Source organism: Lutra lutra, chromosome 8 (genome assembly GCF_902655055.1).
Source record: "Lutra lutra chromosome 8, mLutLut1.2, whole genome shotgun sequence".
Lineage (NCBI taxonomy): Eukaryota > Metazoa > Chordata > Mammalia > Carnivora > Mustelidae > Lutra > Lutra lutra.
Genome location: NC_062285.1, coordinates 89865209 through 89924028, shown reverse-complemented (window position 1 = coordinate 89924028; position 58820 = coordinate 89865209). Strand labels below are relative to the sequence as shown.

At 39.9% G+C, this 58820-nt stretch overlaps 1 protein-coding gene and 1 pseudogene across 10 annotated transcripts; one reads left to right on the top strand and one right to left on the bottom strand.

Moving 5' to 3' along the window:
- Window positions 1–7313: 7313 nt before the first annotated feature.
- Window positions 7314–49078, bottom strand: STYK1 (serine/threonine/tyrosine kinase 1). 10 transcript variants are annotated; one of them, XM_047741852.1, is made up of 12 exons: window positions 48874–49078; window positions 45788–45845; window positions 29436–29623; window positions 21549–21696; window positions 20961–21095; window positions 18187–18453; window positions 16980–17161; window positions 15081–15164; window positions 12608–12816; window positions 10820–10860; window positions 10119–10215; window positions 7314–7718 (listed from the first exon to the last, which is right to left on the bottom strand). In XM_047741852.1, exons 4-12 carry the CDS (start codon window positions 21592–21594, stop codon window positions 7514–7516), a joined length of 1266 nt encoding a protein of 421 aa, XP_047597808.1. In that variant the 5' UTR covers window positions 21595–21696; window positions 29436–29623; window positions 45788–45845; window positions 48874–49078; the 3' UTR covers window positions 7314–7513. The 10 variants fall into 10 exon arrangements, with proteins under 10 accessions (XP_047597808.1, XP_047597800.1, XP_047597801.1 ...); XM_047741844.1 differs by lacking the exon at window positions 29436–29623 and adding an exon at window positions 23237–23334; XM_047741845.1 differs by lacking the exons at window positions 29436–29623; window positions 45788–45845; window positions 48874–49078 and adding exons at window positions 23237–23334; window positions 28801–28847; window positions 29060–29330.
- LOC125108112 (uncharacterized) lies at window positions 39708–39766 on the top strand (annotated as a pseudogene).
- Window positions 49079–58820: the final 9742 nt, after the last annotated feature.

The window sequence follows — 58820 nt, the reverse complement described above, 5'->3', positions numbered from 1 at the left end:
GGTTTTGAAGGAAGTAGAAAGACTAGGTGAACTTTTATACAAAATCTACTTTTGAAATATTATTGATCACCTTTTTTTAATTTTTACTAGCAGAGTAATTCTGTTGGGTGACCTTTAACCTTCAGCAAGATTTAGAAGAGTGGCAGTCAGAAGACCTTGATTCATTCCCACCACATACTACACCATCTACTAAGCTTGGTTACTTAGTCACTGTCTACATCTGTTTTTGTTCACCAGCCAAATGAATATCCTACAATGTCCTACAATCGACTTTGTGAACCTCCAGAATTGTTGAGAAGACCAAATGAGACAATAAATGTATTATAAGCTTTAAAATTTATAAAACACCTAATGATTTTAACAGGCATTTCTTATGTGCCAGAAATGGACAGAAATGGATGGACGCTGGTAATGATAGAGCCCTTTACACTTTTAGTCCAAAGAAGAAAGCAAACAGTAGAAAAATGTTAACATAATGAAGCAAATGTTAGAAGAAAGAATATTTTTAGTTCCTTGAGGAAGATGCAGTCACAGCAACAGTGGAGCTTTGGAAATCCCCCTCCTGCTCTTGACTCACCACTGGTCCCCTCTCACAGAGGAACAAGACAGTCAGGAAGCCACACTGCAGCCATGACTTTTTTTTTTTTTTTAAGATTTTATTTATTTGACAGAGAGAGATCACAAGTAGGCAGAGAGGCAGGCAGAGAGAGAGGGAAGCAGGCTCCCTGCTGAGCAGAGAGCCCGATGTGGGGCTCGAGATGTGAGCCCTGAGATCATGACCCGAGCCGAAGGCAGAGGCCCACTGAGCCACCCAGGCGCCCCAGCCATGACTTTTAAAGACACCAGGAAGACACCCATAGAACCGGAGGTAGCGATTCACTTAAGAATTACTCTAACCAGGGGCACCTGGATGGCTCAGTGCGTTAAGCCTCTGCCATCGGCTCAGTTCATGATCCCAGCGTCCTGGAATAGAGCCCCACATCAGGCTCTCTGCTCAGCGGGGAGCCTGCTTCCCCCTCTCTCTCTCTGCCTGCCTCTCTGCCTACTTGTTATCTCTCTCTGTCAAATAAATAAATAAAACTTTAAAAAAAAAAAAGAATTACTCTAACCAGCCACAAGATAAATCTTTGGAGAAGGTATGTGCTGACTTGAGGAAAAGAATCTCAAAGTGAAAGGACCAGTTCAGATGCCTATCAAGGCTTTGAGAATCACTACAAGAAAAACTTCTAAGACTTGGGATCATTTTCAGCCAAGAATCCACAGGGTACTCCTTGATTTGCACAATCCTCCTGAAATTGTTAAGCAGATTACATCCATCGTTATTAAGCTGGGAGGTGAGGTTGAAGACACCATTGCAGAAGCTTAAATCAGCCATTTTAATAAATTATCAATTTTTAAATAAAGGAAAGAAAGAATTTTTTTTTTAAATGCTGGTAGGACAGCAGAAGCAGCAAGTCATTTTATTGGGGAATGGAGGAAACTGCAGAAAGGGAAGTATCAGGGAAGGTTTGTGACAAGAGGTATAATTTGAATCAGACCTCATGGAATAAGTTCAGTATATGTTCAAAGGGAGGAAAGGAATTCCAGGCAGAAAACAGCCTTAGCAAAGGCACAGTGGTATGAAAGTGTGTGATTTGGGAAAGCGAAGAAATCACTATAGTTAGAAGATAAGGTTCATACAAGTAGAATAACTAGAAAGGCAGACTGGGCCAGATTATGCGGAGTTTATATTAACACTTCTATAACTGTCAATATAGAAATCTATATTGACCATTGCATAAATGTTAATACATAAAGATTATTCTGCCATTATGGAAAACATTCAAAAGACATAAAACACTATCCCTTACCCACTAAGGTGACTGTTCCAGTTCGACCAGGATTGGGGAGTTTCCTGGGATGTGGAACTTTCAGTTTAAAGCCTGCAAAGTCCCAGGCAAACAGGGATGAGTTGGTCAGGGTACTTACTACAAGAATAACCCACAGAAATTTGGCCACAATATCCCATAGTAGCTCTGAAAATATAAGCAGTAATCCATTTGGTTTGTTTTTAGAAGGGAGACTCATTCAATATCTTTAGATTCCCTAGTGCATGTCCTTCAGATTTCTGGCACATATGCCAGTGTTCATGTTCATGCTTTTGTAAGAGAGCGAGCTACAGGTACCAGAGCTTACTACGATGTAAGCAGTGAGTGTGGAATGCACAGTGTTAAGATATTTATCTATAGGCCAATTACTGTCCTTATCCCCTTCTGAGGTAAAGACTAATCCTCTCTAACCCTATCTGTTTTTAGGATGAAATATGAAAATATATGTTTTAATCCTTTATCTATATAAAATATAAGCCTCACTCTCTCTTCTATCTGATAAGGATTGCAGAGTGATAAAGCCTTTGTGTTTTGTGGTCTTTTCTTGGATGTTATACAACAGAGATGTGGAAATGTTCTAAACAGCTCTTGAGCACTTGAAATGTGAGTGGTGAGACCAGGAACTGAATTTTTTTTTTAATTTTACTTCATTTGTATGAACTTACATTAATATTTAACTAGCCACATGTGTGTTTTGACTACTGTGTTGGACAGTGAAGTTACCTAAGAACGACTTCATACACTTTTACTTGGGCTGGAAATAGTGAAAATATTTTTCAAACACTGAGAAATCTCAATCTCAGTTGCCATAAGGTTCAAATTAGAGCATACTTACCAGGATCACCAGAGTTTATTTATGAAAACAAATGTTTGGGCAGCTTAAATGAAGCCAAATGAAGAACTATTCCTGCCTTTGCCAAAGCAACCTATCTGTGATTAGCTTTAAAATATCCTCCTGAAGTAGTTAAGAAATACACATTTTATTTCCAACTCCGGCCAAAAGTAAGGCTTAATGATTTAATCAAATACACAATATTCATTGATAGAATAATGATTTTCCCCTGATATTTTAAGTTTACTGCTTTCGGCTTCACAGTGACGAATCAAGTCAGAGGGCTATGGTCAGAGATGATTATTTCTTAGAAGTGTTAATCTTTTAAAATGTTCTGATTTTTCCTGCATCTCAAATTCTCTCTTCTTTTGATCTCTTGAGTGTGCTCTGTCCTCACACTTTTCTTTTGCCTTCTGCCTATTTAAAATTATCAAATCATTCTTACTTAAAATTTTCAGAATTATGTCCCGAATTTCCCGAGATAACCACTAAAGAGGAGAGGTTTTGTTGTTGTTGTTTTCATTTGTTTTCTTTACTTTATCAGTAGCTTTTGAATAGTTTGAATTTGTATTTGCAGAACAAAAGCTGCCAGGGCTATCTCATTCTATTAAATGGGTCAGAGTAATAAATCAAGAATATTACATAATCTAAAACAACATTCTAAGGTAATCAAAAAAATTTTAATGTCAGAATGAAATGGTCTATTTCAGCCTTTATGCCATCCACCCACCTTTCTCTTCTCTCTTCTAAAACAGACTTCTTGGGGCACCTGAGTAGCTCAGTCACTTAAACCTCTGACCCAATTTCAGGTCAGGTCATGGTTTCAGGGTCATGGGATTGAGCCCCACATGGACCCCTGCATGGGGCTCCACAATCAGCACAGAGACTGCTTGTCTCTCTCCCTCTATGCCTCGCCTTCTGCAAACATGCATGCAGTCTCTCACTTTCAAATAAATAAAACTCTCAAATAAATAAATGTATCAGTAAATAAATAAAATCTTTAAAAAAAATAAAATAGACTTCTCTATGGATTTTTAACATTAATAAATGAAAAGACATCAATAAATTATTAATAATAATTAATTATAATAATTATTAAATAATTTAATAAAAATAATTGTATAATTAATTATAATTGTTATTTAAAATAATAAATAATTAATAAATTATAAGACATTAATAATAAATGAAAAGACATTAGTAAATGTCTTTTCAACCACTTAGTGGTATTACTTTTTTAATAAGAGAAACACCATTACACAGAAACACCAAAAGTTTCATACCATTATTTCTCAGATATGTTCCTATGTGGTAGGCATTATTGCTAGATTATTATGACATGTGATATATTTAATTCCAGTATTCAGACTAATAATTTTTCCAGTATATGACGATATCATATGCTTCCAACACATAGCATGACCACTAACTCTTATTTCCAAAACAAGTAAAAACAGTCTCTAAATTAAGGATAATGGGCTATCCTCCCAGTTTCCATTGTATTTGCCATACTTTTTTAAAGGAGCTATGATAAAGCAAAAATTTAATAAAAATTATTACAGCAAGGTTAAGAAAATTCTATCTGCTACCTTACTTTTTCTTTAAAAATGGTAAAAGAAAAATATTCAATTTTAATAACACCTTAATCCACCCTGAAAAACACTAGTGTTCTGCACGAGCGTCATTTGAAACTACTGGTTCAGACTATTCTAAGTTAAACTACATTTTCAACTTTCAATTAGACTCTATCTAGGTGGGCGTTTGGTCAGTTCCTAGCTGTTAGAGGCATTTTTAAACAATAAAGCACAAATTGGAAAAACAAGATGGAGGGTGGAATCAAAACAATAAAACAAATCCTAGCCCAGATTCAAGTTAATTGAATGGAAAATATTCTTTTTTTTTAATATTTTATTTATTTATTTGACAGAGAGAGAGAAGAGAGATCACAAGTAGGCAGAGAGGCAGGCAGAGAGAGGAGGAAGCAAGCTCCCCGCAGAGCAGAGAGCCCCATGCGGGCTCGATCCCAGGACCCCGAGATCATGACCTGAGCCGAAGGCAGAGGCTTAACCCACTGAGCCACCCAGGCGCCCCTGAATGGTAAATACTCTAATTCTCTTTTTCACTCATTAGCTCAGAAATGCCTGGTTTGGCTGACCAGATAAAATGCCAAAAATATAAACCCCCTTTTGGAAAAAGCCTGGCCAAGTGAGGGGGAAAACCCAGTTTTCTTAGAATAAACAATTATTTTATCCATTTTTCTAAACCTATATTCAGAAATACAAATAAAATTAAGGGTAAAAATTTTAAATAGGAATTGTCTGCTGCTTCCCCTCCTACCAAAACAACTATTAACATACAGTATGAAAGAGCAGTGCTTTGATGAATTATGCACCACTTTCCTCCTAACCTCACTATGCCCCCATCCACTGCCTACTTGCAGTTCCTCAAACAAATCGTGCCTTTTTCCTTGCCCCCCATCCCGGATGGCTCTTCTCCTCACTCTTTGTCAGGTTTACCTACCTGCCTCTAAGGTCTGCATTTAAATGCCATTTCTTCAGGGAGTCATCTTACATTTCTTTCTACTGTCCTATAGTTTTTCTTCATAGCACTTACAATTTGTAATTATACCCACACAAAGATATACCTAAAGTCTCTTACTTTCTAGACTGTAATCAAAAGCTCTTGGTTTTATCTAGCACCTAGAACAGTGCCTTGCACAGCTGGACCTAACACTCACCTTTTTTTAAATAGTTGAATTAATACATAAATATTTTGTAAATTTGACTTAAATTAACAGGCAAGTGACAACAATGAGGTTCCATAGAACTTTATCATTACGTGCCAAGCCCTCTACCTCCCTTCTCCCTATTGCAACTTAACACTCATTTGCATCCTTACTAGTCATGTGGTATTCTGCAGGGGCAAGAATCATTATTCAGTTGGATGATTAATCATGACCTCATAAGGATTCCAACTTCTACAAAATTGTCAACTGCCAATCATCTTTCCTACAGTAGCCTTCAGTGTCCCTCCTGGAGCACCCAGAGTGTTCTTTAAAACCATAGATCACATGTTCAAGTACATTGTCATCACCCTGTTATTTTCAGTATTTTTAAATTGTTTGAGGCTACTAGCATCATCTAGAAACTCATACAAAAATGATGAGCTCATGATTTTAGTCACGTGGTACTTGTACCATACTATCCTTCAGTATGTCCTTCTGTGCAGTGTGACTGACACATTGAGTTTCTCTTTCTGGCTACTGCAGATTTCATATGAAAAAGAGATGAAAGATTCTAGGACAGGAAGGGAAAAAGAAAGGAAACTACCATTTATTGAGCACATATGAGCCCAATACTCTACAAATGTATATTCTTGTTCAGTCCTTACAACAACCCTGTGAGTAGGTATTATCCCCATTTTACACATGAGGAATCAGTTTTCTGACAATGTAGATTGTCTCTTGAATTTTTCTGTTGACATTAACTTCCATTTATTTACTTTTTTTATTTATTTACTTTTATCCTCCCTATTGTAGAGATTTTGGCAGCTGTGTACAAGAAAAATCCTCCTTTACTCAATAAACATTAATTTAACTAAATAAATTTCACAGTACGTCAATAAATTTTTGAATCAGAAACTACTATCCTTCTGTCTCAGATTGCACCCTTTTATAACCCTTTCAAAGACCTTCTGGACTACTAAGCATTCTTTCTTGGCTTTCACACTTCCTACTTATTAAACACACACATAGTACATAGTACATTGAACAACACAGCGATTAAGTGTGCTGACCCCTGCACAGTCAGAAATCTGTGTATGACTTTTGACTCCCCCAAAACTTAACTAGTAATAGCCACTGTTGACCAGAAACCTTACCAAAAACAGTTAACACATATTTTGTATGTTCTATATATTACATACTGTATTCTTACAATAAAGTAAGCTAGAAAAAAAACATAAGGAAGAGAAATACATTTATAAGCCTGCACTGCATTTATCAAGAAAAAAACTCCATGTATAAGTGGACCCACATAGTTCAAACCTATGTTGTTCAAGGGTCAACTGTGTATTCCTAACAGCCTAATGGACTCTCTTGGCTCAGTCTCCCTAGTTTTATGGGGACCAGGAAGCTAGTCTGATGAACAATAACTGGTGAATGTTGTTAATCATGAAAGGACCCCTCCAGCTTCTAGTTAAAAGTAGTACCAGCAGAGTTCACTTGTCTCGTAGATCAAAAGAATCCATCTCTCCCTTATCTATACCCACAAAGAAACTTGGAAGTTTTCCTTCATGGTCCTCCTCCAGTCCAGCATGAATGGACCAAGGCTGAGGAACTTCATCTTCTTCCTCCACCCTCTGTTTGAAGGATGACCCTGGTCCATGTTTGTACTCTTGAACAAAGAGAACCTTTGATTTTCTTTCTCATCATCTTCTTTATTGGCTCTCTATTCCCTCAGTTGACTCCAACGTCTCTGGACCCTAAAATGATCTAGATAAAAGCATGCTTCAAGTGGACACCAGCCCGTGGTGGGATGACCAGCTTATTTGTGCAATGCCAGACAAAAATTGTAGATCTCTAAGACTTGCTTTGTAATGTGACCACTCACAGCAGAAATGAAACTCTCCTTCTCAGTCTCCAGGGTAAATGGAGTGTAGAGCCTCAACTAGCATCATTTCAGGTATCTAGGGAAATGTTAGGGGAATATCCTATTTCTCCCTTTATGTCCCACTAGAAAGCTATTCTCCATTCTTGGATGAGTCCATCCCAATAGCATGTAATCACCCATAAATGTTTCTTTCCCCAGGATCTTTAGAGGATGCTGTAGCTGTAGGAGAGGCTGTCCACGCTGATTCCCGCCACAGCTGCATACAGTTCAGGCACCACTAACTCAGGTACTTGCAACACAGCTTTGTCATCTGCAGTTCGAGTGGCGATTTCTACACGTGAGTGCAGCTCTCTCAGTGAAGGGCGGCTTTCCTCACTCCAGCGCCAGCAAGACTTCATAAGACCATACCTGAAAGGGAAATAAGAGAAACTGGCTTCCTTGACAAGGCAGATGTTTGAGGAACGTGTCTCCTTACAAATCTTAGCAACAGTAGCAACAAACTCTGCAGTTTTCATCTCCTCCTCATTGTCCTCTCCTGTTCTCCCTGGAGAATAATATTCCTTCTCCTCCTCTTAGTATTAAGTCGCTTAATACCATCTTCTTATCAGGGTCCTTTTTATAAGAAGAACGACTGAAGTTTTCTCAAACTAGAATCAGTATGACAGAACAGTGTTGTTGTTGTTGTTGTTGTTTTTCATTCAATTGCCCCAAACTCTGAGAACTGAAGTGTTCTCATCCTTTAGATGTTACTAACTTGTAGCATTCCAGACCATAGCTATAAGGTATCTCCCAGTAAAAGTTACCTCACAGCCAACAAACTAAGAAGCTATGGAATAATGTGATTCACCCGAATTTTGAATAATCTAATTAATTAGATGTTTCCTTTTACTAATCCACGTCATTGACCTCCTTTATTACTTAGTCTCTCCAAGAAATTGCCTTAATCTAGATAAAGCACTTACCCACCTTTAAGCTGTCTTTTCTTCAATCCAAAGAATTTACAAAGAATTTTACAATGAATTATTTTACAATTTTACAAAGAATTAATAATGTAGTCTGTTATCAAGCACTTCTTGTCATGTCTTATCCTTCTCAGGGACCCACAGTGGTGTCCCACTGTCTGCTATGTAAAACTGACATCCTACCTGCTAGCTTCTCTTCCTCAGAGACCTAACATTGCCTAACTGAACGCCTCTCCTCCAGCCAAGTCAGTGTCTTGCTATACCTTAGATGTTAACACCCCATCTTTCTTCACCCCATCTAACTCTGTCTTTGCTCATGCTATGCCCAGTTCCTTGAGCATCCTGTTGATGGTCATCATTTCCTACAGGTTTGTTTTAGATCTCAATTATTCTAGGCAACCTTCCATGATAAGCCTCAGCCCACACTGAGTCTCCCATACTCTTTATTGCTGTACAATGAGACTGTGTAAAAGATGCTAATTTAATAACACTTAGAAACATTTAGCAAGAACTTACTTATTTTATTTATAAGGCATGGTAGTGGAACTTGACATGCATTATTTTATTTTAGCCTCACAACAACTCTGAGGTAGGATTATCATTATACCTATTTTAAGATAAGTAAACAACGTTCCGTAAAGTAGCAGGAGTAGGAGTGAACATGGTCTTTTTGACCCTATGACGTGAGTCTGAGCTTTTAATCCTTCTTTTATGTTGCCTCCCACTTTATCTTGATTTTCAGGTTTTTTTAGACATCCACATATTAAATTCTTCAACATCAGATATTTTATTGGTTGTCCCTTCCCCCAATTACTTTATTGGTTGTCCCTCCTCCCAATATAAAGGACAGATTTTTACACATAGAAAAAAACCTATAAGAAATATTTTTCAATAATCATTCCAGTATACCCAGATAGTATGATTATACTGTATCCATGCTTGTGTGTGTGTGTGTGTGTGTGTGTGTGCGCGCGTGTGTATACAGTTTTGATGTTTAACATTTATAATCTGCTCGATACAGTAACTATTTATTGATCCGGAACTCTGGTGATGGAAATTTACCCTTTCAATGCTGAAGAATTTTTAAAATAGCAATAATTTTATCAGAAACTTATATTAATATATCCTCCCCTGACTTCTTACAAATATTTTAACCTTTTCTTATATTCTATAACAATCCCTTTTTGTAAATTATAGGTTATAAAATTCTGTGTATACTTCTTAATTTTTCCATTTTCTGCCTCTGCACTGGCTCATCAGCTGTTCCCCTTCTGCTGACATTATTAGATACTCCTTCTCCCATCTTTCTAATGTCTTCCTACCCACCTTCTTCTTGTTGGCTTCTAATTTGCTCAGAACTGGAAAAATAGTCAATATTTTTTTAAAAGTTAAATACTAAATAAGAGCCAGTGAATAACTGTAGAGCAATGGATTTTATGGCAGCTATATCAGAACTGAGGCTGGCAGTCTCTGATTGACACTGACATTTAGACAAGCAAAACACTACTATATTTACATTGGATCTGGTCCACTTCTTACCTATTTTAGAAGCTTCTGGAAGAACTAAACTTTATCAACTTAGATTCCTAATATAGTCTTCAGCCATTGCCTCAACACTGTGTGTGTATATGTGTATACACACACATATACATATATATGTATATGATATATGAGCAGATGTATGTTTCTGCATAGGTTTGTATGTATATTATATGTAGTATATTAGGCTGTATATTAACACATAAAGGGCAGCTAGGGATTATCTGAGCCACTTTAAAAGGGCGCAGTTGATGAGGATCAAAAATGAGTTGTAATGAGAGAAGAGTAGACCCTAAAAGCCACTTACATGGTATGTGTGCAACTACTGGGTCTCTTCATGATCTTCCTTCTTTGGAGATATTGTAAGATGCTCATAGGAGGGACTTCAGGATATGGTGGTGCCCCTGTTGGTATGGAAAAAATGAGAGTAGCAAGGGAACTTTAGGTCCTCTAGAATATGAACTATAACATGACTCTTTATCCACCTGGACTAACTGCCTGCAAAAGATAGAGCCAAAGGAAAAATGTTAGATATAATATAGTTGCTCCCCAGTGATCCAGTAAGAATGTAGCATAGAGAGTTTGGGCGTTTAAAAAAAAAAAGTGTTTAGGAGGGAAAAAATACTGGTAATTTAGGGAAATGTTGAGTCTTTATAAAAGTAACAGAGAAAAGTGAGAGATGAGACCTGCCCTCCACTCCCCAAATGTGGGAGAGTACTGCATTTTCTCTATCAAATGGGTTAATAAATTTAAGGACAACATATTTATGTTCATGCAAAGTCATTGTTGGAATTATTCTTTGGATTTTCAAACCTCTTTTGGAATTGGTAAAATGTTGAGGGAAAGAAAGAAAAAGAAAGCAAATAAAGTTAAAAGGAGTAAAGGGATTTCATGTCAGCCCAGTTCAAACCTCATACTGAAACCTCTTCCCATAGCATATGTCATCCCCCACCCCAATAAACATACTTTATATTTGCATACAGGCAGTACTTTAGGGACCCTCCTTACCTAGAGTCACCATCTCATAAAGCAGGATCCCAAAGGACCAGCTGTGAAAGAAACAAAGCCATTTACTTAATTTCTATTTCTTCCTTTCCTAAAGAGAGTACTTAAACTATCAGGGGCCTTCGTAAGAACCATATAAAGGCAACACAGGGGAATTGAAGGTGTCTCATAACATAAAGTAATTAGAAAACATTAAAAAGTATTTCTGTTCAATCCCCATCAAGTCTAATCTCTTTGCAGAGTGGTTGTATGTCTCCTGTCTTCTATATTTCACATTAATGGATGTTTATTATCAATTGCTAAATTGTGGGGGGGGGGTGTTTATGCAAACACACAAACACATCTACCCAAACATAAAGAAACTACTTTCTGCATCTTTTTCATCCTTTCCATTCCTTCCTGATGAAATTCTAGCCTTTATTCTTAGCACAAGTCCCAGTGAGGTTTATCATTTATCTACTATTTCCTCCATACATCTAACTGCCCAAACCTAGGAAAAATATTAACAGAACAATCTTACACATAACAGAAATAGATATTTGTCAGAGCAATATGACTTAAGACATGTTAATTTCACTATTCTGTAATATCACCATTAAACAAGCAATATTTCCCAGGTAAGCTTATTATTCCCAGACCTCTACTGAAAAGCAGATGGCAGTGGAGCAGCAATGGGAATCTCTTAATTGACTCACCATATTAACTGACGTTCTAAATTTCCTCTGCTGCTCATGACATTCATGCTAGTAAGATATTATATGTTTTTTTAAAAGATTTTATTTATTTATTTGACAGAGAGAGAGATCACAAGTAGGCAGAGAGTCAGGCAGAGAAAGGGGGGGAAGCAGGCTCTCTGCTCAGCAGGGATGCTGAGGCAGATGAGGGGCTCCATCCCAGGACCCTGATACCATGACCTGAGCTGAAGGCAGCAGCTTAATCCACTGAGCCACCCAGGCACCCCTTATATGTTACATCTATATGCTTCTCCAAGCTGCTGAATTATATGGTTAGCTAAAGTCAATTGTTATTCTTTACAGTACTATACCATCAGATAAATCAATGTAATTATGTAACCAGTTAAATATAAATGCAAAGAAGTATTAGCTCCTGAAAACTAGGCTGAATGCTTTGAAAGTATACTATAAAAATACACTGCCAAAAAGAAAGGGTTGCCAAATTGCATGGGTGAGCCGACAGTAGAAAATTGGAAAAAAATAATCATCAGCAGCAGTCAAATTGCTTTACCATTTTTTCAGATTTTTCACTCAGAATCATCCCAAGCTAAGCCTCAAAATTAATGTGTTATGGATGCTATTTATACACAAAATACAATGTATAACTTCATTTAGCAGATCAATCCTCTAAAAAAGGCTTTGGCCTTCCCTCAAAAGATCAATCAATAAATATGTATTTTCTTTTCATTTTAATAATTCCTGGTTTAACAGAACTTTTGATTAAGTGGACCCACCTCCTTCAGAGAAGAGGGACTCTACTAGATTAAGTCCTTGGATATTGGTATGAAGAACATGTTCACGTTTCTTTTCTCTTTCCTAATTAAAACTGCTAATCTAATACAGAAGGAATACTTTAAAAGGCACTAGAAAGGATTGCAGTCAGATGCCAAGTATGAGCTCTGTCACAAAACACACATTTCTCCTGGAGAGTCTGTCTGACTTCTTAGTAGAGATTTCACAGGTAGACATAATTGACAACAGATGCAGTCATGGTCAGGATCTGGAGGACACCTAGGTCAAGAAGGGAAGAAGTCCAAAGGGCAGAAACAAACCGTACACATCTCCTCTGATGCCAGCTGGTTTCAGCAGAAGTCGTTCTGGGGCAAGCCACTTGAGAGGTACAGAGTGAGTAGCTGGGATGGCCCCTCGGGCATGGACTTCATAAGCCAGGCCCAGTCCACAGAGCTTGGCAGTAAGATCACTTTGGATCAGGATATTCCTAGCTGCTACATCCCCATGGAACAGATGCTTATCCTGGAGAAATTCCTGTCAGTATAAGATCAAAGATGGATCAGCTGTCTGAGGTCATGGCTCCAGTCAAAGACAAGGAGAAGCAGTCCTAGGAATCCTCAAAAAGACAAGGACATTTTCAACTTTGAACAAGTCTCGTTGATAATGACAGATCACTTCCAAATTAACATAATGGATCAGACATTTTTGCATTATGGTTAGGATTACCAAACTGAGCAAATAATCCAAATAGCATTAATAACATAATTAATAGCATTAATGAACTGAGCAAATAATCCAAATAGCATTAACCCAGTATTGGGTTAATAAAGTGATCATACGGTCCATACTGGGTTTGGACTGTATGATCACTCATTCTGTGTCAAGGTCTGACCCCTGCATGAGTTTCCTATCACATTTCTCTTGGATGGGTTCCAGCTAGATCCTGGAAAAGGAAACAGGTTTCAAGTATCTAGCAGCAGTCCCCCAAATAAGGTGATACATACAAAGTGAAATTGAGTGTCATAATATTGAATTTATACAGAGCTTTATATCATCTCCTTCTGCCCCTAAAATAAGTAGGTCAGATGAGTTAGGGAAGTATCTTTCAGATAAATCTAAATGATTACATAAGGTCACACAGTCAAGTGGTAGTGACCAGAAGTGGGTATTCTAATTCATAGGAAGTACTACAAATTCTACTAATAATTCTCTAGCCAGCCTACAAATCAGAATTGCCTGAGAGCTTTTTTAAAACATATGATTTTTGGCCCAGGTTTACCTAACCAAAATCTAGGAAGAAGGACCTGGTAATCTCTATTTTTAAGAAGTATCACAATGATTCTAGCACAGCCAAAGCATTTGAAAGCCATTGCGCCTGGATGGCACAGATTTGCTGCAATCATTTCCCCAAACAGGAAGCTATTCAAGGCATAAGAACCTGAGAAGCTATACATGACCAAAGAGCTAGAGATTGAGGTCTATGATTGCAAAACAAGAATAACATACATACATACATACATACATACATACATACATACATACATAAAAGGTTAAGATGGTCATTTCCAGTCTCTGATGTTAAAGAAAACAGTACCTAGCAGCTTTCTGTCCCTGGTGAGGTGAGGTTTTAGGACAAAGAGATTATACTGTCATGAGAAGAATTAAAGAATATAGTGACTTTGAGGTTGTCAAAGTAAGAAAAAAAATAGTATGATAATGCCTTGTAACTGGTAACCCAGACCCATGATCAGTGCATCCCTTTGGGGAACCACTGCAATTGTGGTTCAGAATATGAGATAGGCTATATCCTGACACCCTAACTTTATCAGGGGAGCATACCAACTAGGCCCTCCAAATACTGTGGATAATATTCATTTCTACGATGTGCTCTCTCCTATGCCATGGGAACTTCGCTGTTAACTACTCCTCCTTCTCACCTCACGGCTTCTTTTCTAAGCTTTCCCAGATTCCATTTAGATCCCTGATACATTTCACACCTCAAGGATGCGAGATATATCAACTACCTAAAATAGTAGTTTCACAGAGCCTGATTTTCTGTATAGTAAACGCTAATTTTAAGCACAGTTATCTAAATAACTTCAAAGAAATAGTCATCTAAATTTCCTAATTCTGGTAAATGTACATTATTTTTTCTCTTAAACCCTTTAAACCCTATTTTTCTCTTACCTCTTTATTTAATTAAGTTGGTTTAGAATGAAGGCTTGATCCCTTTTTATTTCTTCTTTTCCATTTGTTTGTTGTTCTTTTTAAAGTATATTTATTTCCTATCACATTCAGCATCAAAGCACGTCTCCAGCCAAACATGTTCTGAACTTGTCTTTCTTGTTTTTCAGGCATAAAACTGTGCACTTCTTTTAGCTCTGTAGCGTTTCATCCATTTGGTTTCTCTTCCCAACTCATTCACTATTTGCCATTTTACATATCTTTTTTTTTTCATTTTACATATCTTAATTTTAGTATATATGGGGAAGTAAGAGTGTCAAGCATATAGTTCTTGGCCCTGGTTGTTGACCACCTTTTAAAATCCTTCCTGTTCCTTCTACAAACCCTACGACTTTCTGCCTAGAATTACCAATCCTGTGGTATATTATCTAAATAATTTCATAAAGAAAGAACTGAAAACAATTTATCAGTGCTTGAGTTTCTGCCCCTTAACTTCCATCCAGTTTTCTTAATGATCTACACCATTTGGAAATATAAATATGAGAAATATGATGTCAAATATCAGGCTAACAAGAAAAATCCATACCAACTGTTGTCATTTTGCCCAGCCTTACCAAAGCCAGGAGGACCTGCCTCCCAATGTGATAGACTTGTTTTTCTGTGAGATCATAGAGAAGGCCATCCATGGTCATTACATCCTAAAGAGACAAAGAAAAAACATTATATCAAAATGACATGAACAGATTTTAAAAAATAAAATAAGGGCAGAGATATTCTTAAATTCAGATGTCAAGGCTAAGGAAAAGATACAAAAACATAGAGATGAAGATTCAAGGAGAGGTTAATATGAGAGATGCTCAGATATGCAAAGAAGTACAATGATATACCAACCCAGAAAAACAATAGTGTAGATCAATAACAGAACGAAGGAATAACAGAACAGCAGTTAAGAATTGGAAGGGGAGATGAACCATGAGAGACTATGAACTCTGAAAAACAATCTGAGGTGTTTGAAGGGGCGGGGGCTGGGAGGTTGGGGGAACCAGGTGGTGGGTACTGGAGAGGGCACGGATTGCATGGAGCACTGGTTGTGGTGCAAAATCAATGAATACTGTTATGCTGAAAATAAATAAATAAATTTTAAAATAAATAAATAAATATTGTGTCCAGAGGAAAAAAAAATCTGATATGCATAAGACTATCGCCTGGATAAAGCAACAATTTTCCTGAGGCCTGTGTATGTGTGTGATTAATTAAGCACATTCACTCAGCACATTACTGAAGGCCTACTATGTGCCAGGTTCCATCTTGGGAACTCAGAACACAAGAGTGAGTAAATTAACACGTCTACTGCCTTCTGGAACTCGAAGTATATAACTATATATAAACATATGGTTACATATCTATAAGCTCCATGAAGGACATGGAAAAGAGAGCAGATGATGGTGACAAAATTTAAAGATCTGAAGGATGAGCAGACAATGACTATGCAAAAAAGTAAAAAAAGGAAAGGGGAGACATTTGGTGTAATGCGAGAAGCATGTGTAGATGGTCTAAAATAGAGAAGCATAATCGTTTTGAAAAACAGAATAGCAAAGTTAGAGCAGAGAACAAGTTACAGACGAATAACCTCTTACAAAGGTTTTAATGCCTCAAGACTTGCACATTGTCCTATCTGCACCACCAGATGTAAGGCATTAACAGGGTCCCTTTATCATACACATTTAGTAGTAAAGTAATCAGTCTTTGGAGGAGGCTTGGTTAATATTAAACTTGTAAGTGAGGAACTAACTAGGGAAACATGCAGTACTTCAGATAGAGGAATATGTAGAGAAGCAGGAAAACTGCAAGGAAAAGGACTTGCACTTTACTCTGGAAATTTCTGAACATTTAAATTTGTTTAAATATGAATTTGAAGTACAGTAACTTTCAAGCTGGATTTCTCCTTATCAACCCTGGCATATTGGAGTGATGGTATAGAACAGAAGACACATTTAAGACTAACAGCAGTAAAATTACAATCCATACTAACAGTAGTTTTTACATACATGATTTCTGTTAACTTTAATAATAACTTATTATTATTCCCATTTTACAGGTGCAGAAAATTCAGGCTCAGAGGGGTGACTTGCCCAAAGTCACATAGCTCGTAGGCTATAAAGTGCAAAGTTCATACTCCAAATCTGCACTATCCCATATGATAGCCATTAGCCACATGTGGCTATTGAAGTGTTTATCATTTAAAATTAAATAAAATTTTAAAAATTCAGTCTCTCAGTCACATCAGCCACATATCAGGGGCTTCAAATGTGATTAATGGCTACCATTTTAAACAGAGAAGATAAGAGAATTTTTCTGTCATCCTAAAAAGTTCTATTGGATGGTAATACTCAATCACTATTATGTTGCTATAAGATCTTTCTGCTTTGTCATTGGCCAGGCTACTTGACATGTGAACAGCTCATCAGCCAGGTCAAGCCTTTCCTTCCCAACACCTCTACCCTGCTGCTCACCCGCCGACAGGTCCAGAGAAAGCTGAGCAGGTCCCCTTGGGCCACATCCTCCAGCACCATATAGAGCGGCAGCTTCTCCGTGCAGCAGCCTTCCAGCTGCACCAGGTTCCTGTGCTTCCCCAGGTACTGATAGAATTGGACTCGCCCTAAGAAATCCTGTACTTCCTGGAGCCCAGTCGGTTCTGTGGAGGACAGATGAGCCATGGGAAGTGGTCAGAACATGATCAATACAATGGGAGGTATGAGGGAAGACGATGGTAATTTTCAAGACTCCATAGGAGAAGAAATACTGACAAAAGGTAAAGAGAAAGGGGAACTAATTAGAAGATAATTCTCAATGTCACTGATTTTTTTGTCAAAGCAAACAATCATAGGCTTTAGAACTGGATAGACTTTCATCTGCCTAAATAGACAAGTGTTCACATTCTAATATTATCACTGCCTAGGCCTTTCGATTAGTATTCTTGCTTATCCTATTCTTGTTCTGTTTTATGTATCCATTACTACTGATCCATATAAAGAGAGAGAAAGGAAGGGGGGAAGGAAGGAAGGAAGGAAACAATATTAGGGAAATTGATAGTGCAGACAAATGAAGGAACCACCTCAAAATCCTCAAGCACTAAGATTCAGTATGAAAAAATCAGTTCCAGCAGCCTCAATAGGCAACAGAGCTAGGGAAAGACCCCCAAGAAAAATATTTTTGCCTCCAGTTTTCACTTTCTATCCTTTTCTTCCTCTGCACACAACTGTGATCATCGCTATCCGTTGATTAACATCTTTTTTAAAATTTTTTTAAATTTTTTTATTTTTTTTATTTTCAGCATAACAGTATTCCTTGTTTTTGCACTGCACCCAGTGCTCCATGCAGTCCGTGCACTCTCTAATACCCACCACCTGGTTCCCCCAACCTCCCACCCCCGCCCCTTCAAAACCCTCAGATTGTTTTTCAGAGTCCATAGTCTCTCATGGTTCACCTCCCCTTCCAATTTCCCCCAACTCCCTTCTCCTCTCTAACTCCCCTTGTCCTCCATGCTATTTGTTATGCTCCACAAATAAGTGAAACCATATGATAATTGACTCTCTCTGCTTGACTTATTTCACTCAGCATAATCATCTTAATGTCCATAAGCTCATCAGCATTCAGGGCTGGGGGCTCACTGTGGGAAAGTAAAAAAGAGATAGGGAAGTCAAACACTTCTCCTTTTACCTTCCAAAGCCTTGAGGACAACACTCTTTGGCTTAGCAGGGTCCCCCGTGTACATCTTGGTTCGGTAGATGGTTCCACAACTACCATTGTGGATCTGCTCCAGAACTTCAGAGAGTTGCTCCCGGGGCACCTGCAGCTTAGCCAGAGCATGAGTGGTAGTCCGTAGGAGGCTTTCCACTGAGGTCTCCTTAAGTGGCACGAACACACTTCCTCCATGCCCTGCCGCCTCCCAGCTTAGGCCCCTAGATGGAGGCACAGGGCCAATGCCTAGAACAAAGAGATGATACTAGTCATCTTTACCCTACCCTAGGGGCTCCAGAAGAGCAGAGCCTGGAACACACAGACAGACGACAATGAAGTTCCTTTAGCAATTTTCTCTCTACACGATGTGGTGGTACCTTGTGTGAACCAGCATCAACACGAACCTTGGAAAACATTTATAATAACCCTACTACTTCTAAGACAACTCAAGATGGACCTCTGAAAAGTGGTTATGTCATTTTCTTTCTACCTTTCTCAGGATTACAGCTCGGCATTAGTATAGAAACAATTAAGGACATTCCTGAATAGGTACGCAAACCGCTGATATCTATAAAGTGGTGGTAACTACCACTAGGGACTAATGCTTAAGTCAATCAACTCGAAGACATGGTTATTCTTCCTCCCTTACGATGTCCCCAAAGTCAAATTATTGCGTATTTCCTAGAGTCTTAGCCAAAAAAATAAAAAAATCTTCTGGTACTTTCCCCTTTTCTTAGTCAATTTTTCTCCATTGGAAAGAGAAATTCTTCTCATTAAACCACCATTCACTCATTAATCTATCCATTTATGTGACAGGTATCACATCCTGCATGCCAGAAACTATTCTAGGTGTTGGGAATAGGCAAAGTCCAGATTCTTATGATTACTTTCTTGTGGTAGGCTAGAGGAAGTAGATAATATCATACCAGGGGATGAGTGCTATAAAGGAAAACAGCAGAATCAGAGGCTATCTGTGATGCTATTTTATATTTCAAGGCCAGGACAGGCCTTTCTGATAGGATGACATTTGAGAAGTTCCTGGAAGCAATTAGAGACCAAACCATACTGGTATCAGGAAGGATATTACAGACGGAGGGAACAGGAAGAGCAGATGTATTGAGGAAGAAACATGCCTGGCATATCTGAGGAAGAGGAATGAAATTAGTACAGCTGGAGCCATGTGGGATAACTGGAGAATTACATGAGATGAGGCCAGAGTGGGCCCAGATTCTAGAAGGCCATTGAAAGAATTTTGTCTTTTTTTATTCTAAAAAATATTACATTTTATTCCAAGCAGAGAATGGCCAGGACTGATTTAGGCCTTAAAAGAATCATTCTACTGCTCTATGGAAAACAGTGGATGAAGGGATAGGGAGAGAATGAGGGAAACCAGTTAGAAGTGTATTGCAATTATCTATGAGACATGAGAGAGGCTTGCATTTCTTTTGAAGATAAGAGTTAACAGGATTTGCTAATGGATTGGATACAAAGTATGAGAAAAAAAGGAGTCAAGGACATCTGTAAGATTTTAGACTGAACACATCAAAAATCAGAGGACATTTCTGAGGGAATTTCAGGACCTTTGCTGTGGGCATATTACATACAAGATGTGCATTGGATCCAAACTGTGAAATTAAACACAGGAATCTGAAGTTCAGGGGGACTACAATTAGAAGAGAGAAAGTGTTTGAATCCATAAGACTGAAAATGAGGCCATTAAGGGAGTGACTATAGATTTAAAAAGAAAAGAGTGTTTCAAGAAGAAGAAGGTGCAAATTTGTTCCAAATGCTTTTGACAGGTTGAGAAGAGGACTCAGTTATAGCTGTCATTGGCAATCTCAGAAAGAACTGTTTTGGTGGAGTGGTGGGGATAAAAGCCTTATTTTAGTATGTTCGAAAGAGAATGTGACAAGTAGAAGTCATGGGAGTGAAGTTAGACCACTTCTCTGAGAAGTTTTTCTGTAAATGAATTAGAAGAGAATTGGGTTAATTTCTTAAATTTTTATTTAAATTCAATTTACTTCACATATAGTGCATTATTAGTTTCAAGGGTAGAATCTGGTGATTCATCAGTTGCTTATAATACCCAATGTTCATGACATCAAGTGCCCTCCTTAATGCCCATCACCCAATTCCCATTTAGAGAGGGAATGGGGATCAGCCACCAAACAGTTTCTGATCCCTGTCAGGACTTTTTTTTCTTCATTTTACTCCTAGTTTCATGTAAACTAATTCACTTTCATTATACACCCAGTGGTACTTCAGAACAGGACATTGTCTCCTACTTAATGCTCCAAAGACTGCTATAAAGGCCACCCCTTCTCATCGTACAGTCCAGAACACAGAGCAGAGCTGGGATGTATTACAGAGTAAAATATCATCCTTCAAGGCTGGTAAAAAAAAAAAAAAAAAAAAAAAAAAGCCTAGGGCTTTACCTACTAAACTTCCTCCCCAATATGTAGACACTTACATGGCCAAATATTTGATAGTTCAATAGGACAAAGAAGATAGAAACAAGTCACATGAAGTCTCTTCTGCCCACTGTTGTTTCAAATAACAAGGATTACAGAGTTTGTACTCGTGAATTCCTAGAGAAGAGCTCACCTTTCCTCAACTCCACGAGACAGGACCCATACTTCCTCTCCCGTAGCAAGGACCTCACCTTCTAGACTTGGGCTTACTGAGACTTGGGTCTTCCTTTTTGTCATCTCCATCTTCCCTGGCCCTCCTCCCAGCCCCAGTTTGAGTTTTACCTCGGAGTCCAGGAGACTGTTGTTGAGCTCTTTGACCTCTGATAAAAAGCCACAGGATGACGGCAAGAAGGATAAGGAAGATGCCAACCAGGATGGTTGGGATGATGATAATCTCGTACTGCTGCTCCCGGACAACTGGGTAGGAAATCAAGCAGGGAGAGGAGAGATTGCAGAAGAACCCCAATCTCACATCCACACAACCTCCCCTACCCACCAGTCCTCAGCTCCTCATACATGAAATGATCATCCCTTCCTTCTTCCCCTCCACTTCCATACAATGGAACCATTATTGGGAGCAGCTCTCTAATCAGAAACCCCAGTGTCCCCACATCTCAGTCTATCAAGTGCGCTCTGTTTCTTATCTCTCATTTTTCCTGCTGAGGAGATGTAGGATGAAGGATGTAGCCTCTGGATCTCTGACTGGCAGTTGTCCCTCTTCAAAGACAATGACCTCTAGTGCCCATTCCTTTATGGACACTGTCTTCATTTCTACTAGTAGTCAACTCATCCTTCTTCTGGAATCTATGCAGACCTTAGTCTCTGTCATCCTGGAATCAGAAGATAGGCATCTCTGGTGTCTGCCCTTACCACACAGCTTGTCACTGAGACTGCATTCCAGTAGTATTCGTGCCATGCCCCTCTCATCTCCCAGGCCACACAGCTGTCCAATCCTTTGCTTGGCCCTCAGAGAATGCACAGAGCACCACTGAGAATAATTCCCAAGAATGGAGTTATTCTGAAAAAAATAAAACGGAGCATGCAGATAATTTTAAGACCCCTCAAAAGGTCATTAGGGGAGCTACTGGGTGGCTCAGTCATTAAGCTTCTGCCTTCAGGTCAGGTCATGATCCCAGAATCGTGGGATCAAGCCCCGCATTGGGCTCCCTGCTCTGCCGGGAGGCTGCTTCACCCTCTCCCACTCCCCCTACTTGTGTTCCCCCTCTCTCTGTGTCTCTATCAAATAAATGAATGAAATCTTTTTTAAAAATTAAATTTAAAAAATCATTAGGTATTAAGTACATGGCTACCTGGAACTTTTTGAGTCATCCATTCATCTCTGTCCATCTACCTGATATTGAAGTGTGAAGAACTTTGTTTTTTCCTAGCATTTTTGTCTTTCTTTTTTTTTTTTTAAAGATTTTATTTATTTATTTGACAGAGAGAGATCACAAGCAGGCAGAGAGGCAGGCAGAGAGAGAGGAGGAAGCAGGCTCCCTGCTGAGCAGAGAGCCCGATGCGGGGCTCAATCCCAGGACCCTGAGATCATGACCTGAGCCGAAGGCAGCGGCTTAACCCACTGAGCCACCCAGGCACCCCCATTTTTGTCTTTCTTACTATACAGCAAATATAGTCCTGATCTGGCCTTATCCTTTCATGCCATTGTTTCTCAAATTATTTTAAAGTTTCCCCTCCTACCCAAGACCCCTGCTCCAATGCTCAAATTCACTGTTCCCAGCACCTGTGTGAGCATTTGTGGTCGGCAGGATTGATCTACGTCCCCTATACTCCTAAGCAGGTTTAATTTTTTTTTTTTGATGTATCCCTTATTTTTTAATTGGATCTTCCTCTGGTCATTATATTTAGACAGACACAGGCATTCATTCCTACTAGTATGTAGATTAAAGGGAGTTCCAGAACCAAGCCATCTTCTGTGTCTCTCTCTTAAAAATATATATATATATATATTTATATATATATTCATAAGTTTCAAAACTAAAAAAAAAAAAAAAAAAACCAAAGTGATATACCATAAAAATCTTTCTCCCACTCCGTCCTTCTCCTTTTATTCAGTTCCCAACTGTCCTCCAAGGAAACTAGCTTCTTGCTTACTGGACCACAGATTCTTTAGGTGCATCACTTTTAACTGTATGGTCAGCATATATATGAAATTACAGCTCCCAAAACCTGGTTTGCTCTTTCTGAAGAGAACTGGTGTCTATACATACATACGTATACACACACATACACACATATATGTAAGCGTGTAGATAGATATATTATAGATGTCTACAAACTTTATTTTGCTTTTGGTTAACAAAAGTCTTCCCTGGTTCTAATTAATTCTGACTAATCTGAAAAAAAAAAGTGATTTTTTTAAAACTGTCCAGGTCATCCTAAATATGTGATCTAGTTTTATAGTGATTTGCTAACAAGAAAAATTTTACAAATCAGAATTGCAGAACACTATATTTACATATGTGCTCTATACCATATATGTGGTTTTCTATTACATGTTGTGCTTTATTGTTGATACTAGGAACCACAATACGACTTATTGAGGCAGAGTCTCTTAGTGCCTGAAACACATACATAAAGTCTTCCAGTTTCAGCCTCACCCCCATTCTCACAATTCTTGGAGCTCCATGAGCTTGTACTGTGAGATGAGAAGCAGACAATTTTCTTATTACTCAGAAGAAAGACAGGTGTGTGGCTGGTTGACAGAAGCCCATATATACAGAGGAGTAGGCAAGAAGAAGACCTGGGAGAGGAGAGGCACCTTGTGGACTTTTGCAGAACAAGAGATCTACAAAGTCAGTGAATTAGAAGATAACAATGTCCATCTTCTTCTAGTTTATAACCCAAGAAGGCAAGGTGAAAGGCATTTGGGAAAGTTTCCACATCCCACAGACCATAGCACTGGTGCTAGGGGAGGAATCAGGGAGCTTTGAGATGGTAGAGAAGGAGAGGATCTTAAATGATAAGACATTAGCACGGTCAGGAGAATTCCAAAACTGCTTGGAAATTTCTCACCGCCATTCTCATTCTTGTTCTCCTTTGCTCTTACTTCCCTTTAGTGCACTATCAGATGTAACTGTGTTCATTTAGGGAGCAGCCAGTTTAACAAGTTTGGTTCACCCAGGAGTGTCCGTGACCATAATCTCTCTTAACCACAGTACAAGTAGAAAAAAAAGTTGGTCAGCAGCCAGCTCCAACTTGCAAGCTCCGCCCAGAAACCAAACTACACACCCACTACTACCTACCGCAGGAAGAAATGTAAAGGCCAGTGTGCACACGGATCCTGCTAGAACTGCTCATGGCAGGCCAAACACAACAACAGGCATGCGGCCAAACATACCCACCCACACCCAGTGACTCAAATAAATCCATGCTTATTCCCTTGCACCTGCATGTCACACTTATTACAGAGCACAGGGTGATGATCTGGATACTATGACCTCCTATTACATTTCCCGAACAAGGTTCATTTGTGTAGTTTTATTTGGGCATGGATACTTTGAAGAAGCTGGGTGTAGTTAACAACTAGAAGCCCAATGTAATTGGATGCTGGAGCAGGGAAACAAACGTGGGCGGGGGGTGGGGCGCTATGGTGAGGGCCACTCACAGACTGTTTTCCAGGCATTGTACAATAAGCTCTTTCCAACTGTTACAGTTTGGCTACAGACATATGGAATATACAAAATGAGTCTAGAATTTTTAAGGTAAACACACCAGGCATTACTGCCTCCAGGGGCATGGAAGCCTACACAGGAAGCCTTACCACCTTTAGAGCCCACCAGAGCACTTCTATTAGAAGATGCTCATATTCACTTGTAGCAACAATATTCCTCTCCATCACTTTCCTCTCTGCAGCAAAATATTCAGTTACCACACCACTTTGCCTGCCCCCTGTGTCAACCTGAGAAAAGACATGCCTTCATGCCAGAACCTTCTAGGATGACTCTTCCTCTTCGTTAGATTCTAACCTATCAGTGTTCTTGACCAACATTTATGTGCATATGGCTAATACTCTATCCCCTTTGATTACATCTAGACAGTTTTCTCCTTGTGTTAAGACAAAAATATAGGAGCACCCTTCTGGCTCAGTCCACAGAACATGAGACTCTTGATCTCACGGTTGTGAGTTGGAGCATCATGTTGGGTGTAGAAATTACTTAAAAATAAAATCTTTGAGGGGTGCCTGGGTGGCTCAGGGGTTGGGCCTCTGCCTCCGGCTCAGGTCGTGATCTCAGGGTCCTAGGATCGAGCCCCGCATCGGCCTCTCTGCTCAGCAGGGAGACTACTTCCCCCTATCTCTGCCTGCTGCTCTGCCTACTTGTGATCTCTCTCTGTGTCAAATAAATAAATAAAATCTTTAAAAAAAATAAATCTTTGAAAAGAAAAAATGTATGTTGGCTACTCCTTCTCTTACCTAGACTGTAAGAGAAGAAGTCCTTACATATATAAAACATTATCCCACAGTTCTCTCCCTGTGCCATGTATTACTAGATTCAAGCCATTAGAATCAAGGATCCAGTAAAGTTGAGAGTTGTTTATTCTGATAATTCCATTTAATGGTTTGAAAATATGTACACAGCTTGCCTATAGTTTACGTATACCTACATCTAACAGTGCCAAATCTCCTCAGGTAGGGCTCCAATTAAAACAATATTATCGCCTCATTTGTGGTTATCATTCCTTATTTTCTCTCTTCTCAACCACTTCTGGCTTTCTGTTGGCATAGTGAAAAGTTCAGCTCCCTTCCTGAATTGAGAATCTAGAGGAGGAAATAGCACAACAAAGAAGGATATACGACAGGAAGAAAATGAGAGTGAAACGGGGGGTAAAGTTCAGCCCAAATCTTTGCAAGATTACAGTCTGGAGACCAGACAAGTGAATGGTTATAACTGAAATTAAGCTAACTATGAACATAAACTCTCCAAACTCTTTTTTTTTTTTAAAGATTTTATTTATTTATTTGACAGACAGAGATCACAAGTAGGCAGAGAGGCAGGCAGAGAGAGGGGGAAGCAGGCTCCCCGCTGAGCAGAGAGCCCGATGCGGGGCTCGATCCCAGGACTCTGGGATCACGACCTGAGCCGAAGGCAGAGGCTTTAACCCACTGAGCCACTGAGCCACCCAGGCACCCCAAACTCTCCAAACTCTTATACGTAGGCACAATGCAAGCATAACACTATGCCACATCTTTGTACCTGCTTCATTACACACAAACACAGTTCTATTTGCAAGAATAACACAACTCCTACTAGCAACACTTCTGTCCAGTGAGCACAATATAATCTCCCAGATATAGTCAGCAATTTACTCAGAAGTGTCCAAAAGAAATTCTTAACCAAAATACATCTACAAATAGACTTTAAGAATTAGATCCATTCTTCTGTATTCCATCTGCGTACTTGTTGTGAGAAATTCCTCAGCTGACCTCTGTATAACACCTGGCCCTGTTCCCATAAGATATGATTAATGTTACACCAGCCTCACCCTCAAACTTTTCATCTGTGTGTCAACACAAGTGGGTCTGCCAGCCATGTTTTTTATGAAGACAAGCGACCCATCCGCCCAGATGGATGCCACAGTGGGTAAGGGAGCTATTAATAGCTGTGGGCTATGAGGCAGACAGCTCAAAGGCCTCAGGTGAGGAGGGTAAAATATATGGAAGTGGCAGCCCCCAGACTGAGGCAGCCCACCTTCTACCTCACTCACCTTCTCTTCCCCTCCCCCTTCATCCCTACCCTTGAGCTGTCTAGCAAAACAAAACAAAACCAAAACCGAAAACCATTTACTGGAATGAACTGGAATTTTCTTAAATTGGAAATGAGATAGAAAAGAACTGCTCAGCTCTATCTACAGGATTCCAAAATGACTTAATCTTTAACATTCTGAAAAGCAAGCTGTCCTTCCTATTTTCAGCTCTAATAAACATAGGCTGAGCAGCTACAATGTCCCAGGTATTATGTTAGGCATTTTCTCAGAAATGAGGAAACTGCAGCTCAGCAAGATCATGTTTTGAATACGCCAGGGTTAAAAAAAAAAAAAAAAGTTAAAACAGGGGTGCCTAGATGGCTTAGTCGGTTAAACGTCTGCCTTTGGCTCGGGTCACAATCCCAGAGTCCTGGGATCAAGGCCCATATCTGGCTCCTTGCTCATCATGGAATCTGCTTCTCCCTCGGCCTAACGCTCCCCCTGCTCGTGTGCTCTCTTTCTTCTGCCAAATAAATACATAAAACATTTTTAAAAAATTAAAACACAAAAAAGCAAGTAAATGACACAGCAAGGTTTCATGCCCCAGTCTTTTAATTACAGACCCAATATTTCTTAAACTACTTTACTACACATCTGTACTTGTCATTCAAATGGACAAGACCAACAGTGTCAAAAAAGAATTATGTCAGAATCCAAAAGAATCACAGAAAGCATAATCCTGAAACCAAACTTCACCAACAAATACAACATAATTTGGGAAGGGCAGGTGAGTAGTTCTCCAAGATCTTACAGGGGCACAGACAATGTCTGCATGTCTGTCTTCAAAACATATTCAGAAATAGGGGCACCTGGGTGGCTCAGTGGGTTAAAGCCTCTGCCTTCGGCTCAGGTCATGATCCCAGGGTCCTGGGATCGAGCCCCACATCGGGCTCCCTGCTCAGCGGGGAGCCTGCTTCCTCCTCTCTCTCTCTGCCTGCCTCTCTGCCTACTTGTGATCTCTATCTGTCAAATAAATAAACAAAATTTAAAACGTATTCAGAAATAAAAGTAGCATCAGAAACTTTTCCCAGGACTCACCAGATCATAGAATCCTGGATCATTTTCTTTGTTTGCTCACTTTCCTGGATCTTATCTCAATCCTTTTTCTATCTTCTGCTTTTTGAGAAAAAGGGTCTAGCTTCCAGAACTAGCAATCTTTCACTGAGAGCATGAGGGTCAGGAAGGGGCTAGAACTCCCAGGACACAGGGCACTGGCCTCAGGGGTAGAACACCATGCAGCACCCAAGCCTCCACCTTTCTCTTGAAGCACACTGGTCAGAGGACAAAGAGTAAAGAGAAAGGCACATTGAAAGACACTCTTTCAATCCAGAAAACCTGACCAGTGTCGATAACTTGCCTTGTGCAGCGTGATACCACCTAGTGTGGATGAGACAAAGAGAGGGGGACATTACCCAGAAGAAATCCCTTGTCCTCCTGTTCTTCTCAGATGCTGAAGGATTTTGGTTGTTCTGATCTTCAGCCTCCCCCACTTTCCTAGAAACCCGGAGTTAGAAATGCACTTACAAATGGTTGGAAGAGAGTCTTCTGTGGTGTCTGGGAATCCTGGCCTTGTTTAAACAAAGGTTCTGGGGCTCCTGGGTGGCTCCGTGGGTTAAAGCCTCTGCCTTCGGCTCAGGTCATGATCCTGGGGTTCTGGGATCAAGCCCCACATCAGGCTCTCTGCTCAGCAGGGAGCCTGCTTCCTCCTCTCTCTCTGCCAGCCTCTCTGCCTACTTGTGATCTCTGTCTGTCAAATAAATAAATAAAATCTTTAAAAACAAAAACAAAAAACAAAGGTCCTGACCTTCTTTTAACAATGAGCCTAAGTGTTACCAACTTTTCTTATTTTTACATATCTACAGGAATTCCTAAAGCATGTGCTACACGGGTAGAGACAAGAAAGCTTAACTTCCATCCTGGTACTGCCCAAAAAATTTGCTTTATAGAGGAGCAATGTGTTGCAAGACAGGCTCCCTAACATCTAGGTAAGAATTACAGTAACACTACATGCCCCATCAGATTTTAAATATGATTACAGAGATTACATTTTATTTCCTTTGAGGTGTTGTACAAATTCAAGACATTTTATTTTTATTATAAGGATCATTCTATTTTGCACATTCTTGATTCCTATTCTCCATCAACCACGTTTGAACCTCAAAAACCCAGAAATAACATATATATTTCAAATTAGATATTCTCCCACTGACTGTTTTCTGTTCCTGAGATCACTAATGAACAACCATTTCCCCAGTCCAGGATAAGGCTTCTCAATCAGGGAAAAGCCAAGGACACACAACTACCTCCCACCCCTAAACACAGAATTGCTTCTGTTCCATCTGCGTGCCCTTTCTCCTACCTTATGGACACACCAGAAGACACCTGCTGGGGGCTTCTCTCAAACACCTCTCTGCTGGGGCGCCTGGGTGGCTCAGTGGGTTAAGCCGCTGCCTTCGGCTCAGGTCATGATCTCAGGGTCCTGGGATAGAGCCCCACATCGGGCTCTCTGCTCAGCAGGGAGCCTGCTCCCTCCTCTCTCTCCGCCTGCCTCTCTCTCTACTTGTGATCTCTCTGTGTCAAATAAATAAATAAAATCTTAAAAAAAAAAAAAAAAACACCTCTCTGCTACTGTCGTCAGTCAGAGTGTATTTCCAAGGATCAGTCCCCGTCACTCTGCTAGACTTTTCTTTCAGGGTGGTGGGGAGACTTCTGGTACTTTAAAAATCTTGGCAGTTTCCCCCATAAATGAGAAGCCCTTTGTTGCTCTGCCACTTCCCCAGCCTATCCTAGTACATTGCCCTCTGGCAGAGAGGAGAGCCACACTGAACAGGACAGAAGGAAGACATTTTGTGAAAGACTGAAGGAACATATGTGCACACACACATACACGCACACTTTCTCATGGTCTAATAAATGAATCCCAGACCCAGGCAGGCAGAGAGAAAAATGGGCAGACGATTTCACAATCAGGAAATCAGCTCAACTGCCATTTACCTCAAGGCCATGTCATCCAGGGTGTGTCCCTCTAAAGATTCTATACATAGAAGGTAATCCTAGGTAAAAAACAACAAAGGCCTGGCAAGATGAAAAAGATGCCTCTGGGAATGTCATTCTGCACCTCGAGGAGCAAACAGCAGAGTCCCTCTTCAGGAGTGGGTCAACATGCTGCAGAGCTAAGCATTCTGGAAATTATGAGACATGGAATCAGCAAAGAGCTGGTGCTATGATAACAGAGTCGGAGGTCTGAGGTCCTGGTCTGGCTTGATAGGTTATTCATAAAGCATCCAGAGGCATAACACCAGAACTTGCCATGCCTTCCCTTCCTCATTTAGGGAGCAGGACGCCTCTTTCTCTCCTGAGGGCAGCGAAGAACCACAGAGAGCAGCAAGAAATGAATCCCACCAGTAAAGGGCAGGGCAACCAGCAAGTCCCCTCAAGCAGCTCTACCACCTTGCCTCTCAAATTCTGAAGACTCCTTCAGACCGGCATCTTCTGACCCACATCACAGAAGCCCCAGAACTCTCAAGTTTCATTCCTATCCCTACCCTAACTATAATTCCCTGTGGGATAGTGGTAAGAGAAGGAGATTTGGAATCAGACTTCTATTTGAATCTCAGGTCCACCATTCATCATAACTGCATATATGTCATTCTGACCTTTCTGAGCCTGTTTTTCCACTTGTAATTAGAGACCATAATATCTATCTGTCAATGCATTTGAAAGCTCTACGGGATACTTTATGTAAAAAACCTAGTATAGTGCCCAACCCATGACAAACAGTCAATACGTCGCAGTCTCTCCTCCCTTCCTCCTCCCTTCACCTATCTCCCAGGCTGGGGAGTAGCTGTACCAATCATTAAGCATCTATAACTCTGAATAAGAAAACAAATCATCTATTATCAAAACATTTATATATGTGGATCTTGGAAGAGATTGTGATGATTATGAATCCCATAATTATGATTTCTATCACCACTGAAAAAAAGGACTGTTTCCCAGGAGATACTAAATTACAGCTAGGTTGAGAACTATTAAGATTGATTATCATTATGTGGATTATGCATAATATGCATATTATGGTTACTCATTTGGCAATAATAATTTCCATCCTTCATTCCCATGCAAAATTAAATTTTAGTTGTAAAAATGATTATATGTTTTAAGAAACAAAAAATAACAGTGTAAGTCATATTGGATTGGTGAGGATTTGAGAAGTCTAAAAGAGAAGACTCCTAGGGCGCCTGAGTGACTCAGTTGGTTGAGCGCCCGAGTTGGGATTTCAGCTCCAGTAGTGACCCCCTCCCATGGAATTGAGCCCCCACTAGGCTCCAGGCTCAGCCCAGAGTCCACTTGTCTTTCTCCCTTCCCCTGCTTTTGTGCTCGCTCTCTCTCAAATAAATATTTTTAAATAGAGAGAGAGTGAGAAGATACCTTCCAATAGGGAAAAAAAATCACAAAGAAAGGATCAACCAATGAATAAAAACAAGGAAATTCTATATAACTTAGTAACTATAGTAAGAAAATTACTAAGATGACAATAAATAAATGGTCATGAAAAGTGAAAAACAAAAGAAAATCAACACACCAAACTAAAATGTTAATATTTAATAAATATGGAAGAAGGGTAGTGTAAGATCAAAGATGTTTACCTTAACTAGTAATTAAATAATACACATTCAAGTAAAAACAAGATGCAAACATTTTTGCCTATCCACTTAAGAAGGAAAAAATGAAAGAGAATTCTGACACTCTGAAGAACCACAGGGAATCTAAATTTCTACAGTTATGGAAACAAATTTGGCAACGTGTAAGAAAAGAGCCTTAATGACATTCATAATTTTGACCCAGGAATTTCTCTCCCAAGAGTCAATTATAAAAGGATTTTTTTAAGATTTTATTTTTAAGTAATCTCTATACCCAACGTGGAGCTCAAACTCACAACCCTAAGACCAAGAGTCACACACTCCACCAGCTGAGCCAGCCAGGCATCCCTTAAGAGGATTTTTTTAATGGAAGATGCGTCTGAACATGCAAAAAAAAATTATTGTACTGTTATTTATTTATTTTGAAAGCAGAAATAGGCATGTGCTTCAAAATAATCCCAGGATTTAAGCAATGGAAGTGTGCAGAGATAAATATGAAACATGATTGGCCAGGTGTTGAAAATCATTAAATTTGGGTTATTAAATACATAGGTAGTCATCCTACCACCCTACCTATTTGCTTTTGTATAATTTTGAAATTTTCTACAATAAAAAAATTAAAAGTAGAAATAAAAATTTTCATCAAGAAGAGTATGATGGTTAATTTTATATGTCAGCTTGGCTAGGCCATGGTACCAAGATAATTCATCAAACATTGATCTTTCTGTGAAGGAATTTTTAAATGAGATTAACATTTAAGTCAGTGAAATTTGAGTAAAGGAGATTACCCTTCATAATATGGTTATGCCTCACCCAATCAGTTGAAGGTCTTTGACCTCCTCAAAAGAGGAGGAAATTCTGCCATCATACTGCACTTAAACTGCATATCTCCACTGTGTCTCCAGCCTGCTCACCTACCCGGAAGATTTTGGACTTGCCAACTATCCACTAAGTCTTTAAATCTCAATGGATGGTAGCTACATAGATAGATGACACACAAATGTTCTGTTCATTCTATTTTTTCTGGAAAACCCTAACGAATACAAAGAGGGATGTCAAATTTTCATACAACTGGACAATGGACTACTATAAATATGTTAATTTTATGTTCAAGTTCATTAATTTTATGCTCAATTTTATATTCAGCTGAAGTTTTTAATAAATGGCTTTTTTATGTTAGTCGGTAAAGTAATGTAGTCAGATTTAAAATTTATCAGGCCCTAGTTTAATAAAGTTCTAAATTGGCATCCATGTTTTTAACATTATCTCTGTCTGTCTCTGACTCTGTCATTTTGGTCAAGTTTTATCACATCCCTGGGTTTTAACTTCTAATCCTTAAAATAATGGATCATAATCCTTGAACCACCTAATCAGAGACATTCTGGCAAGACAAATAAGATAAAAGATACAACAGGACTTAAAATTTTAGACTAAAAGAAAGTTAATGGATTTCAGAGGTCTAAGGTAGAATTATCATGTTCCCCCTTTCCCCCTGCCCCCACATGCCTAGGGCCCTTTCTTCTGAAGTATCCTTACAGCCCACAGTTAGAACTTTTCAATAGTAAATGATTGGGAAATAGGGTTAAGCTGCTGTTAAGTCTTTGGTATTTCAGAGATTTCAGGCCAATTCTACTCATTGTTCCATCATTTGTTGATCATACTTTTTCTTCTCTCATATATTGATGCCAATAATTTTTAGGAAGACAGATTAATGCATATATGAGATGCCCTTTAGAGAAAAACCTGGGATCATATGAACATTAAATAATACTATTTCTATACTAACATGGTTATATACTAGCAAGTATAATGAGGCTCTGGCATTAATCTTCACCTTGGCTTCAGTTGCCTTCTGCCCTAGAACTGGTCATATTTTTCTCACCTAGATTATTTCTTAATAGAAAGTTCTAGGAGAAATGTAGAATGAAAAGAAAGTATCCTCAGGGCACCTGGGTGGCTCAGTCAGTTAAGCATCTGCCTTCAGCACAGGTAATGATCCTAGAGTCCTGGGATTGAGCCTCATATAGGGCTTTCTGCTCAGCAGGGATTCTGCTTCTCCCACTCCCTCTGCCTCTGTGTATGAGTGCTCTCTTCCTCTCAAATAAATGGATAAAATATTTAAAAAAAAAAAAAAAAGGATCCTCTGCTCATACAGGCAAAGGGGATATGAGATCTCAGTTACCGCCCTGGGTTAACCCCATCTTGTGTGTGACCTTACATAAGCCAATTAACATCTCTTTGTTAGAGGTTTATATACAAAGCATCATGAAACATATAAAGTAAAAATATAAGGCATTAGAATTATTTATTTAGTATCCAAGAAATGAAAATTATGATCTGAAGCTATGTAACATATATTCACATAGAAGAGAATTCAGAAGTGTAAAACCAAAGGAAAGATGGACAACTGAGTTTTTCTCCATCCTTTTAAGTAAGAAATCTAATACCTTCTACCATCACCTCAAAATGGCTGCATAATCTAGTCCTTCTTTGCTACATGTTGACAGAAAGAATCAGATCTACAGAAAAGTTAGGAAGAGTAAATGCACCCTACAAGGATGCAGAAAGCAGTTTAAAACAAAGGGACGTGAATATTGTTAGAAATACTTGACACAGCCCTGGCTTCTTGATTGTCTTGGGAATAAAAATGTGGCAGTGGCATGAACTTTAAAGATATGCTTGGGAGTACCTGGATGGCTCAGTCCGCTAAGCATCCAACTCATGATTTCAGCTCAGCTCATGATCTTAGAGTTATGAAATAGAGTCCCACGACAGGCTCTGCACTCAGCACAGAGTCTGCTTAAGATTCTCTCTCCTTCCCTCTCTCTCTCTGTCCCTCCCCCCCCACATTCTAAATAAATAAATAAATAAAATCTTGAAACAGCTGTTTGATTTTATTTTGTAACAAAAGAGGTAACAACACCCCAGTAGAGACAGGAAGGGAAGAACAAAGATCCTAAGTTTATTATCTAAATCCAGAGGAAAACCCTCAAAATTTTTGCCTAATATTTATCTAAATTGAACAACAAAAATTTTTAAAGTACTTTTCACCATACCTTTCTCGGGTTCCCTCCTCTAAATGTCTCTCCTAACATAGTTTTAGATCTTTTTCAGGACCCAGGAAAAGTTAAATATAGATACTGTACCTTGGACCCATACTCTCTCTCCCTCCTCTCCCACTGAACTCAGTTTCTTTCCATGAGTCAACACGGAGCAGTGTTCAAACAATAAACCAAGTGAAGCCATCTGCTTTGGACTCTGCCCTGCTGTGCCCTTCCTTAATGGTCATTTATGGGTTAGCACAGCTTCCCGCTCCAGCCTAGTGCATTTGATGGCATGTAGATACAATGACAAACGTTCATATAGTGCTCCCCGTGTGTTAGGTGCTGTTCTAAGCACTTCACATATAGATGAAGAAACTGGGTCACAGAAAGATTAAGTAACTTGCTCCAGATCACACAGCTAGTAACAGGGATTTGGAATTTCCAGGTTGTGTGGCTTTGGAATTTGTTTTCTTACATTATGCCATCTTTCTAGCAGAGCCTTGAAAATCTTTGCTCTTTTCTCTCTCGCACTCTCTTTTTTTTTTTTTTTCAAAATTAGAATTACCTTCAATATTGCTTTCTTTTTGACCAAGATATAATTTACATACCATAAAACTCATCCTTCTTAAAGTATACAATTCAGTGGCTTTTATGTTCACAAAGTTGTACAACCATCACTGCTTTGTAATTTTAGAATATTTTCATCATCCCCCAAAAGAAATCTATACCAATAGCAGTCACACCCCGATGCCCACTTTCCCAGCCCCTGGCAATCACTCACCTACTTGCTGTCTCTGTGGATGTGCCTATTTTGAACATTTCATATGAACTGAATCATCCAATCTGTAGCTTTGTGTCTGGTTCCTTTCACTTACCATGTTTTTAAGGTCACCCATTGTATTAGGGTTCTCTGGAGAATTGAACCAATAAGATATATAATATAGATAGATAGATATACACGGATATGCAGATATGTAAGAGGAGATTTATTATAGGAATTGGCTCATGTAGTTACGCAAGCCAAGTAGTCCCACAGTCTGCAAGCTGGAAAGTCAGGAAAGCTGGTGGTACAAATTCAGTATGAGGCTGAAGTTCTGAGAACTAGGGGCCACTGGTGTAAGTCCCAGAGCATTAAGGCCAGAAACCAGGAGCTCCAATGTTGGAGGGCAGGACAAGACAGAAGTCCCATCTCAAGAGAGAGGAAGTCACCCTTCCTCCACCATATTTGCCCCAAATATGATGATGCCCACCCACACTGGTGAGGGCAGGTCTTTACTCAGTATGCTGATTCAAATGCTAATCCTTTCCAGAAACATCCTCACAGAGACACCCAGAAATAACGTTTCCCAGCTATCTGGACATTCAACAGCCCAGTCAAATAGACATATAAAATTAACCACCACAGTCTGGGTCTGAGAAGTTTTCTTCTTGTGCACACCTGATGCCACACACTCTCAACCTGTCTCTCCCTCTCTCCATTTTCTCTCCCTGCAGAAAGGGGTCCTTCCCCTCCACAGCATGGCAGCTTTTTGGTCTCCCAATTCAGTTCCACACACCTCACACCTGCCACGTCATTTCCCTCCAACTACGGAAATCCTTCTTCCAATCCTCAGATGGGTTTCCTGGATGTTCCAAGTGACTGGACCTCAGTACTGCTATGTTGGGGGATGAGGAAAGCCCCAGGTCCCCCTACTTCTCCACCATCTGAACTCCATTTCTTAACCATCACATCCATGCTGTAGCTATAAATCAGTACTTCATTCTTTCTTGTGGCTGAATAATGGTTTTAGTTCTCACATTGGGTCTAAGACCTATTTGGAGTCAATTTCTGCATATGTTGTGAGGTAAGCATTCCATTTCATTCTTTTGCATGTGGATATCCAGTTGTTTCAGCACAGTTTCAGTGTCTTAGTGTTGCATATGAATATCCAATGTGTCTGCACAATAAACTGTTTCAGCACTGTGTAGTAAATCAAATGGCCATAGGTATGAGTTTATTTCAAGACTCTTAAATCTGTCTATTATGTCTATCCTTATACCAATAGTATACAGTCTTAATTACTTAGCTTTCCAGTGAGTTTTAAAATCATTAAATATGTGTCATCCAAGTTCGTTCTCTTTTTGATGGTTGTTTTGGATATTGTAAGATCCTTACATTCCAATGTTACTTTTAGAATCTGCTTGGCCATTTCTGTAAAAAAGGCCATCTGGAATTTTGGTAGAGAATACATTGACTATATAAATCAACTTGGGGAGTACTGCCATCTTAATATTAAGTCTGCCTACCTAAGAACACAAGATGTCTTTCCACTTATTTAGATCTTTAATTTCCCTCAATGATATTTTGTAGTTTTCAGTGGACAAGTCTCATTTGTTGTCAACGCTAACATTCACAGTTCTGTGGCCTCTAAAAGTTAAGCCAGAATTTGTGTCTGACTTGGTGCTATCACAAAATGTTCTGTCTCTGAGAAAATTCATTCTAGAATAGGTTGGACAATACCTGCCTCGTAGAGACTGGCCAGACATCCTATCTATATCTAATACCGTAGCATACTAAAAGGCCACTACTGTTCCTTCTCATGTTTGGATAAATGCACAGACCACAGAACACCACATTCTGTAGCTCTTACTGTCAGAACTCAGTTTATTTTCTTGGATGAGCCTGAGTTAGCCTAACTTCTCAGATTGCCCTGTATTGGTGGGACTGGAGATGGTATTCAAAGAATGACATCTCTAAATTTCTATCCACATAGATGCTTCTGCACATGTAATCTATGGAAAACACTGCTCCCTGGACACCCAAAATATGTTTTACTAAAGTTTAAACAAAGGCCACAAAGGAGCAACCCCAATATCACTGTTAAATCCTATAACTCAGAGTAAAAATAATAAGGATTTCCATCTAGCACAGAGAGTTCTATCCCAAGGTTCAATGAATTTCTTTTTGTGAGGGACTTATCTCATATGCTATCTGAATATCTATAAACCCACAACCTGGGGCCATGCTGATACTATCAGATCTTTATGGGCCATCTGTTTGTAGTTAACATAAGCTCATGCTTTCATTTTTTTTCTCTTTGTTTTTTAATTTCCAAAGTTCAAATATGCTTAAGTTTGCTAATAAGTGAGTAAACACGTATTACACATACACGTACACATTATTAAGGCTTGTTCTTAATTGATTGACTTGTTTCTACAGGGCAGAGTATATTGTCAAAAAATTCAAGAGTTCACTATGTATCAGGGCAATTAGCTTCCATTTTTAAGTCAGCTTGACTCCATTCCCCAGCCAATGCTAACTCAGTGAGTTAAAAATAGTCAATTTTAATATCAGCCCAAGAAAAGCAGACTTGGAAAGATAAAAGCAGTAGTATTGAAGGGGTGGTTCTTTATAGATCATTATAAGATCACATTTGATTTACTTAATATTTCTTTTTCCCCAGTCCTACAGAATTGGAATATTCCTCAAAGTTATTTCCATTCTTAGTTATTTATTTTTATTTAAGATTTTATTTAATTATTTATTTATTTATTTATTTGACACACAGAGAGAGAGGGAGAGAACATGAACTAGTGGAGTGGCAGACTGAGAGGGAGAGGCAGACTCCTCAATAAGCAGGGAGCCTGACACGGGACTTGATCCAGAAACCTGTGATCGTTACCTGAGCCAAAGACAGATGCTTAACTGACTGAGCCACCCTGGTGCCCCTCTTCATTTTTATAATAGAAAGCCACCTCCAAATATTCTACAGCTCTCTTAACAACTTCATCCGTGGAAACTAAGGTCTGAGTGATAAGGTGACTGGCCCAAGGTCAGAAGATAAATCAGAGATCTAATCAGATATGAATGCTCCTGATCTAGAATTCCAGATTGGACCATCGAATGGAATGTGGGTGAGGACAAGTAGCACAGCCAGTGAAACCTGAGTCACCTGGTGGTGATACATGAGATGCTTGGGCTTCAAGAACAGATGCAAATACAACAGGTTCAACTCTCAATATCAACAAGCCATTCTATTTCTATGCTGTAAAGGAAGTAACCACTGCTGGGCCTTCTGGGCTGCTATAGCCATACCTCCCCGCTAAAGTAACAAAAGAGCATCCCTGCCTTCCATTTCTTATTCTGCCTGAGGAGCATGCTTTGGAGGGCATCACACACTCCAGAAATGCCACAGAATCCTGAACAAGCAGCAGAGCCCTCTGAAAGCAAGAGGAAAACCTTGCCTCTTCAACTTACCAATGAGGAAACTCAGTCCACAAGAGAGATGTCTTTCAACAGTCAATGAGCACTTAAGTTAAGACTTCTATTGTGTGTCTTCAATCTCCACCTGGTTCTCTTTTGCTACCATTTTCCACCCTTCATAAGGCTGGCTGGAGATTTGACCCCTTGTCATTCAGTTAAGTTTTGTAGGAGTGAGAATAAGGAAAAGGATACTAGTTTTTAGAATTCCTAATGCGCACATACTTTCATAGTTTCTTCTGCCTGCTGGATCTTGGGTTGTGTATATGTCTGGACCAGCCTGTGGAAATCTATGCCCTACGTGTCCAAGGTTGAAGACTAGAGACTTCACATTCCAGCTATGTTTTCATTGCAGGCACTACAGGGCTTTAAGAATACTCTAGTGGATGCTTTATTTCCTTCTTCTTCCTCTGCCAGAACTCATTTTGACTCATAATAAGACATCAATCCCCCGGAACAACTAAAGGGACCAAGCATTGAAACCTGTAGGAAGAGACCACAGAGGTAGGAAGCAGGACAGCTACAGACCAGACTGGCTGGATTTGTGGAATCTGCTTACAAATCTGGTGAAAAACAAGGCAATAAAGATAAATATTTAGCATTTTCTTAGACTTCCTCCTCCTTCCTTGAACTATAAGCAAGCCTGTCACCTCTACTACTCAGCTCAACAAGCCCTTTCCTGCTGCCTTAGCCTCTAACCAGCCAGAAGGAGTACTACACTGGGGCCCCAACTGAGCATGGGGGCAAGAGCCAACAGGAGCTTTTCTTGCCTGGGCCAAGCCAGACCCAACTGACTTAAGAGGGATTTGGAGAAGTTGACCCAAAGGATACAAACTGGGGCGGGGGGTGGGGGGGCTTTGACATACGACTTGCCCTAATAGCTGAGTACTGTCAGAAAAATGTGCTTAGGGGGCACCTGGGTGGCTCAGTCAGTTAAGCATCTCCCTTGAGCTCAGGTCATGATCCCAGGGTCCTGGGATCGAGTCCTGTATTGGGCTCCCAGCTCGATGGGGAGCTGGCTTCTCCCTTTCTCTCTACCCCTCCTCCTGCGCTGCTCATGCTCACTCTCTCTCTCTCTCTCTCTTTTTTTAAATAAATACATTTTAAAATAAATTCAAATAAATTTTTAAAATATTTTCAAAAAAGAGAAAAGAAAAACGTGCTTAGGATCAATTTCTCCAAACTCCAATTATCACCTTTCACAAATGTTTTTCATCATTCAGTTAATAACATAATATGAATATAAACATACATTTTGTCTCCTGGAGTTCTTCAACACAACACTCTGCATTTACCCAACACAATATATTTGCTTAAATCATTCAAAACTGTTGAGACAGTGCTCGCTTCGGCAGCACATATACTAAAATTGGAACGATACAGAGAAGATTAGCATGGAAAAATTCATGGAAACAAATGATAATGAAAACACAATGGTTCAAAATCTGTGGGACACAACAAAGGCAGTCCTGAGAGGAAAATATATAGTGGTACAAGCCTTTCTCAAGAAACAAGAAAGGTCTCAGGTACACAACCTAACCCTACACCTAAAAGAGCTGGAGAAAGAACAAGAAAGAAAACCTAAACCCAGCAGGAGAAGAGAAATCATAAAGATCAGAGCAGAAATTAATGAAATAGAAACCAAAAAAACAATAGAACAAATCAACAAAACTAGGAGCTGGTTCTTTGAAAGAATTAATAAGATTGATAAACCCCTGGCCAGACTTACCAAAAAGAAAAGAGAAAGGACCCAAATAAATAAAATCATGAATGAAAGAGGAGAGATCACAACTAACACCAAAGAAATACAGACAATTATAAGAACATACTATGAGCAACTCTACGCCAACAAATTTGACAATCCGGAAGAAATGGATGCTTTCCTAGAGACATATAAACTACTACAACTGAACCAGGAAGAAATAGAAAGCCTGAACAGACCCATAACCAGTAAGGAGATTGAAACAGTCATCAAAAATCTCCAAACAAACAAAAGCCCAGGGCCAGACGGCTTCCCGGGGGAATTCTACCAAACATTTAAAGAAGAATTAATTCCTATTCTCCTGAAACTGTTCCAAAAAATAGAAAAGGAAGGAAAACTTCCAAACTCATTTTATGAGGCCAGCATCACCTTGATCCCAAAACCAGACAAGGATCCCATCAAAAAAGAGAACTACAGACCAATATCCTTGATGAACACAGATGCAAAAATTCTCACCAAAATACTAGCCAATAGGATTCAACAGTACATTAAAAGGATTATTCACCACGACCAAGTGGGATTTATTCCAGGGCTGCAAGGTTCGTTCAACATCCGCAAATCAATCAATGTGATACAACACATTAATAAAAGAAACAACAAGAACCATATGATACTCTCCATAGATGCTGAAAAAGCATTTGACAAAGTACAGCATCCCTTCCTGATCAAAACTCTTCAAAGTGTAGGGATAGACGGCACATACCTCAATATTATCAAAGCCATCTATGAAAAACCCACCGCAAATATCATTCTCAATGGAGAAAAACTGAAAGCTTTTCCGCTAAGGTCAGGAACACGGCAGGGATGTCCGTTATCACCACTGCTATTGAACATAGTACTAGAAGTCCTAGCCTCAGCAATCAGACAACAAAAGGAAATTCAAGGCATCCAAATCGGCAAAGAAGAAGTCAAACTATCACTCTTTGCAGATGATATGATACTATATGTGGAAAACCCAAAAGACTCCACTCCAAAACTGCTAGAACTTGTACAGGAATTCAGTAAAGTGTCAGGATATAAAATCAATGCACAGAAATCAGTTGCATTTCTCCACACCAACAACAAGACAGAAGAAAGAGAAATTAAGGAGTCAATCCCATTTACAATTGCACCCAAAACTATAAGATACCTAGGAATAAACCTAACCAAAGAGACTAAGAATCTATACACAGAGAACTATAAAGTACTCATGAAAGAAATTGAGGAAGACACAAAGAAATGGAAAAATGTTCCATGCTCCTGGATTGGAAGAATAAATATTGTGAAAATGTCTATGCTACTTAAAGCAATCTACACATTTAATGCAATTCCTATCAAAGTACCATCCATTTTTTTCAAAGAAATGGAACAAATAATCCTAAAATTTATATGGAACCAGAAAAGACCTTGAATAGCCAAAGCAATATTGAAAAAGAAAGCCAAAGTTGGTGGCATCACAATTCCAGACTTCAAGCTCTATTACAAGGCTGTCATCATCAAGACAGCATGGTACTGGCACAAAAACAGACACATAGATCAATGGAACAGAATAGAGAGCCCAGAAATAGACCCTCAACTCTATGGTCAACTAATCTTGGACAAAGCAGGAAAGAATGTCCAATGGAAAAAAGACAGCCTCTTCAATAAATGGTGTTGGGAAAATTGGACAGCCACATGCAGAAAAATGAAATTGGATCATTTCCTTACACCACACACGAAAATAGACTCAAAATGGATGAAGGATCTCAATGTGAGAAAGGAATCCATCAAAATCCTTGAGGAGAACACAGGCAGCAACCTCTTCGACCTCAGCCGCAGCAACATCCTCCTAGGAACTTCGCCAAAGGCAAGGGAAGCAAGGGCAAAAATGAACTATTGGGATTTTATCAAGATCAAAAGCTTTTGCACAGCAAAGGAAACAGTTAACAAAACCAAAAGACAACTGACAGAATGGGAGAAGATATTTGCAAATGACATATCAGATAAAGGGCTAGTGTCCAAAATCTATAAAGAACTTCGCAAACTCAGCACCCAAAGAACAAATAATCCAATCAAGAAATGGGCAGAGGACATGAACAGACATTTCTGCAAAGAAGACATCCAGATGGCCAACAGACACATGAAAAAGTGCTCAACATCACTTGGCATCAGGGAAATACAAATCAAAACCACAATGAGATATCACCTCACACCAGTCAGAATGGCTAAAATTAACAAGTCAGGAAATGACAGATGCTGGCGAGGATGCAGAGAAAGGGGAACCCTCCTACACTGTTGGTGGGAATGCAAGCTGGTGCAACCACTCTGGAAAACAGCATGGAGGTTCCTCAAAATGTTGAAAATAGAACTACCCTATGACCCAGCAATTGCACTGCTGGGTATTTACCCTAAAGATACAAACGTAGTGATCCGAAGGGGCACGTGCACCCGAATGTTTATAGCGGCAATGTCTACAATAGCCAAACTATGGAAAGAACCTAGATGTCCATCAACAGACGAATGGATAAAGAAGATGTGGCATATATACACAATGGAATACTATGCAGCCATCAAAAGAAATGAAATCTTGCCATTTGTGACGACGTGGATGGAACTAGAGGGTATCATGCTTAGCGAAATAAGTCAATCGGAGAAAGACAACTATCATATGATCTCCCTGATATGAGGGAGAGGAGATGCAACATGGGGGGTTAAGGGGGTAGGAGAAGAGTAAATGAAACAAGATGGGATTGGGAGGAAGACAAACCATAAGTGACTCTTAATCTCACAAAACAAACTGAGGGTTGATGGGGGGAGGGGGGTAGGGAGACGGGGTGTGGGATTATGGACACTGGGGAGGGTATGTGCTATGGTGAGTGCTGTGAAGTGTGTAAACCTGGCGATTCACAGACCTGTACCCCTGGGGATAAAAATATATGTTTATAAAAAAAAAATTTAAAAAAAAACTGTTGAGACAAAAGTTAATAATTCTGAAGCTTTCTCCAGAAAGCAAACTGACTTAAAATATGAGTATTATATGTTCATTATTGAGATTTACCTATGGCCATAACGTATATTTTGATACAGTTTTTTCTTAACCTTTAGCTTCTGCTACAATTTGTTCTTAGTAGAATTCTAACATGGCCTAGAATTATGTGCATATAGTAAGCTTAATTTAGGCCAGTGTTCTAGAAATAGCACCATATTTCTGTCTTTTGTTACCTGACAATGTTAAAAAACCATTGCTAAATATATACAAATGGGACAGTTTACTATGTGGGGCTATAGGAGATTAACAGCTACAGCAGGAAAATTAAAACAGGCTTCCTTTTCATTTATAATTCTTGCCAATAATTTAGTCCCTAAAAATCTACAACCGCAGATTTAAAAAATGTCACCACTATCTTCAAGTTGATTTGACCACGGGCATTATTAAAAATTAGCTATATGGTTAGATGGCTACTGCCAGAAAGATTGTAATTATAACTGAGGAAACAGATTGAGTTACGGGGTGGAGACAATTCTTAGAAGTTAGGACATGACAGAGACTGATGAAGGCTAATGAAGGCAGGAGCATCGGGAGATCCTTCTGTTCCTTGAAAACTCACCCTTCCGAAGTCACATTCACTGGGATCTACCCTGCCCAGCTCAGCGGGTGTTCTAGGCAGGAGCAAGCAGTGAAGGCCACCTGAGCTGAGGAGGTAAGAGTAGTCAGCTCAGGAAAAGAGGCTGAAGTCAGGGGATAGGTGGGAACCCCTTCACCCCACCCCCACTTTCCTTTCTTGCCCAGAGGTGACTGACTCCCCAGCTAAATTCTAACCTATCCCCTCATTATTATCCTGGTGGAAACTGAGAGAAATGGTGAGAAATTCAAAAATAAAAGACTCATTTTTTAAACCCAGGAAGATTCCCCTGAGGTTTCCCAGTCTACATTAACCCTTCATTCGCTAAGGGGTAGGGGGGAAATAGGAGATAATGAATGACACTGAGGTAAATTATAAAAAAGTGAGCATGAAAAGAGTGCCAGAGCTTAAAACAGATTTCAGGTCCCTGCATTCCGGACCAGACTCTGCATCCTACACAGTTGTTGGTGCAAGTAACTGCTTCATGGGTGGGTGGGTGTGTGCTCATTCCCTTCTACATTCATTTTCCCTGTTAGAAACTGTGTCCAAAAAAAAAAAAAAAAGAAAGAAACTGTGTCCAATAGATGATATGTTAATACAGAGTACTGAGTACCCAAGCTGCTTACTCAGTGCTCAATCAGTTCGCCTGTTGTTATCTGTTTCTTCCCAACCAGCTGGCAATTTCCTGGAGGGCATGGTCAGCTTCTTTAGGCCCTTCATTAGCACAGCCCAGAATCAGGTAGAGGGCATCTGAAGTCAGAAGTATGGTGGGGCATTGAGACTGGCTAAACCTAGGCTGGTGGGAAGGCCAAGAATGAAGCGAGAGAGAGACACCTTCATGGAACAAGAATTTCAGGCCTTCGTCTACTTTCTTTCTTCATTACTGTATCCTTCCCACCTAGACCAGCGTATATAACACATACCAAAATTCTTATGTTTGTTTAATGAAAAAAAACTGCTAACTTCACCTATAACACTGGGGGGCGCCGGGGTAGATCAGTCAGTTAAGAGTCCAACTCTTGGGGCGCCTGGGTGGCTCAGTGGGTTGAGCCTCTGCCTTCCACTCAGGTCATGATCCCAGAGTCCTGGGATCGAGCCCCGCATCGGGCTCTCTGCTAGACGGGGAGCATGCTTCCCCCCCGCACCCCTCTCTCTGTCTATTTGTGATCTCTGTCTGTCTGTCAAATAAATAAATAAATTCTTAAAAAAAAAAAAAAAAAGAGTCCGACTCTTGATTTCAGCTCAGGTCATGATCTCAGGGTTGTGGGATCAAGCCCCTCATCAGGCAGCCCACTTGGGAGAGAGTGCACCTGGATTCTCTCTCTCCCTCAGCACTCCCCTCTCACTCTGTCTCTCTAAAATAAATAAATAAATCTTTATCTTTAATCTTTAACAAATTTTAAATCTTTAAAATCTTAGGGGCGCCTGGGTGGCTCAGTGGGTTAAAGCCTCTGCCTTCAGCTCAGGTCTTGATCCCAATGTCCTGGGATCGAGCCCCGCATCGGGTTCTCGGCTCAGCAGGGAGCCTGCTTCCTCCTCTCTCTGCCTGCCTCTCTGCCTACTTGTGATCTCTGTCTGTCAAATAAATAAATAAAATCTTTAAATCTTTAACAAATTAAAAAAAAATAGCATCGGATCCAAAAGAAAAATATTTAGAGAAAAATAACCTACACAAATAAATTGGGTATAAAGAATTTAATTGTAATGTTAAAATTACAGTAGGTCTGGGAAGTGGTTTCTAACAGTGTTAGATAGGAAGTATCAGGGTGCCCAGCTCTCTGCTCAATGGGAACAGATCTTTAGTTCTGTCATTGGGCAAGATGCTGGTTGTCTCTATAACAGGGATATGTAGTTCTCCGCTACACGTAGCAAGTAAAACATTGATCCCCCAGAGTGAAAACAGGACAATAAACCCAATAAAGAGAACCCAGTCATTGAAAGCTCAGTGTGGCTGGCAGGTAACAACCATCAAAGACATCTATGTCCAATTCTCCAGAACTATGAATATGTTAGTTTTTTAAGAGTGTCAAAATAGCAAAAGGGAATAGAGATTGCAGACAGAATTAGGCAACTGACCTTGAAACAGGGCGATTATTCTGGGTTATCCAGTGAGTCTGATGTCACCACAAAGACCCTGAATGTGGAAGAAAAAGGCACAGGTGTCACTGCCGACATAGGGAATGTGAGAATGACTTGAAATGGCTTTGCACGTGGAAGCATCACAAGCCAAGGAATGTAAGCAGACTTTAGAAGCTAAAGAAAGGCAAGGAAAAGGCCTCTGCCCCGAGCCCCCATCGGGCTTTCTGCTCAGCAGGGAGCCTGCTTCCTCCTCTCTCTCTCTCTCTCTCTCTCTCTCTCTCTCTCTGCCTGCCTCTTTGCCTACTTGTGATCTCTATCTGTCAAATAAATAAATAAAATCTTTAAAAAAAAAAAAAGGAGGAAATTTGAAGACACATATGCTGGAGGGAAGCCATACAAACAAACAAAAAAAAAACAGCCATCTACAAGCCAAAGAAAAAGGCCTGGGACAGCTCTTTCCCTCCTGGTGCTCAGAGAGAACCAACCCTTCTAACAGCTTGATTTCAGACTTCTAACCTCCAGAACTATGAGACACTAAATTTCTGTTGCTCAAGCCACTCAGCTTGTGTACCTCGTTAGAGCAGCCCCAGCAAATTAATACAGTGATAAAAGAGTGTATAATTCTCTATGAAGCAAAACAGTTGTGTGCAGTCCTACTGAATTTCACTTCCTCATGCATAACAGATACTGTGTTTTCTATAAATTGCAGGTTTGTGGCAACCTTGCATTTTTTTTCAACATTTGCTCACCTTGTGTTTCTGTGTCACATTTTGGTTATTCTCACAACATTTTAAACTTTTTAAATCATTATTTTATTCGTTACCATGGTCTGCAATCAGTGATTAGGATTTGATGAAAGCTCAGATAACAGTTAAACATGTTTTTAGCAGTAAAGTATTTTTAAAAGACTTATTTCTTTATATTACAAGGGGGAGGGAAAGAGTTTTTTTAAAAGATTTCATTTTTTTAATTGTTTTAAGATTTTATTTATTTGTTTGTCAGAGAGAGAAAGAGAGAGAGAGAGCTCACAAGCAGGGGGGGCAGCAGGCAGAGGCAGAAGCAGGCTCCCTGATGAGCAAGGACCCCGATGTGGGACTCTATCCCAGGACCCTGGGATCATGACCTCAGCTGAAGGCAGATGCTTAACCGACTGAGCCACCCAGGTGTCCCAAGATTTTATTTATTTCTTTGAGAGAGAGAGAGAGCACGAGCAGTGGGAAGGGGTAGAGAGAGAGGGATAAACAGATTCCCTGCTTGGCGGGGAGCACGAGGCAGGGCTGGATCCCCATCCAAGGACCCCAGGATCACAACCTGAGCCCAAGGCAGATGCTTGACCCACTGAGCCACCCAGGCACCCCTAGAGAAAGAAAGTCTTTTTTTTTAAATAATGATAAATTTTTTTAGATTTTATTTATTTATTTGAGAGAGAGAGACAGAGAGACAGAGATTGTGACAGAGATAGTGAGAGAGAGCACAGGTGGGGAGGAGAGGGAGAAAGCAGGCTCCCGGCTGAACAGGGAGCCTGATGTGGGACTGGATCCTAGGACCTGGGAATCATGACCAAACCAAAGGTAGGTTCCCAAGTGATTGAGCCACCCAGATGCCCCTGATAATTTTTTTTTTAATTTTATTTACTGTCAAAGAGAGAGAAAGATCACAAGCAAGGGGAGCAGCGGGCAGAGGGAGAAGCAGGCTCCCACCTGAGGGACCTACGACTCTGAGATCATGACCTGAGCTGAAGGCAGACACTTAACCAACTGAGCCACCCAGGGGTCCAGGAAAGAGAGCCTTAAGCAGACTCCATGCTTGAGTATGGAGCCTGGTACCGGGCTCTATCTCAAGACTCTGAGATCATGATCTGAGCGGAAAAGAAGAGCCTGGCACTTTAAACAACCATAAAAAACACAGTATCTTTGCAGCACAAGAAAGCAAAATTCAACCAACTGATGCCTGAGCAATAAAGTATTCTAATTAAGGGATGCACCTTTTTTAATTTTACACATAATTCTATCGCACACTTAATGGACTACAGTACGGTATAAACATAACTTTTGTTTGCACTGAAATCAAACATTTCATTTGACTCCCTCCATTACAATACTCACTTTATATCAGTGGTCTGAGACCAAACCCGCAATATCTCTGAAGTCTGCCTGTACAGTTGACCCTTCAACAATGCAGGGTTTAGGGACACCGATCCTCCAAGCAGCAGCTAATAAGCATATAGCTTTTGATTCCCCCAAAACATAACTACTAATAGCCTGTTGACCGGAAGCCTTACCAATAACATACACAGTCGAGCGACACTAACTTTGTAGATTATATGTATTACGTACTGTATTCTGATAATAAAGTAAGCTACAGAAAACACTTTAAAATCCTAAAGAAGAGAAAATGCATTTACAGTGCTGTTCTGAATTTATTTTTAAAGATCCATATATAAGTGGACGCACACAACTCAAACCCAGGTTGTTCATGGGGCACCTGTTCCTCTCACTAGAGACCAGGCTGGCCCCTTGCAGGGGTGAGGAGTGCTAAGGAGGTTCATTCAGGTGGAGGACACCTCCAGGTGCATTTCAGTATGTGTGTGCTGCACCCTACAAGAGCTCTAGTGCTTGATTTCCACAACTGCTGATGGTTCTCACTAACTATCAGGAAGAAAGCTTGGTCTGAAACGTATGAGAAATTCACATGGCTAGTGGATTCCTAACAGAATGAGTCCACAGTCACCGAAATGAAAGGGGAGGAAAGGAGACAAAATGGGGACCGGGTTGACGGATAGGGAGAAGGGAAAGAGGCACAGAAAAAGAGAAGACAAATTAGAGAAATTCGGTCATCAACAGTGTATCATACTGTATAGTCATAAATACATAAAAGTCAAAACCCACAAGATGTTCCTTGCAAAGAAATACATGTTCACTCAGGTGATGACTATTGTTCGTTCACATAAAATTGGAACTTCCCTTCACAACCGTCCCACTCTGGGCCTCCCTCTTTTCTTTCCAAATGTCCAGGTCCACCCCTCGCTGCATCACTGGCATCCAGCTCCCACCCTTCCTGCCCCCCCAATCCCCGTCCACTACCGTGTCCCTTCTCCGGCAGCTCTGCTCTCAGATGCAACTGGCCCAGTCAGAGGGGTAAAAAAAATGATCAGTTTGGGAACGACAAGGTGTGCCAGCCTCAAGGAAATGCTTTTCAGTCCCTCCTTCCCACTGGTGGGGCGTGGCTGCCAGCAAAGGATGGAGTCTGGGCGGGCTCCCCACAAAGGGAAGTCTGTGGGCACTGAGGTTTCCGGGACTCACCACACACTAGCCAGCAGGAAACCTCTGCTGAAACTGTAAAAGCTGCACTTGTTACTGATCTACTTACTGAGTTCCTCCTCTAGTGATTGCCGCATGGTCAGGTATAAAGGAGACGTCAGTCCTGGTGGAAAACGGGAAGTCATTATAAAGCGCAACAGCGCCACCTCATGTCCGACCTTGTAGCAGCAGCCTTCATGGGTGCTCTGAAAGGTCCCTAGTTGATCAGGATTTAGCTCGATGAGCCCTCTCCTGAAATATTAGCAACCTCAAGCCTTTGCTGGGGAATCGCTAAGGAATATTGGAAATAAAAGTATCAGTAGTAGGTAACGAGTCATTAGCATATACTTTCTAAATACATTCTGGGCTCTCCTCTAGGGATATAGCATAAACGAAAGTAGCCATATTACCTGCCCACCTGGAATTTACAATCAGAGGAAACACGAAAGAAAATACATGGCTGAAAGAATTCCAAAGCAGATACCCAACACTTAATACAAGTTCTCTCAAAGAAATGCGGGTCACAGATACCTTAAATAGGTGACCAGTTTGCTCAGCACTGATAGCATACCAAACAGAAAGAAGCACCTATTTAAAACAGAAAGACTTTAGGTGCAATGTAATGTGGAGCTAGAAGCTTCTCTATGGAAATTTTTCTTCCTTCAGAGCTCTTTTAAAATCGGATGAACTGTACTAAAGGTCACTGAACTGTACATTTAAAATGGTTAATGCGTAACTTTATGGTATATGAATATTACATTAATTTTCTTTAGATAAAAAGGATGGAATCTCATCAGCCAACTGTTCGTCCCATCCTTTAGGTCATGGTTGATTTAAAAAAGCTGATTGTACTGATCTGAGCAATATTATTATTGCCATTATTATTATTACAATTAGATATTATGCAGTCTCCGATTCTGCTTTCCCAAGCATCGGAATCTCCTGAGGCAGAGGCTGCAGATGGCTCATATTTTTAATTTGTGCAGCACCCTACTAGACTGCTACATCCCCATTCTAATTTACAAAATTTTATTTAAAAATCCTATTACTGTGAAGGAACCATTACAGTGATAGAAGTTATCACCTCTAGGACATAGGGATTTTTTTTTTAAGATTTTATTTATTTATTTGACAGACAGAGATCACAAGTAGGCTGAGAGGCAGGCAGAGAGAGAGAGGAGGAAGCAGGCTCCCCGCTGAGCAGATAGCCCGATGTGGGGCTCTATCCCAGGACCCTGAGATCATGACCTGAGCCGAAGGCAGAGGCTTTAACCCACTGAGCCACCCAGGCGCCCCATACATAGGGATTTTTTTAAAGGCAAAATACAACCAAGTGAAAGAGGCCAGAATTCACTCTCCAATATTATTGAGCAGTTCAAACAAAAGACGGAAATTTTTTAACTTTCTGAGATAGAGAAAATTCTGGAAAGAGTGGCGCTCAGACACAGAAACACCTAAGTACGTTCTAGATACAGTGCTAGTTAAGATATAAACAGGAGGTCCCACGCTTATACTCATGAATAAATAAAGTGACTAGATATCTGTTATTTCTTTTGTACTCTGCAAGTGTTCATTCCCTTATAATTTCAATTATTGCCTCTTTCTCAAATGTCTGGCCCTCTGACTCACTTTCAGCAATGCTCCCCTCCAGCCATTCCTGCCAGCTGGTTATTTCTGCATAGCAATTACTTCATAATTGTTGGTTTCAGTGTTCATTATCTGCGCTGCTCAAGTGAAGTGTTGAACGGTAGAAATTCACCCTGAATACCCACGGGGACCTCTCCATCCTGCAGTTTACTCCAGACGAGACTTTGCTAGATTCTGCTCTCCTCGGAATTCCTGCAACAGCCATCCATTCCCGTGTTACTTAGCACATTCTCTCTTGTACGATTCCTGCAATTATGAGGGATCCCCACTTGCAATCTGGTGCGGTGGATACTCCTGAAATCTATTTATAGGCGCCATGGAGAAACCCCCGGGAAATCATTAATTACAAGGAGAAAAGAGACTCGGGGCGGGACTTACAACTGAAGGAGACTGGAACAGTAAGCGGTAGAGTTACTGCACAAAGCAATAACAGACGGCATTAGACCTTGGGCAGCGCTGCTTTGGAACTGTTTCAAAGGCATTTAACACAGACGTGAGGCAGACAGATTTCAGACTTGGTCTGAAAAGGCAGCCCAGCTTCACCACAGGAGGACGGCAGGAAGCTGAAGGAGACCTGGAAGGCTAACACAGGGAAACAGAGCAATCCTGGTGGGAGGCTGTAAATGGAGTCAGTGATAGAGCCCCCGTCCCAATGCCTGGCACCTAACTGGGGCTCCTCGGGCCTCGAGAGGACAGTAGACATCAGTAGGGTGAATCTAAGGCGGAGAAGGAAACTGGGAGACTCCATGCTGGAGCCGGGATTTGATTGGTGAAAATTTATGAGGTATTCCGCTGCCCTGAGGGCTCCCAGGGCCAGCCGAGGAACTGCTTTTTGAAATAATACTGAGGTCTTGCAACTGACTAAAGACAAAGACAAAAGAACATGGGCTAGCCCTATCAGTCTGGCCTCGCATTTAACCTAGGTTGCTATGTCCTAGGGAATGTGGATTATGTGTATTTAACTTTGCATGCATACATTGTTTCTTCTTCTGTTGCTGAGGTAACAAATTACCACAAATCCAGTGGCTAAAACAATACAAAATTATTATTTTACAGTTTTCTAGGCCAGAAATCCAGCACTTATCCCTCTAGGCTAAAACCAAGGTATCGGCAGGGCTGTGTTCCTTTCTGGAGACTCTTAGAGAAAATCTTGTTTCCTTGGCTTTCCCAGCTTCTAGACCTCCCACATTTCTCAGCTGAGCCAGCAGTGGCCAGTCTAGTCCTTCCCACATCACATGTGTGTTTCTCTGACCCCTGTTCTATCATTATCTCTCTGTCTCTGACCACAACTAGGAAAGTTCTGTACTTGTAGGGACTCATGTGATGTTTAGGTTGGGCCCACAGGATAATTTCCCATCTAAAAAGTCTATAATCTTAGTCACAGCTGTAGCGTCCCTTCTGTTGTGTAAGATAACATAATCACAACTCTCGAGAATTAGATTATGAACTCTCTGGGGTGGGGGCTATTATTCTGCCTACCACAACTTGCTTGGACAAGATTTTAGCATAAGGTCCATATCTCATGCCTCTTTATAGTCCTGCAAATAGTGAGAAATCAGTTAAGTGTTGCTGACCACAAAAGAACTCTCTCACTTGCCAACTACTTTTATTCTGGGAAAGAATATTCATATTCCCCATGGGGGAAAATGTGATGGTTTGAGGCTTTATGCCAACCATATGCTCCACTCATTTCTTTCTTCCCTTCCTTCCCTTATGAGATTCCCAAGATTCTCATAGAATCATTGAGTGTAGCTTAGAGATCAGTGACTTACAGCGAGTTTCCACGGCTTGCGCCAACTTGGACAGGTTGACTTTTCTGGGTGTCAGTCTTCTCACTCATGAAATGAAGAGGATGGAGTAAAGTTAGCTCCAAGTTTTTGTCAAGTTTTGCATCCCATGATTCCCTAACCCTTGAACACAAAAAGCTCCTCTGCCCCAAATTCTTGCCCACTGATGCCTTTCACACAGGAAGCCATGTCTGACAGGAACTGACCAGTTCTGTCTAAACTTCCTCAGTATGAGGAGCTGCTACTGGGCCCCTCATTCCACCCATAGAAGCTCTGACTACCAGAAAATTATTCCTCATACTAAGTAAAAAATGTGACTTAGCTTCACCAAACCCCCAATTTATTTATTTGTAAAATGGAGGTGAAAAATGTCGATCTCATCAAGTTGTTGAGTAGTTCATGTAAGAAAATACACTTGAAAGTATTCAAAAATCAAAAGCACTATATAAATATTAATGGCCGTATCATTATCTGATACTATTGATAATAACAATCTAGATTATTATTAACCTCCGTGCAATCTATGATGGGTTACATTTATTTCTTCTTAATTTCATCTTGTTTATTTCAGTCCCCTTCAGGCAAATCATTAAAGATAATCCTGCATCAACCTCTGACTTACAGTTTTCTGACTATATTATTGAGACATGGTCAACTACAAGTTGATTAAAAAAAAAAAACAAAAAAAACTTAAAAAATTGCTACGTATCTCCTGAGGAACCAGGCTGGCTCAGTTGGTAGAATGTGTAACTCTTGATCTTCCGGTTGTGAGTTCATAATGGGTGTAGAACCTACTTAATTTTCTTTTCTATGTCCTTCATTGATAACAGTAAAAAGAACAGGATTTTATCTCTGGTTTTTTTTTTTTTTTAGATTTTATTTATTTATTTGATACAGAGAGAGGGAGAGAGAGAGTGTGTACAAGCAGGGGGGAGAGGCAGAGGAAGAAGAAGAAGCAGACTCCCCGCAGAGCAGGGAGCCTGACAGGAGTGGGACTTGATCCCAAGACCCTGGGATCACGACCAGAGCCTAAGGCAGAGGCTTAACCAACAGAGCTACCCAGGCACCCCAAAAGAACAGGATTTTAGTACATACCATTAAATAATTCTCTCTTTTTTTGCTTTTATTTTTTTTAATTTTTTAAATTTATTTTCAGTATAACAGTATTCATTGTTTTTACACCACACCCAGTGATCCATGCAACCCGTGCCCTCTCCAATACCCACCACCTGGCTCCCCCAACCTCCCACCCCCAGCCCCTTCAAAACCCTCAGATTGTTTTTCAGAGTCCATAGTCTCTCATGGTTCACCTCCCCTTCCAATTTCCTTCAACTCCCTTCTCCTAACTCCCCTTGTCCTCCATGCTATTTGTTATGCTCCACAAATAAGTGAAACCATATGATAATGGACTCTCTCTGCTTGACTTATTTCACTCAGCATAATCTCTTCCAGTCCCATTCATGTTAATACAAAATTTGGGTATTCACCCTTTCTGATGGAGGCATAATACTCCATAGTGTATATGGACCACATCTTCCTTATCCATTCGTCCATTGAAGGGCATCTTGGTTCTTTCCACAGTTTGGCGACCATGGCCATTGCTGCTATAAACATTGGGGTGCAGATGGCCCTTCTTTTCACTACATCTGTATCTTTGGGGTAAATATCCAGTTGTGCAATGGCAGGGTCATAGGGAAGCTCTATTTTTAATTTCTTAAGGAATCTCCACACTGTTCTCCAAAGTGGCTGCACCAACTTGCATTCCCACCAACAGTGTAAGAGGGTTCCCCTTTCTCCACATCCCCTCCAACACACATTGTTTCCTGTCTTGCTAATTTTGGCCATTCTAAGTGGTGTAAGGTGGTATCTCAATGTCTTGAAGATTGATGCTAATTAGTTGCAAACACTATCTGAATATGATTTTCCAAAAAGTGACCTGTCTCCCTAAGGGGGAGATATGCTTCAAGTCTTTTTTTTTTTTTTTTTTTTTTGCAGCTTTTGAGGCTTATCAGTACATTGAAGAAATGCTGCATGGCTCACTCTTTTCACTCCATTCCACCCTATCAAATGGCATCAAAGAAAGTTCTTCTACCTTATACAATTCTAGCATCCCTCCTTCCCCTTTTCTATTGTCTGGTTTATCCCCACTTCTTTTGCCTGAATCTCTGTAAGTCTTCTAACTGATCTCCATCTCTCAGTCTCACCATCCTCTCACCTTTTATATTGCCACCAGAATAATATCTCCAAGAAGCAAGTCTTGTCATAGAACACCTCCTCCCATCTGAAATCTTTAAACTATTACAGAATTAAATCTTTTAATGATGTCCATAATGCCTTTTTTCTTTCCATGTTTCAATATCTTCCAGTCATACATTCATATTCCCTACAATAAGAAAAAAATAAGTGAGAAGTACTAAATCCTCTGACTCTACAAGCATTTGTATGTTCTGTTCCACATACTTGCAATGCCCTTCCTCTCCTAACGTTCCTAATAATTCCTTCCCATTCTTTAGGGTTCCGCTCACCTCTGAGAAGTGTCTCTGACCTTCACTTTGAATTCTCTCCCACATAGACTGTCTGTCCTTCTCCAACTTCTCAGCACCCAGAGTGGTTCTCCCTGGTAGAAGTTTGTCTGTTTCCTCTATTAGGCTATATTCTCCCTGAGAGCACACACCACAGTTTATCACTGTAGCTAGACCCTAGTGAAATATCTGGCACAAGGTTATCAAATATGGGAAATGGATCAGAGAAAGCAATGGTCTTAAACTGAAGTCTCAACATACTTCCAGATTCATCATTTTGTTTGATCCCTAGAACAGCTTTATGAGGCAGAGAGGACAGATATTGTGAAGAACATGTGTTTCTTTATTGTACTGGAGGGTAATTGAGACTCAGTGATTGTGGCTTATCTGTGGTTACAGAAAGTATGCTTCAGGGTCAGGATCTGAACCAAGATCTTCTCTTTCCAAGTTAAATGCTTTATTAAATACATGCTTGTACTCAAACATCTGAACACTATTAGTAAAAATCAACCTTAAAATATTTATAAATAACTACAGTCTCTAAGACATGATTAAGAAATGCACTGCAGGGGCGCGTGGGTGGCTCAGTGGGTTAAAACCTCTGCCTTCGGCTCAGGTCGTGATCTCAGGGTCCTAGGATCGAGCCCCACATCAGGCTCTCTGCTCAGCAGGGACGCTGCTTCCCTCTCTCTGCCTGCTTCTCTGCCTACTTGTGATCTCTCTCTCTCTCTCTCTCTCTCTGTCAAATAAATAAAATATTAAAAAAAAAAGAAATGCACTGCAGATAGGAATAGGAATAGGAAATCGGAATAGGAAATCCAAATCTTATTAAGAAATCATTTATGTTATAATAATAATGCAGTGGTCTGAATAGAGCACAGAAAAAGAAAAACCAAAGAGCAAAATCTGTCAAGTACGTTCAACATAGCCTAGGGGAAAATATGCCTTGATCAGATGATGTGAACATGTTGTACAGTCATTGTTACTGTATGGAAATATCACAGTACCACAGTATCTCTCTGACTGCACCTCCCTGGCTTCCTAATGTCTTTCAAAAGCTCTAAAGATGTTTCCAGACCAGTGCCCTTGCCACTTAGTGCTTCTGGAACATTCCAGATTTTAGCACAGCTAAGCACCAACCCCACCCGTTTGGTTCTTTGTTCCCATGTCATCTGGTCAGTGAAGCTTTTCCTGACCACTCTCCCACTCCTGCTTGGTTCATCTATCACCCTTACTGAATTTCCCCTTAGGACTTGTCAGCCCCCAACACACTAAAAAGTTACTTATTTATCATCTCTCTTCCCTAACTACAGGCACAGAATTTTGATTTATTCACAGATGTATCACCAGAACTGAAACAGCATCTGACACGTAACAGTCATTCAGTAGGTATTCATGAAATGATGAATGGATGAATCAATGGTCCATGAATTTGGGTTATATTTTCTTCTGGTTTGTGTATGTACTGTGGTTGTACATGTTTTTGAAGCAAATGATTTAATTATTCTCATAGATGTAGTGCACCTCATAGCTATTTATGTTTCCATCCTAGAACCATATTTGCTACTCATCTTAGAGCCAGATTCATTGCCCACTCTGCTCTGTATAGGATTTCTTGGCTAACAGACTGAATCCTGCCTCTGTTTTGACTCCAGCTTTATTTGCCCTTTCCCCCATTCTCTTGTCAATTTATCACTCGTTTGATCTTTTTGTGTCCTATACCACTGTAATTCACCCTAGAATAGGGAGGAGAAAAATTATCAATAAACCCAGGGAAGTTTTTAAGTTTAGGTTATTAAGATGTCATTTCTAACAAATCCTGTTTGGTAAACCTAGCACTAAACAATCCTTGGTGAACTAACAAATAGAAAGTTTATGAGTGAGCAAAGCTGAGGACCTAGTTTCATCATGACTATGCACCCACCACGTGCAGCATGAAGAACCAATTAGTCTTTTTGTAGGTCCTTCCTTTGCCTTGCACTGTAATGGGGCATAAAGAGAAAAACACAGATCTTATAGCCAGCCAATCAGACCATGACTGAAGACCAGATTTGCCTCTTAACACTTCATGCTTTGGAATCATGGCAGACTGTGGTAGGTTCTGTTCACTTAACCTATGTCTTCTCTCCAGGTGCTATTAAGGGCTTGCTCAGTCCCCTTACACCTAGGTACAGCCATGTAACTAGCTCTTGCCCATGACAAGAGCAGTAGTGATATGTCCCACATGGTCTGAAGCAGACTCTGTCTCATTGCCCCATCTTCTGGCTGGATGACAGCAAGAAATGCTGGAACCACATATTAAAGATGACAGAGCCACAGCATGGAAGGAGACTATTCCTAAGTAGCTCCTGGGAGGAAACCTGCCCAGGGGAGCCACCTAACCAAATATGCCTGCAAGAAAAAAAAAAAATTCTATTAAGTGACTGAAATTTAAGATTGGTTGTTACAGCAGCTCATATTAATTACTCTGATGAATGCAGGCATCCTAATTTTTCAGAGCCACTGGTTTCCACATCAGTAAAAGCAAAGTAGTATGTCTTACAATAAAGGTAGAAGATAATATATGTACAATGCTTGGTACTGAGGTTATTTTAGTGAGAGTTATATAAATAAGAGGAAAGTACAAAGATATGCTTGTACTTTTCTCTTGAAATGTGTAAAAATGAACTTTCACTAAAATTCACTGTTTTCATATAAAAGTGACAATGGTACACTCTGTCAGGGGGTCCACATATCACAAATGGAAGATGGGGGTTCCTGGGGAAAAGAATGGCAATCACATGCAACAAAGGAGTTGGTCATTTGCAAGATGTATTTGTTCACGTAGGTTTAACATAATACAGACTGTGATGATATCACTGTGGCTTATCCTATAACACCAAAACCATTAAGTAGTTTAAACATAGCAATAATTTGGAATGCAAAGGGGAGTAATCCTGAAAACCATTTGTCCTAGAGTGAGCATAGCACAAAGAAGTTGAATCACTATGCTGTACGCCCGACACTGATGTGACATTGTATGTCAACTCTACTCAAAAAAATTACAATTAAAAAAAAAAAGGAAAATAAAGGGAAAAAAATTGTCCTATTCAGGTGCTTACTGTTTTAACAATCATCAAAGTCTTAAGAGAATTGTCACATTTAAAATACTATCCATTTTCCTTTTCTATAAAGGCAGGTCTCCTAGATTTGCTATCTTTTCTGTGATCAGTGACTGGCAGGTGCCCCCTAGCAGATAGTTTTAGAAAAAAAGTGAACATCTTCAAAGCAAAAGTGATTTTCTCTACAATGAGTAAAAGTGTCCACAGTGAGTAAAAATGAATTTTTTTTTTCAAATAATCTTTGTTATGGGGTTTCAAAATAGTTTTCTGGAAATGTTCCTATTCGTCTTTTGTTGCTGAAGTAAAGTACTGCTCATATATGAATTCTCTCATATTTACATACTATAAAACTTAAAAGAATTTACTAACCTCTTTATCTAGTTTCCATTTATTTTGAAAGTTATTGGTATGTAACAATTTCTAACTGGTTTACATAAAGTATTTTGATACCAGGGTAAATGGAAATTTTCTATGCAAATTTCAACAAAAACATTTAAATAATTGGTGGATGCAGTAAAAACTATATATGACAGCAGCAAAATACTTCTCTTCCATTCGAACCCATATATTCTTTTCAGCTATTAGAGCCATGGAAACCAACTATCAAGTTACACTGAACAAAGAAATAAAATAAGCCAATACCTTTACAAATAATTAAACATTTTAAATCACCA

Excerpts from the sequence above, each read along its gene's own strand:
- STYK1 (XM_047741844.1), bottom strand. The coding sequence starts at position 23,302 with ATGGGGGTGAGGCTGAAACTGGAAGACTTTATGTATGTGTTTCAGGCA. Across the intron at positions 21,697-23,236 it reads CACTAAGAGACTCTGCCTCA|AATAACTCCATTCTTGGGAA; the intron begins ATAAGTCGTATT and ends TATTTTTTTCAG. Across the intron at positions 17,162-18,186 it reads TGTCCTCAAGGCTTTGGAAG|AACCGACTGGGCTCCAGGAA; the intron begins GTAAAAGGAGAA and ends TGTCCTCCACAG.